Here is a 67172-nt window from a genome sequence, read left to right as displayed (position 1 = left end):
GACTATTGGAAGATGTTGAATATTTGTTTCAGTCTTCAATACTCGTGGGAGTTACACTGAACAAAAGTCAAGAATATAAACTGCTATTGAAATTTTGGTATTTTTGATTGGTATCTTTGTTTGTATATATATTGTCATGATTGTTTGTTTTAAGCCCCAATTTTGTTGTTTCATGTAGGAAGGAATTAAGGATGAATGTCAGCATTATGTTAAATCCTCTTTCAGATGGTATTTCACAAGGAGCTTCAGGTACAACCCACTTCAATCACTCTAAAACTATGTATATCAGGTGTTTAAGGAAATGTTTGAAAAAAAGGGCTTCACATAAGTGTTTGCTTTCATATCAAATTGGGTTGTTCTTCACTCTTTTAGTATGTTTCTGATTAGGTCGTCTATAGGGGTATAACAGGAATACTGAATTGTGTGATGGTATATTTTGATTTTTGGGATCGTATTTTTGTTTTATTATGATTGTTTTTAATTATTATATGTGTTTGCTGTTGTTTGTAGTTGAAGTTAGCTGATATTCAACGTTGTATTTGTAGCACCTGGTTCCTGGTATGTAAATCTTATTTGAGTATTTTCCATTTTTAGCCTTGGACTCGGCGAGTCATAGATCCGACTCGCCGAGTAGAAACGGGACCCGGGACACGTTTAAGTTGGCGACTCGGCGAGTCCATATCCTGGACTCGGCGAGTCACCGTTGTTGGATGAAACCCTAAGTTTTAGGGGTTTGCACCGTATTTAAACATCATATCCACCCCAGGCCAGCCCCCATTCACCCCCAGAGCTCCCAACCCTCGTTCTAAGCTTGCTCCTTGAAAGTTTGAGGCTATTTTGTGTGTTCTTGAAGGTTTTGAGGCAAGAAGGGGAAGTAGATCAAGAGGAAGGAAAGGAATCCAGACATCTTTGCACTCTTTCAGCAGTTTCTTTGAGGTATAATCCGTTTTTCCCCTGTTTCTATTCTTATTACTTCATGAAAGTCATTCTTGAGCCAATCCCCAAGTTTGTATGTGCAAATTATCTCGTAATAGGCTGATTGGCCCTTAGATCTAGGCATGGTTGAGCTCCAGGAACTCAGATCTATTGCCATTATGGACCCTCATTGCATGAAGACCCTAGATCTACCCTCTTGAGTACATTTTGAGCCCTAAAACCCTCATGGGTGAATATCTACACGTAAAGTTGGAAACTTTACATGTGATTAGTGTTCTAGGAGGCCAGATCTGTGAATGGCATGGACTGGAATCGAGCAAATCTATGTATTTAGTAGGTGCATGGCAACGACTCGACGAGTCGTTCATGTGACTCGACGAGTCTGGCCGCGAGTCTCCGAGTTTGTCCCCTTTTCGTAGTGTCGAGTGTGCAGTGAGTCACGGGGTGTGACTCAGTGAGTTGGAAGCTGAACTCCTTTATGGAGGAACTCGGCGAGTCGATCCCCTGACTCGGCGAGTTCAAGGCAATCTCCTTAGATCAAGAACAGACTCGGCGAGCTATTCAAACAACTCGGCAAGTCTCCGCATAAGTGTTCATCGGATGAAGATGAACTCGACGAGTTATTCATACAACTCGGCGAGTAGGATGGAGCACTTGAATGTCAGTTTAGAAGAAGAACTCGTGGAGTCATAGCCTAACTCGACGAGTAGAAACAGGGACTCAGGACAATCGTCTGGATAGGAACTCGATGAGTTGGAAAGCCAACTCGGCGAGTCGGGTCAACTGAAAGTTGACTCTGACTTTGACTTAGGGCTAGACCTGGGGTAAAATGGTCATTTTACCCAAAGGACAGTTAGCAGTGTTTGATTGAGTATGTTGTGGGAATTCCAGCCGGAGGATTTCCGGAGCAGCAGCAGCAGCAGTCAGTCAGTTCCCGATCAGTTCAGCAGCTACTTTGAGGTGAGTTACCTTCCAATAGCGGTGGGTCTACGGACACAATGCCGGCCCACTAGTAGGAGTCGTATGTTGGATGATTGTCTTGGTGATATCATCTTGGTTGCTACTACCTGATATGTTATATGCTAGCATGATATGTTATATGTGATAGTAGTAGAGTTCGGTTGTTAGGACCGAATGGGTAGTCAGACACCCCAGAAATGTCTGACAGTATGTGATGATATGTTTGTATGCTGGCCTGTTATGTTATGCGATAGACTTAGTAGGAGGGGACCAGTCCCCGAGGATCGGTTGTTAGGACCGATGGGTAGTCAGCACCCCAGAATGGCTTGACATGGCTAGTCAACACCCCAGAATGGCCGTATGGGTAGGTTGGCACCCCAGAATTGTCGTACCGGGTAGTCAGGCACCCCAGAATAGCCTGGCAGTATGTATGTTATGTGTTTGTATGGTATGTGGTACGATGGGGGAACTCACTAAGCTTTGTGCTTACGTTTTACAGTTTTGGTTTCAGGTACCTCTTCTTCGAAGGGGAAGGAGCTGGCGCGGTAGCGGCACATCATGCACACACTCTGGTTTCCGCATTTACGAGATTCATTGGGATTTGTACTCTGATATTTTGATGGGTTGTATGGTTTGGCTTTTAGACATGGTTTACATTGTGTTATGGTTTGATTAAATAATGTTTTTAATTATTAATGTTTTCTAAGGTAATGTTTTTAAAACGAAATTTTCGGATGTGAAAATTGGGTTGTTACAGTATTTTCCTTTCTGAAAGTACTTGATTTCCTTTAAGGTTTCTTATATGGCTATTGTTTAATTTCTACATCTTCTCAGTGGCAAATTTCATGGGTACCGTTTGATTTTGATACCATATCTGAATGATTTGTCTTTGTTCATGGAATTATATAAAGTTTATGTGTTTTATAGAATTTCTTCAAGGAATAATTGATCTCTTTAACAAGCCTCATTCTTTAGTATTAAAATTTTCCATAATTTTGCTACTTCAACTTGGTCTTATTCTTTAATCTTTAGGCTAATTATTATAGTTTTGTAGGACTGTGTGTACAGAAACTTACAAGACAACCATTTTACTGCATCAGAGTTATATACAAGGCAAAGTAAAAAAATATTTTCAACCATATGTGTATCAGTTTATTTTGTTTTCTTTTTTTTAATGTACTATATATTTATCACAACTACATGTATCATGTATGATAGGTTTCCAGCAGAAAAAGAACGACACCCCCAGTATACTATCGCTTCCCCGCTTTTTTATCTCACTAATTTGCACATTAAAATTTTCGACTCTGCTAACAGAAGCCGCACCGTTCGTCGCGACGAGTGATGCTTGCAAAGGGTTGCTTTCTTTTTTCCAAACATTGTAAGAATTCTTTGCTTCTTCTAATATTTTTTCAGTGCCATCATCAATATTTCTTCATGTTGTTACTTCGTCTTTTCCGGTTTTCCTTCTCAATCTAATACAGATGTCGATATGTTTTGTCTATTGAGTTGAATTTATCACGGCTTCTGCTGTCAATTGTTCTGATGATTAATGCTTCTTGAAAGAACAATATGAAGAACAAGTGAATCTACCACATAATTTGATGATTTGGTTTCAAATTAATGTTTTAGTAATGATGATAGTCGATTGTGAACTGAAATTGTTTGACTATTGGAAGATGTTGAATATCTATTTCAGTCTTTAATACTCTTGGGAGTTACACTGAACAAAAGTCAAGAAAATAAACTGCTATTGAAATTTTGGTATTTTTGATTGGTATTTTTGTTTGTATATATATTGTCATGATTGTTTGTTTTAAGCCCCAATTTTGTTGTTTCATGTAGGAAGGAATTAAGGATGAATGTCAGCATTATGTTAAATCCTCTTTCAGATGGTATTTCACAAGGAGCTTCAGGTACAACCCACTTCAATCACTCTAAAACTATGTATATCAGGTGTTTAAGGAAATGTTTGAAAAAAAGGGCTTCACATAAGTGTTTGCTTTCATATCAAATTGGGTTGTTCTTCACTCTTTTAGTATGTTTCTGATTAGGTCGTCTATAGGGGGTATAACAGGAATATTGAATTGTGTGATGGTATATTTTGATTTTTGGGATAGTATTTTTGTTTTTTTATGATTGTTTTTAATTATTATATGTGTTTGCTGTTGTTTATAATTGAAGTTAGCTGATATTCAACTTTGTATTGTCCTTTCTGAAAGTACTTGATTTCCTTTAAGGTTTCTTATATGGCTGTTGTTTAATTTCTACATCTTCTCAGTGGCAAATTTCATGTGTATCGTTTGATTTATATCTGAATGATTTGTCTTTGTTCATGGAATTATATAAAGTTTATGTGTTTTATAGAATTTCTTCAAGGAATAATTGATCTCTTTAACAAGCCTCATTCTTTAGTATTAACATTTTCCATAATTTTCTACTTCAACTTGGTCTTATTCTTTAATCTTTAGGCTAACTATTATAGTTTTGTAGGACTGCGTATACAGAAATTTACAAGACAACCATTTTACTGCATCAGAGTTATATACAAGGCAAAGTAAAAAAAAAATTTCAACCATATGTGTATCAGTTTTTTTTTTTTTAATGTACTATATATTTAGCACAACTACATGTATCATGAATGATAGGTTTCCAGCAGAAAAAGAACGATACCCCCAGTATACCATCGCTTCCCCGCTTTTTTATCTCATTAATTTGCACATTAAAATTTTCGACTCTGCTAACAGAAGCCGCACCGTTCGTGGCGACGAGTGATGCTTGCAGAGGGTTGCTTTCTTTTTTCCAAACATTGTAAGAATTCTTTGCTTCTTCTAATATTTTTTCTGTGCCATCATCAATATTTCTTCATGTTGTTACTTCATCTTTTCCGGTTTTCCTTCTCAATCTAATACAGATGTCCATCTGTTTTGTCTATTGAGTTGAATTTATCACGGCTTCTGTTGTCAATTATTCTGATGATTAATGCTTCTTGAAAGAACAATATGAAGAACAAGTGAATCTACAACATAATTTGATGATTTGGTTTCAAATTAATGTGTTAGTAATGATGATAGTCGATTGTGAACTGAAATTGTTTAACTATTGGAAGATGTTGAATATCTATTTCAGTCTTCAATACTCTTGGGAGTTACACTGAACAAAAGTCAAGAATATAAATTGCTATTGAAATTTGGTATTTTTGATTGGTATTTTTGTTTGTATATATATTGTCATGATTGTTTGTTTTAAGCCCTAATTTTGTTGTTTCATGTAGGAAGGAATTAAGGATGAATGTCAGCATTATGTTAAATCCTCTTTCAGGTGGTATTTCACAAGGAGCTTCAGGTACAACCCACTTCAATCACTCTAAAACTATGTATATCAGGTGTTTAAGGAAATGTTTGAAAAAAAAGGGCTTCATGTAAGTGTAAGCTTTCATATCAAATTGGGTTGTTCTTCACTCTTTTAGTATGTTTCTGATTAGGGCGTCTATAGGGGGTATAACAGGAATATTGAATTGTGTGATGGTATATTTTATTTTTGGGATAGTATTTTTGTTTTTTTATGATTGTTTTTAATTATTATATGTGTTTGCTGTTGTTTGTAGTTGAAGTTAGTTGATATTCAACTTTGTATTGTCCTTTCTGAAAGTACTTGATTTCCTTTAAGGTTTCTTATATGGCTGTTGTTTAATTTCTACATCTTCTCAGTGGCAAATTTCATGTGTACCGTTTGATTTTGATACCATATATGAATGATTTGTCTTTGTTCATGGAGTTATATAAAGTTTATGTGTTTTATAGAATTTCTTCAAGGAATAATTGATCACTTTAACAAGCCTCATTCTTTAGTATTAACATTTTCCATAATTTTCTACTTCAACTTGGTCTTATTCTTTAATCTTTAGGCTAATTATTATAGTTTTGTAGGACTGTGTGTACAGAAACTTACAAGACAACCATTTTACTGCATCAGAGTTATATACAAGGCAAAGTAAAAAAAAATTTCAACCATATGTGTATCAGTTTTTTTTTTTTTTTTTAATGTACTATATATTTATTACAGCTACATGTATCATGTATGATAGGTTTCCAGCAGAAAAAGAACAACACCCCCAGTATACGATCGCATGCCTGCTTTTTTATCTCATTAATTTGCACATTAAAATTTTCGACTCTGCTAACAGAAGCCGCACCGTTCGTGGCGAGGAGTGATGCTTGGAAAGGGTTGCTCTATTTGTTCCAAACATTGTATGAATTCTTTGCTTCTTCTAATATTTTTTCTGTGCCATCATCAATATTTCTTCATGTCGTTACTTCATCTTTTCCGGTTTTCCTTCTCAATCTAATACAGATGTCCATCTGTTTTGTCTATTGAGTTGAATTTATCATGGCTTCTGTTGTCAGTTTTTCTGATGATTAATGCTTCTTGAAAGAACAATATGAAGAACAAGTGAATCTACCACATAATTTGATGATTTGGTTTCAAATTAATGTGTTAGTAATGATGATAGTCGATTGTGAACTGAAACTGTTTGACTATTGGAAGATGTTGAATATCTGTTTTAGCCTTCAATACTCTTGGGAGTTACACTGAACAAAAGTCAAGAATATAAACTGCTATTGAAATTTTGGTATTTTTGATTGCTATTTTTTTTTGTATATATATTGTCATGATTGTTTGTTTTAAGCCCCAATTTTGTTGTTTCATGTAGAAAGGAATTAAGGATGAATGTTAGCATTATGTTAAATCCTCTTTCAGATGGTATTTCACAAGGAGCTTCAGGTACAACCCACTTCAATCACTCTAAAACTATGTATATCAGGTGTTTGAGGAAATGTTTGAAAAAAAGGGGCTTCACATAAGTGTTTGTTTTCATATCAAATTGGGTTGTTCATCTCTCTTTTAGTATGTTTCTGATTAGGTCATCTATAGGGGGTATAACAGGAATATTAAATTGTGTGATGGTATATTTTGATTTTTGGGATAGTATTTTTGTTTTTTTATGATTTTTTTTAATTGTTATATGTGTTGGTTGTTGTTTGTAGATTAAGTTAGCTGATATTCAACTTTGTAGTGTCCTTAATGAAAATACTTGATTTCCTTTAAGGTTTCTTATATGGCTGTTGTTTAATTTCTACATCTTCTCAGTGGCAAATTTCATGTGTACCGTTTGATTTTGATACCATATCTGATGATTTGTCTTTGTTCATGGAGTTATATAAAATTTATGTGTTTTATAGAATTTCTTCAAGGAATAATTGATCTCTTTAACAAGCCTCATTCTTTAGTATTAACATTTTCCATAATTTTCTACTTCAACTTGGTCTTATTCTTTAATCTTTAGGCTAATTATTATAGTTTTGTAGGACTGTGTGTACAGAAACTTACAAGACAACCATTTTACTGCATCAGAGTTATATACAAGGCAAAGTAAAAAAAATATTTTCAACCATATGTGTATCAGTTTATTTTGTTTTCTTTTTTTAATGTACTATATGTTTATCACAACTATATGTATCATGTATGATAGGTTTCCAGCAGAAAAAGAACGACACCCCCAGTATACCATCGCTTCCCCGCTTTTTTATCTCATTAATCTGCACATTAAAATTTTCGACTCTGCTAACAGAAGCCGCACCGTTCGTGGCGACGAGTGATGCTTGCAAAGGGTTGCTTTCTGTGTTCCGAACATTGTAGGAATTCTTTGCTTCTTCTAATATTTTTTCTGTGCCATCATCAATATTTCTTCATGTCGTTACTGCATCTTTGCCGGATTTCCTTCTCAATCTAATACATATGTCGATCTGTTTTGTGTATTGAGTTGAATTTATCATGGCTTCTGCTGTCAGTTGTTCTGATGATTAATGCTTCTTGAAAGAACAATATGAAGAACAAGTGAAATCTACCACATAATTTGATGATTTGGTTTCAAATTAATGTGTTAGTAATGATGATAGTCGATTGTGAACTGAAATTGTTTGACCATTGGAAGATGTTGAACAGTCTTCAATACTCTTGGGAGTTACAGTGAACAAAAGTCAAGAATATAAACTGCTATTGAAATTTTGGTATTTTTGATTGGTATTTTTGTTTGTATATATATATATATATATATATATATATATATATATATATATATATATATATATATATATATATATATATATATTGTCATGAAGACTGTTCAACATATATATATATATATATATATATATATATATATATATATATATATATTGTCATGATTGTTTGTTTTAAGCCCCAATTTTGGTTTTTCATGTAGGAAGGAATTAAGGATGAATGTTAGCATTATGTTAAATCCTCTTTCAGATGGTATTTCACAAGGAGCTTCAGGTACAACCCACTTCAATCACTCTAAAACTATGTATATCAGGTGTTTGAGGAAATGTTTGAAAAAAAAGGGCTTCACATAAGTGTTTGCTTTCATATCAAATTGGGTTGTTCTTCACTCTTTTAGTATGTTTCTGATTAGGTCATCTATAGGGGGTATAACAGGAATATTAAATTGTGTGATGGTATATTTTGATTTTTGGGATAGTATTTTTGTTTTTTTATGATTTTTTTTAATTGTTATATGTGTTTGTTGTTGTTTGTAGATTAAGTTAGCTGATATTCAACTTTGTAGTGTCCTTTATGAAAATACTTGATTTCCTTTAAGGTTTCTTATATGGCTGTTGTTTAATTTCTACATCTTCTCAGTGGCAAATTTCATGTGTACCGTTTGATTTTGATACCATATCTGAATGATTTATCTTTGTTCATGGAGTTATATAAAGTTTATGTGTTTTATAGAATTTCTTCAAGGAATAAGTGATCTCTTTAACAAGCCTCATTCTTTAGTATTAACATTTTCCATAATTTTCTACTTCAACTTGGTCTTATTCTTTAATCTTTAGGCTAATTATTATAGTTTTGTAGGACTGTGTGTACAGAAACTTACAAGGCAACCATTTTACTGCATCAGAGTTATATACAAGGCAAAGTAAAAAAAATATTTTCAACCATATGTGTATCAGTTTATTTTGTTTTCTTTTTTTAATGTACTATATATTTATCACAACTATATGTATCATGTATGATAGGTTTCCAGTAGAAAAAGAACGACACCCCCAGTATACCATCGCTTCCCCGCTTTTTTATCTCATTAATCTGCACATTAAAATTTTCGACTCTGCTAACAGAAGCCGCACCGTTCGTGGCGACGAGTGATGCTTGCAAAGGGTTGCTTTCTGTGTTCCGAACATTGTAGGAATTCTTTGCTTCTTCTAATATTTTTTCTGTGCCATCATCAATATTTCTTCATGTCGTTACTGCATCTTTGCCGGATTTCCTTCTCAATCTAATACAGATGTCGATCTGTTTTGTCTATTGAGTTGAATTTATCATGGCTTCTGCTGTCAGTTGTTCTGATGATTAATGCTTCTTGAAAGAACAATATGAAGAACAAGTGAAATCTACCACATAATTTGATGATTTGGTTTCAAATTAATGTGTTAGTAATGATGATAGTCGATTGTGAACTGAAATTGTTTGACCATTGGAAGATGTTGAATATTTGTTTCAGTCTTCAATACTCTTGGGAGTTACAGTGAACAAAAGTCAAGAATATAAACTGCTATTGAAATTTTGGTATTTTTGATTGGTATTTTTGTTTGTATATATATTGTCATGATTGTTTGTTTTAAGCCTCAATTTTGTTGTTTCATGTAGGAAGGAATTAAGGATGAATGTCAGCATTATGTTAAATCCGCTTTTAGATGGTATTTCACAAGGAGTTTCAGGTACAACCCACTCCAATCACTCTAAAACTATGTATACCACGTGTTTGAGGAAATGTTTGAAAAAAAGGGCTTCACATAAGTGTTTGCTTTCATATCAAATTGGGTTGTTCTTCATTCTTTTAGTATGTTTCTGATTAGGTCGTCTATAGGGGGTATAACATGAATATTGAATTGTGTGATGGTATATTTTGATTTTTGGGATAGTATTTTTGTTTTTTTATGATTGTTTTTAATTATTATATGTGTTTGCTGTTGTTTGTAGTTGAAGTTAGCTGATATTCAACTTTGTATTGACCTTTCTGAAAGTACTTGATTTCCTTTAAGGTTTCTTATATGGCTGTTGTTTAATTTATACATCTTCTCAGTGGCAAATTTCATGTGTATCGTTTGATTTTGATACCATATCTGAATGATTTGTCTTTGTTCATGGAATTATATAAAGTTTATGTGTTTTATAGAAATTGCACACTACCTGTTTGATGTTATGCTTGAATGGAACCTACGGATCTCATGTTTACCTGTGCAGTCAAATGGAATAAAGAAGATGAGCTTGGGATAAAGCAGAAACTGTTGCGCCTTGGAACAAAGTTGAAAGACGTATTTCAAGGGTATACATATGGATTATATTTTGTGATTATAGGTTGATGAGGATATGCAAAGACATAATGAATTTCTACAACTTAAAAATATTCGCCTTTTGAAATTAGTGATATTTTCAATCTTTAGACTTTAATCATGAGGACCATTTTTAAATAATTAGTATTGTAAAGCTACAATTTTTTCTTTGTTTTCTCATATTAATTAAAAAAATAAAAATGGAAGAATAAAGAGAATAATTGTGACATCCTCATTTTCACGGCCAGAAAATACCGATTTATTTATGCTTGTTTTTAAAATCAGAGTACTCTTTTAAAGAAAACAGTTGCGGAATTTGTTCCCAAAACAAGATATGATAATAACTTATCAAAACATTTCTCAAAGAGAATTTATTTTCATTTAATAATAAAACCTCGGGATGTCATGTTCCGATACAGACATATAAGCATAAACAGAACTTACATTTAATTACACAATTGATTTATATCTCCTTTAAATTTTCTGTGAAATATGTCTTCGTATTAATACATGTGATACAAAGAAAACTGAGTAGGTCAGGCTTGGGAGCCTGGTGAGCATATAGGGTTTTCATCCCACAATGTTATATCATATATTTATAAATATACAGCATTCAAACTTGTACAATTTCACCATATAAAGGCAACTCTTATCCCACCTCATCGATCCTCACAACGACACGATCTAAACTCTCGTATCTAAAATTTTCCTCTTTACCCGATCCCTACTCACGGATCTAAAACTATTATCTTCACCCGATCCATACTCATGGATCTAAAACTAACCTTTTCACCTGATCCATACTCACGGATCTAAAACTAACCTCCTGATTAGATCCATACTCTCGGATCAACAATTGTACCCAATCCATACTCCCGGAATAAGGACAATTAACTATACCCTAATCCTGATCTGATCCATACTCCCGGATCAATAACTGTGCCCAATCCCTACTCCCGGACTAGGGACAATTAACTTAGTCTTAATCCATACTCCCGGACTAATAACAAGTTTTATCTCTTTACCTGATCCATACTCCTGGATCTAAATCTAACCTCTTAGTCTAATCCATACTCACTGAATAACTAGATCAACAACAACAACATCGGGGTCTCTCATCTGTTTATCACACATCAACTATCTACCCATGTTCTACCCAACATATTAGTAGATAAAAATATATATTTTTATACATAGTTTACAACCTGTATAACATTCTCATTCAATATCTATTCCACATAACAGATGAGGCACACCAACATAACACGTATTTCATAGAGAATAAATCAGATCTATGAGATAGAAGAAAGTGAATATACATTCACACACATAGCAACAAAATTATACACATAACACGTATTTCGTATAAAATACTTCATAATTATGCGTTTGAAGAAAGTAACCACACACTCACTTGGTTAGAAGATGATCGGACAGCACTACGACTTGTAGAAGTAGTATTCTTCGGTAGATTTGGAAGATCTTCACAAAAACCGGGCTCCTCGCGGGCAGACCTTCGGCTCGGGAATCGCACTTCTCGGGATCTTCGGGGCCTCGGTACATGCTTCGGGGCTCGGGAATGATACCGGGGCTTCGGGATAATTCTTGCACAAAAAACGATGCAAAAACGCGAGAAAAATGGAAGAAATGAGCAAATAACTTGTTTGCCCTTGACCTCCTTTTATAGGGGGTTGGAAACCCGAATTACGCTGGGTCTAATTCTAAATTACGCTGGGCGTAATGGGGATAAGAACGTTGACTCCCCCCCTTTTGGATAATATATATATATATATATATATATATATATATATATATATATATATATATATATATATATATATATATATATATATATATATATATATATATATCGAAAATATTTAATAAACTTCAAAAATTCATATCTTCCTCATACGAACTCCGTTTTCGACGTTATTTATATCCCTGCATAGGTGAGAATACGCTCTACAACTTTCGTTTAGACTGCGTCAGCTAATTTTGACTTTATTTTTATTATTTATTTTTAGTAGGCCGGGACAGGAAAACTCCGTTATAAAATCATAACTTCTTTATCCGACGTCCGTTTTCGCCTATCTTTTTTTCGTTTTACTCCTATTAACGAGACCTTCGATTCTCATTTAGATTGTTTCGGCTAAAAACCGCTCGATCTCAAATCGAGTATTCGGGTTGCATACCGCTAAGTCGAAACTTAGAAAAATCATAACTTCCTCATACGAAGTCAGATTTGGACGTTCTTTTTATGCACGCTCATGGTTTAACGAACTCTACGACTTTCATTTAGATTTATAAGGCTAAATATCACTCTAACGTAAATTCAATTTTTACGTCATTCAACGTCGTGTCGGTTCTGTCGCGAAACTTCGACATGTCATAACTTCTTCGTTATAACTCGGATTTCGGCGTTCTTTATATGCACGGAAACCTTGTAACATATACTATAACTTAGTTAAGATTATTCATTCTAAATAATCTTTCATCAAAAATTCATTTTTTTTGACATCTATCGTTTCTAAATTGACTAGCCCGAATCTAGGGGCGTTATAATAACGACATTTTGTATTTCCATTAAGAGTACCTCCCTCCAAGATAAATGACTTATACATTCTGTTTCATACTATTTTGATTTGGGTTGGGTTGGGTTGTGGGAGTGCCGGTATGAGGGTACGTTGCGGGTTTGTGATGGATTGTGTAGCCGTTGGGGCAAAGGCATGCCGAATGAAGGCAGGTGTAGGTGGCAGGTCCCAGGGGAGGTGGTAGGCGGATCATGGTGGCTAATTGTAGGGTATCTTCCATTTCTTAGCCGTGATCTGCACAAACAGTTTGTCAACAAGGCTAACACTTATGGTCCCTTTTTCAACTTCCAGCTCGGAAGCAAACTTCATTTCCTGATAAACACCCCTGACTTAGCAAAGGTAGTGGTTCGTGAGAAGGATGAGATCTTTGCTAACCACAATCCAACAATTGCTACCTTAGGCAGCTCTTATGGGGGGCAAGATATTGTATGCTCAGACAGCAATTCAGATTGGCATGAAGGGACATATTTGTAATTCTAACTTCTTTTGTTGAGAAGGATGAGATATTTGGTAACTGCAATCCAACAATTGCCCACTGTTATGTAAGGGGTATATTTGTAATTCTAACTTATTTTGATGCAGGTTATTGTAATTTTTATTACCTTTTCTAGGCTAGCATTGAGAGGTTAGCTTGGGACATTGGATAATGGATACAGTTACATTCTTTATGTTTAACCTTTTATGGCAATAGCTAAAAGTGGATGTGGGTAACAATATGCAATTAAAGGTTTGGGTTCATGATTCAAGTTTGAAACCATACTCTTTGACTTCCATTAATTTTCTGATCTTATTTACTTAGTTCTCAATAATGACACTCTAAGCAGTTCCTATTACCATCTTATCCACTTTAGCATTACAAGTTAAATCATTATCTTCTGAAAGTTCAAGCATATTACACATTATTTTGGAATGGAATGGACAATTTCATCTGTAAAAGTATACCACTTAATGAGTGATAATGTTTAGCAGGGTTTTTAGATCGCAAATACTGTTGGCCTTTCGAACCCCGCAACGCGGGGTTACCTTCTAGTTGTTATTAATAGATTTCCTAATATTAAAAGTAACTGTTATTAATAGATTTTATAAAATTGGTGGAGGGAGTATAAAAGAAAATTTACAATGATAATATCGGTGACCATGTAGATGGAAAAGATAGAAATGATTTCGCATGGTTTCTTTTTTAATACTAGGGATAAGGACTTGAAAGGGTAACGAAATTTTGATTTTGTTCACATTTAGTCACTAAAGTTTTTTTCGTTATCTATTTGCCATTGAACTATTGAAACTGTTCATATTTTACCCTTATGATCGGCTGTTACCGGTCATAAGGGTAAAATGTGAACAGTTTCAATAGTTTAGTGGCAAATAGATAACGAAAAAAAGTTTAGTGACTAAATGTGAACAAAATCGAAAATTCGTTTCCATCTAAAAAGTTCAATGACTAAATGTGAACAAACTTCCTATTGTATTATGTTTTAGCAAATTATTTATTTTTGTTCAATTGTAGCAACATTTGTTGATGAAGAAATCTATGAAACAAAAAAACAAAATGTAACATCCGGATTTCAATGTATCATAATTTAAGTATTTTTCTTTTGAGTTAAGAAGAGAGACTCGACGAGTTGACGCCTCAACTCGTCGAGTAAGGTCACGACTGATGACTCAGATTAATGAATGGACTCGACGAGTCGGTGAGGCGACTCGACGAGTCCATGCTGTTGGCAGAAACCCTAAATCTTTGGGTCCGAGCCGTATTTAAAGGCACTTATTGCCTTCAGTTGCGACTACCTTTCCCATAAGTGAGAACCCTAGCGAGCTTGAGTGTGTAGAGTGAGAGGAAGAGCTATCTTGAGATTTTTAGTGTGATTTTGCAAGAAAGGAGAAGAGTTCCAGCAAGAGGGACCAAGGAAGGTTATTGTTCTGAGTTATTCAAGTAAGGAGCTTCATTCTGAGGTACAAAAATGAACCCCTTTCCTTCCCTATTATGTAGATTCCATTTTGGGGTTAGGACTTGAATCACTTCATCTTTGGGGTTTTGAATGCCTCAAACCCCTCTTGCAAGTTTGTGTTATAGATCTGAACCCTTCCAGGTCTAGAGAGCCGAGAATATGAAGCTTTAGTAGAGTAAACCTTGGGGTTTGAAGTTAGGAATGTAGACCCTTCTAGGTCCAGAGAGCCGAGAATATGAATCTTTAGTAGAGTAAACCTTGGGGTTTGAAGTTAGGAAGCATTTATGGGATTTTTATGGTATATATAGTTACTTTCATCTTACACATAGATATGAAGTATTTTATATAAATTACGTGCTATGTGTGCATATTATTTAAATACTTGTTGTCTATGCTAGATGAACGATTTTATACATGTTTTAAAGGATTTAAACAGTATATTTATTTTATATCTACAAATATGTTGCGGATGAAACATGGGTAGATGAAATAGTTGGTGTGTGATGAAATAAAATGATGAGATATATGTGATGATAGAAAGGCGATGATAATTAGGTAAATATATGATGATGAATAGGTGATGTAGGATGAAAGAAGATACCATAACCTTAACCGACAATGTGGCGATGTAGTCATCTACCAAAGTATAAATGACGACCACAGACTATTCTAGACAACCCAGTGGAAACACCAGCTGGCCCATAACCTGTAGGTGATGAATTACGAGTTCAGGCGATGTTGTAACTACGTATTCATGCGATGATACTCTAACTCCTTACTATGAATTCCGAGTTCAGACGATGTTGTAACTACGTATTCATGGGATGTCACAAATTCCGCATGTCTAACCAATGGTCTAATTCACATCAGTGAGAATGGTTCCTTTTTTTTATAAAACCAAATCAGATTGAAAATTTTGATTTTTTATTGTGGAAAATGTCAAACCATTGGTTTTTTTATTTCGGTTTCGGTTTTTTGTTTTGTTTTTTTTTTTTAATATATTTTTAGGGTTTTGTTTTCTTTTTTATTTCATAGATTTCTTCATCAACAAATGTTGCTACAATTTAACAAAAATAAATAATTTGCTAAAACATAATACAAGAGGAAGTTTGTTCACATTTAATTATTGAACTTTTTAGAGGGAAACGAACTTTCGATTTTGTTCATATTTAGTCACTAAACTTTTTTTCGTTATCTATTTACCACTAAACTATTGAAACTATTCACATTTTACCCTTATGACCGGTAACAGCCGGTCATAAGGGTAAAATGTGAACAGTTTCAATAGTTCAATGGCAAATAGATAACAAAAAAAAGTTTAGTGACTAAATGTGAAAAAAATCGAAAGTTCGTTACCCTTTCAAGTCATTATCCCTTAATACTATTTAGAGATAATTATGATATTAGAACTATTCAACTCAGCATTCTAGCATTCTGTTTGCAAAACAGCAACAAAAGTAAACAAAAAAAACAGTAAAAAAGTAAAAACTAATATACTGTAAATATGTAAAAGTATATTTTCTAGAATTGAGTACCTTTATCTAATTGGCGTTTCTTCAAATACGCATTGCTAATGTAACGACGGCGGAAGTATCGGCGAATGAATACCGTTATCGGAAGGTTTACCATGAGTTACCTCCGGCTGTCGTATGCACCGGCGGAGACATCTCTCTTCTCTCCTTCCGCCCTCTCCTTCCTCGTCCACCGTCGCCAGTGCTGCCGGATACGACTGTTTAGTACCTTCCAGTGCTCTGCCTCCGCAAAGCCGAAGAAGGAGAAAGTCATTGTTATATCTGGTCCTACCGGCGCCGGAAAAAGCCGGCTCGCATTAGAGCTCGCTAAAAAGCTTAATGGCGAGATAATTAGCGCAGACTCTGTCCAGGTATGTACAGAATTAGCTCTATCTAATTCCGACTTTCGAAGTTTATTAGTGTATCAATCCTTCTCAATCGTCAATCCTTTCTGTTCACTGGATTTGCTTAAGGAAAATGAGTATTTGATGAGAAAAATGGTAGAAAAATCTTAGTTTCAGCTGCGAAGTGATTTCAGAATTACAAATAGGGTTGTACTTATGTTCTCCGAATCAATGATGACATATACGAACTTGATACTGTGTACTGTATAACATGATCCAAGCTTAAATTGGTGTTCATTCATCGTCGAATTGAGTATAAGGACGTTGAAATCTACACTCAATTGGTCAATTTCGTAATCACTTGTGATGTTCTTCCTCATGCCAGGTCTATCAAGGTCTCGATGTTGGATCTGCAAAACCATCTACAAGTGAAAGACAGGTAACATTGAGTTGAAACACATTCACAAATCACAATCCTTATCTTCAAATGCATACATCTGGCATCATAGTTTTCATTTGTAGCTTTGCATCAACACTTTCATAGTTCACAAACATTCAACTGTTATGATTTTTTGCAGGAAGTGCCACATCACTTAATTGACATATTACACCCTGCTGAAGGTATTTATCCCTTAAATGCTGTAAACCATTGTTTCAGTCTACAAACTAACCATCTTTATCTCTTTCAACCAGATTATTCTGCTGGAAACTTCTATGATGATGGAAGACAAGCTACAAAAGATATTCTTAATAGAAGTCATGTCCCAATAGTTACTGGAGGAACTGGATTATACTTAAGATGGTATATTCTAATACATATAAACCTTTTCATATCTGTTAATACTGTTTTTTTTTTTTTTTTTCTAAAGACTTGTTTAATCATGTGAAAGGTTTATATATGGGAAACCAGATGTCCCAAAGGCAACTCCAGAAATTACTTTAGAAGTGCAATCTTTGCTTTCTGATTTTGTCAGAAACTATGATTGGGATTCTGCTGTAAAATTTGTTGCTAAATCAGGTGATCCAACTGCTGAATCTTTACCTTCGAATGATTGGTATCGATTACATCGTAAGCTTGAAATCATTAAGGTCAGTTTAACTTTTAATGTTCATCAATAGGCAAATTGCAGATGATGAATCTTATGAGTAATAAGTTGTTATTATGGGTGAAAATTAAAGTAAATTGTTTTGTATTGTAGTCTACAGGGTTACCTCCATCAGCATTTCCAGTACCTTATGATTCTTTCAAGGGACAAAAGGGGTCAAAGTCAACGGATCTTGACCTTGACCTTGACATTTCTACTAATTTGGATGAAAAGGAAAAGGAAAAGGATTTGGATTATGAGTTCATTTGTTTTTTTCTTTCAACATCAAGAACAGATCTTTATAGGTCAATTGACTTTCGGTGTGAAGATATGATTTCAGGTGAGTTATATTTTTATAGCTTTTGGGTTTGTTAAAAGAATAAAGATTTTTTTTTTTTTTTTTTTTTTTTTTTATGTTATGTAATTAGGAGGTAATGGAATTTTATCTGAGGCAAAATGGCTTCTGGATTTGGGTCTTGAACCAAATTCAAATTCAGCTACACGAGCAATAGGTTATAGACAGGTATTTAATTTAATATTATATGTGGTTATTATTTTCTTTTTTAATTATTTTTGGCTTTCATTTATTTTTTTATATAATATAATGGAAAATTGTAGGCTATGGAATACCTCTTAAAGTGTGAAGAACAAGGGGGTAGAAGTTCAACACGTGAATTTTATGCGTTTTTATCTGAATTTCAAAAAGCATCAAGGTGATTCCTTCAAAAAAAAAATTATATTTTTTAATTAACATTCCTTATTTTTTTTATTCCTTTTTTTTTTGTAAGGAATTTTGCAAAACGACAATTAACATGGTTTCGCAATGAGCCGATATATCATTGGATTGATGCATCAAGACCCCTCGTATGACTCATCTTCTAAAATTTTATTAATTTTTTTTCCAATATTTTAATCTCTAAATTCAATTTAATTTCAGGAAGAAGTACTTAATTTTATATATAATTCATACCATGATGAAAACAAGAAATTGATAGTCCCTAAATCACTTGCAATGAAAAAAGACATGTCGGATCGACGAGAAATCTCACAACTAAAAACCTATCGAACTGAAAGAGGGTTTGCATTTTTCTATCTTTTAGTAAAAGAAAAAATCATTTTACTATTTTTTTTTTTAAATAAATAAATTGACATTAAACATATAATACAGGGTTTTCATCAACCAAGAGGATTGTTCAGATGTTTTAAACTGGATAAGTCAAAATCAAAGTCGAAAGACCGAATTGATTGCTAATTAGCTTGTGAGCGATTGATTATCTTTTTGGAAGAGATAGAAAATTGTAATATTTGAATGAGTATTATTAAATTAGGAATGATTGATATGTTTATTAAGAATTAGAGTAAATTAATAATTTGGTGCTTATGCTTTACTAAAAAACATAAGTTCAGTCCAAAATCCTAAGTTTTGAACAGTGAAATACAAATTTAACGACTATATTGGGACCATTTTAAAATATTGTGACTTTTTTTTTTATTTGTTTGAATTATTGTATTAATAGTCTACTTTAATATAATAGTTTTAAACCATTTGTAAAATATATTACTTAAAAATCAACAAAAATACAACAATACTAAGCCATTGGCAATGTATATCAGTTAAAATTCAATGAAATACATTCATAAAAATATGTGATAATGATCATTATATTTTCTGATTTTAACTAATATGCTTTGTAAATGGTTTTGAATGGTGGTATTAAATCAATACGTTGATGAGGTGATTAAAAAAAAAAAAAATCAGGAAGTTTGACTTTTTTCGGTACCAAACTTATCATGTTTCTCAATACGATCATGAACATAAGATAAACATCCAAACACGTGAAAGTCCTCAATCAAGTGATCATAGCTAGTTGTGTAGATCAATCTTATTTTCTTTTAAGTCTTAGTATAGTGGATGCATGTGTAACAGTCCAAAAAGCTTCACATATTTAGTATTTGTATGTTTTTTTCTTAAAGTTGGTGTAGATGTGCATAGCATATTGTCTATGCTCATAGTATGATATTCTTTCCTGAATAGTATGATATTCTTTCCTGATTTTTCTTCCTAAACTTCGAAAATATTTGGTAAATTAAAGTTGTTAGTAAAATATTTGGTAAATAAATATATAAATTGTGCTAACTTGATAAAGGTGTGATCTTATAAGATCATATATTATTAGCAATATCACTCTATAATGATTCTTAGACATATAGATCCAACAGTGGGGAGGAAGGAAATCCAAGGGTTGGCTTATTTTTTTTATTAACTCTTATAAGGGTGGTAGACCATGGTGATGTCACACTCTCAAAAAGTCCCAAAAACACACCTAGGTTTGTGTGTAGGGCCGGCCCATGGGTCTGGGCAAGCTGGGTGACCATCCCGGACCTTCAAATGCCAAAGTGCTCCAATTTTTAACTTGTTATTTTGGCTATATGTTAACAACCCATTACTTTTTAGCACATTGGACTACTTCAAACCTCAATACTTTGATCAGGAACTAATCCAAAATATGGAGTGTGGGAGAGAATGATACTTACCCGGCGTGCATACGAATTCCAAGGCATTGTAACTCTTTAACAGTTAGATTTCTATGGAAAATCCAAACATTGCCATGGAAAATCCAAATGACGTCTTCTCCAAAAGCAAGAGTTAATGATCATTCTTCTATTTCATATTCAAAATTTCAAGTTAATTGATTTCTTTCATTCTTTTCTAATTTTCTAAATTCGTCCACAACAACCATTAGTGAATTGAATGTTATTTTAGAACTGAGAGACTGATTGTGTCTAGTTCTTTTCACGATTTCAGAAAACGGAAAACTCTATTGTTTCCCTTCTTTTTGTCGATTTTCTTTTTCTGATATAGCACCAATGGGAAGTTAATTAAGTTATTTGATTTATTTTAGGAATCTGGCCTAGAGACTTGAATCGAGAGTTCCAGTCACTGCCTTAATTGAATTTCTTTCTTAATTGCTATAAATTTGAAGGTTCAGTATTTTAGAAGAGACTGTTAGAGGTGAAATTGATTTCTGATAATCTGACTATGAATCTTTGTATGTTCTATTGTTCTTGAATTTTCTTATTATTTTTGAAATTTGATTTTTATGAGCTTATTCAAGTTAGAGGCATAATCGAATGTTAATATTTTTGAGTTAGAGATAGTTCTTGAACTCCATTGCTTATTTCGATTTGTAATGTTAATATTCTTAATTTTGATTTATGAAATGTTACTCTTTTTATTTCTATGTCTTTGATGTGTATAGAAATTTCTGTTGTTGTATAGTTTTTTCAACTACTTCCAAGTTATTAACAACAATAGGTACTCTCAATTTAAGCAATTCGCCTAACAACTTTTTGTCGATGATAAATCTACTTCAGTTGGAGGGCAACAACTTGTGTACAGAAACAGAACTAGACTCTAAAAGTTAATGAAGAAACAAAGGGGATGAGACTTTAATATTTTTGTACTTCTAATAGCATTGTACTTTTAGTTTTCCCCATCCTATGGTGTACAAATTTAAACATATTTTTATTATATGTATAAAACAGTGTAATATACGAATACATAAAATTTTTGAAGGGCCCCATTTTTTATTTTTCCCCGGGCCTCCAGTCGTCTTGGCCCGACCCTGTTTGTGTGCCAAGTTCCCGAGGTCTAATATTTTTTTTTCGAAAGTGACGTATGATAGAGTAGAGTTCAAGTATTCCAAAAACTCGAACGGATTAATTTTTCGAGTTGTAGAACTCTAGGAAATCGGGTTTAAAGTTTCGTGTCTAATTGACCTGAAACATCCGATTTTTCGACTTTTGCAGATATTTTTGCTAAAAATATTTCAAGTATGGAATTAAATACTAGACCATAGTTTGAGTCCAGAAACGCTCTCGGAATTTCTATCTGAGGTGTGCAACTGCCTCGACGGATCGATTCGGTTTTAGCAGTTTAAAGAAAATTAGTGTTTGTTGGTTTGTATTCTTATAATTGTCGTATCTTTTGCATACGACCTTCGTCTTGGATGTATTTTTTTTTATATTTTTGAAAACATGGGAAAATTTACTATGAAATTAAAATGTGTGTTTTTGCTCACAACTGCTTAATACAAATTTTTAGTTTTTCAGACGTATTAACTAGGGTTGCAGTTTGTGCTTTATGATTCATTTGAGATTTTCCACCAATGGAAGTAAGATACCAGCTGGTATCTTATAATAGTTGTAATGAGACTATATATTTTTCAAAATATGCATTTAAGCTTCATAGGTCAATTTACAAAGAGTTTCGCGGTGAACTGTCTGTCTACAGTTTTAGACCTAACTTTTGGGATGTCACACTAACTGTGTAAGAAACCATTATGTTTGATTGTATATCTGACTGAATGTGCTGACTGATGAAAAATTACTATTTTACCTTGCTGAATAAACACAATTGTGTAAAAAGATAATCAAACAACCCAAATTCAACGTACTGAATAAACACGATTGTGTAAAAAAATCACAAAACAATTGCAACTCTTATGAATCTTGATCTAATCATTGGTGAGTTTCAACAATCTATTAAAAAAATCACATGTTTTAACCTACCAAGTACCAACTGTTTTGGCATTCAAAATTGCAAGAACTTTAAAGAAAACTAACAAATATTTGAGCATGAACTACCAAACTGATCAACACCAACTGTTTTGGCATCCAAAATCACAAAAACCTGATTGTGGATTCTTTTGGACATAATCAGAAAGCATGTTTGTATCTATAAAATGCATAACATTTGAAAACATGCTAAATGACTACTAGATAGTCCCAAAGATAACAGAAAACAGAAACAAGATGCCAAACATCCTCAATTCAGACCTACAAAAGTGTTAATATAACTTAATTTTAACCATTATAATCAACTAAAAGTGTCAAAAGAAGGTATATATACAATTGATTCAACCCTAATTTATATAGCAAAACGATTTGGATAATTTGATTACTAATTCTTTTTCCGATTTGGAGAAAATATTTGGAGAAATCGATTTGATTACCAACGATTTTGATGATGTCGATGGAAGAAGGAAGCGATGGCAACAACGATGATGGAGGATTGTTGATGGCGTTGGCAACGATGGCCGATGGGAGACAGAAGCAATGACGATGGCGACACGGATGAGGATTTTCGTCACTAATAAGAGGAGCGTTTTGGCTCACCATAACTCAACAACTTTTCATAATATGTCATCAGATTGCCCCTATCTCATTTAATTCATACTTTAATTCTATACCGGTCAATACTACCATTAAAGATGATTTTTTTTTTTGTAACTTCAGGCCTTATTTTTCTATAGCTTATCTTGGGATTTTTGATTATTTCATTTATAAAGTGTTGTTTTATCCAAGAATAAGTTACAATCAGACTAATTGTGAATGTCCTAGCATGTCAGCTCATTAATTAAGAACTTGATATGGAAAGATATTTCCTTACTCATTTGAGTAGCCCGTAAGGCCATAATCTAAAAAGGACATGTTGAGTTATTGTCATTTTAATAACATCTGGTGAATAACCTAATTGAATCATTTTTTTCATACCATAAGTTAAACCCATTATAAACAACAAAAATGCTAAACAATTACTTAAGTTCTTTAAAGCTACATATGTATCCCATTTATGATTTTGGATCATGAATGGGGAACACATGGACTTATGTACCCTCATCTACTGCATCACCGATATCATATACATCATATCTAAGAATAACAATTATGTGGCTCAAAACGGATCAAGAGACTTCTTCAAATGGTATACTCATCATATGTTTCGTGATCAACATATAAGTAATTAGGCATAAATGAATACATATCATCGTCAAAGTTATCACTTTTTGCATGTCTTCTGCTTTATCTTCCTAAGTCCACTCAAGTATAGGTTCATTGCGGTGATTAATGTGTATACACTTACCCTTCCTTCAGTATCATGCCCAACATTCAGAAACCTAACATATCATCATTATCTCTCAGTCCTCTCGACCCATCTTCCAATGACCTTTGTCCAAGACAATAGTAAGTGTCATCATGCTTCTTGTTAGTCAACTTTTCAAGAAAATATATGAACTTCTTCAAAAATGTGGTGCTAAAATCAACATCCCTAACAAAAGCTTTAAGAAGGTCGAAGTATACTATCGGTTTCGGAACAAATAGTCCTTTGTAGTGAATTTCCACAATTAAGAACCTACCATTGTCAATTTCTTCTACACTAGACAAACATGTCATAAACAATTTCTTTGTAAGAAGCTTTGATTGTTGTGTGATTGTTTGTGTTTGAGAAAAACTACTCGAACTCTGATTTGTAACGGTGTGTAATCTCATTCATAGAAGAGATAATCTTTGTCATAAGCATGTAATATCCACATAAGCATTTCTTTTTTCTAATTTGTAAAATTATCCGATAAATTTGTTGTTGTCAGTGACCTAAGATTATTAGGAGGACACCAATCTAAGATTATTGGTAATACATAGACAAAATAACCTAAATTTCTTGGTAATACGTGAACATTGACCTAAGTTTATTTATAAATTATAATACATACACAACAAGAAAGATTAAATACTCTTTTTTTACTAAGTCAAAAAAGTTGATTATCCTCCTAATCATCATCCCTTTTCAAATTTTCAATTACAAATTACAATCGTTGAAGTAATTAATCACTTTCAGCTTTTGCCTGGTAACCAATAACTTCTCTGTCGCTTGATCACTCTGGAAACAGCAGGTAGGAGAAAACAATGAAGTCTGTAATGTCCAGAATCCAGATCCATCCTCAAGAATTCTTCCTCTTCTTCTTCTTCTTTACTCCGCTGGGGTTACACATCGGAGTGTGCTCCGGAGCGTAAATTCGCCGTCTTGGGAGCAGCCGGCGGTATTCGACAGCCGCTTGTCTTTCTCATGAATCTAAACCCTCTCGTACCTACCCTTTCCGACATAGCTGTCACTCCCGGTGTCGTCGCAGATGTCAGATTGTCAACCACGTCAACACCAGATCTGAGGTTCATCACAACTTAATCATTCCTCTTCTGCTTTCAATCTTACAGGTGTTCATTTCTGCGAATGATCATTTCTAGGGTTCCGATCTGTCGAATTGTGATTCTTCTCTTCGTCGTTGTAGTTTATTTAATCAAGCTTGATCTGTTCATGTGATGTTTTTGTTATATAGAGGTGGTTGGTTACACTGCAATTGCCAAATACTGCCCTCATGTGAGTATCCATCACCATTTTCAAACATATGTTTAACACATTCAACTTTTCATGATTCTGTTTCTGGTTATATGAATGTGCTTTTCTTCAGGCACTTGTGCATTAGATCAGCAACCCAGTGAACTCCACTGTGCCAATTGCTTATGAGGTCATGCTGTTGTTACAATTCTGCCATTGTTTTCTCAGGTATTAGTATTACTTGCTTTCTATTCTATGTTACTTATTTGCGTACTTTCCACACTTATGGGTGTTTTGAAATGAAGGCTACACCTCTAGCAAATAGTTTATCACATGAAGAGATAACTGCTCTTACAAAACGAACACAAGATGGTGGAACCGAAGCTGTGAAAGGGTTCTGCTACATTGTCAATGGCGTAAGTTTTTACTCATATTTCCACTTGCTTTTGTTTAGTTTGCTCATTCAGTTCTGGTGAATTCCCAACCCTAATGATCTATATATACTCTGAGGTTTCCTAAACTAACCCTAATCCTTAATCCTTATCAATAAACTAAATAAAACTACTACATAACAAGTGATATGAATAAAAGATGACTATCAAGTATCAACTAATAATAAAGTATAAAACTAAGCCTCCAACATTAATTCATAGATACAAAAATCTATCCTTTATGACATGCTATATTACGTGTCTCCATTACTATCGATCCTCTAGTTATATATTCATTAAGAAAAAGTGTTATCCCTTTAGTTTATTGAGAATAAAGTTGAACATATAGTATATAATGCAAATAGTTCATTGTATTATTAATTAGTTTCCTAACATTCTAGTGGGTTGGTATTTGGTAATTATACTATTGAATTAGGGTTAATTTAGGAAACATCGAGTATATATAAGATCGTTAGGGTTAAGGATTAGGGATTTTTCGGGATCTTGTGTAACACTTTAACCAAAAAAAAATTCCATACAACCATAACCATAAAGAGTAATAGCACAATCTTAATTCTAGTAACATCGGATAGTGTTACTAAATTCATCAAAACATGAAAATAGATATATCGCGCTATATGTATCTTAACTTCATCCATAGATACAAATATCTTTCGACTCTTCATTTGTATCTCTAAATCGGATACTCCAAAATGTCTCTCACTTGAGCGTATCCTCTAGTTATCTGAAATACATATTCATTTAGAAAAAAGTGTTAGGCCTTTAGCCTATTGGGAATAAAGTGTATTATATAACAATATAATGCAAATAAACCCACTGCTTCATGAGACATAAGTTTGGTGTGAAAAAAAAAAAATATAAGGCAAATGATACCATTGAACTAAGTGATGAATGAAAGGGTCAATCCACCTTCACCATTATTTTAGCAAGTATTTCATAACAAGGACATTGTGTGTGAGCAGGCGTCATTAGTTGATTAATTATTTTTTATTAAGAAGATACATACCTTTATATGATACCTTACCAATTCCGCTTTATCAATATATTTGACTTCCATATAAAAACATGTAAATATGCTAAAAATGATCATTTTAATATGTATTACATTCTCATAAATCATATTCTCACTTTGGGTTTTTAACAACAATCCAAACCTAGATCCTTATTCATGTATCATAATGTCAAATGTTACCTAACAAATTTGTAGCTAGAATAACACCAATCTAGCAAATCATATAACACAGGTCTAAACCGATCTTCATAATCGCACAAAGTAATTTAATATGTGGTGATTTAATGCAGTTACGCATTTTCTGATACACAACATTTTATGTTTTATGTAAAAATTAATTAATAATCAATAAATAATGTTTGCATGCAGGTGAGACCAAGGAAAAATGGTGTGGAGAAGTGCTAGTCGGCTCACTTTCAAACTACGAGTAACAAAGCCTTGGCTTGGAAAAGTATATATATATATATATATATATATATATATATATATATATATATATATATATATATATATATATATATGGTGAAAAGGGTAAAGGTGCAAAGTTGAGAAATACAACAAACAAAACAAAGTGTATGTACATGCATACATGGCTACTACACCTATGTTTTTAATTTGGCAGATGTCGCATAACTATTATTATTACAAAGAATCAAACACCCACTCACCCACAACTTATGATGAAAACAATCCAGCGGATTTGGATTTGGATTTGGATTTGGATTTGGTCAATAGTATCAAAAACCTAAACTAACACTGGTAGCAATTTTTAGCAACCTATTTTTGCTACACCATATTCCTAACAAAAATCTAATTCATACATCCTAAATTTTGTTCTTTTCTAACACACCTTTCATACGAAAAGTATTTTTCCAAATTTCACAAAGTTCAACCATAATCTGCAAAATAAGGAAAGAGAAATAAATAATCAGCCTTGCAATCCGTATAACAAACAACAATAATGTGTATTTGAATGACATTGCTATTTATTCAAAGAGAAACTCAAAAGGGCTAAAAAATGATCGACATTAGTCATTAGATTTATTCACCAAGTACATCCAATAAAAAAGATAAGAATATATAATAATACTCTTTAAGAGTAACAAGAGAATGAGCAGCAATCTTAGTTTATCTTCAGATCCTTTATTTTAGATGCTGCAATTCACAATCTACTTTCAACACAAGTTAAAACAAACAAGGTTGATCAAATTTCAAACTGGTAAACATAAAACCTTACCATATAGAGTATCAATCAAGACAACACATGTTTACCATTTTAGCTTTCAAGAACAAATAATATCATGCAAATTTTGTATTGATTTCAATTAATGAGCTAGTAAAAATTAGCATATATGTTAATTAAAAAGCTTAGGCTACCTTAATCTGCTCCAGTCAACTCCTAGGTCAACGCCCCGCATCCGATCCATCTGCAGATGAGCTGTCACTGTCTGAATCTACATACAAAAAAAAATTAAAACATTTCAATTAAACACAAGTCCATATAAAGAGCATCCTAACAAAGGCTAAAATAGTAAATTACCACTTGAAGATGATCCAGAATCACTGCTTGAACTGCTTGAACTACTAGACCTACTCACATTATCACCATTAACATCTCCTTGATTTGTAGGAGGACTATTACCAACATTTTTCTCATCTGCTTATCAAACCAAATTACAATCTATCACCACATGCATACAAATAATTAAAAGAAAAATAAAAACTCAAAAATCTTTAAAGTTACCTGCTTTCTTATCCTTTAGTCCTTCCGGGATAGATTTTGTTGGATTCTGCAATATAACATAATAAAATCAAAAACATGAATTTAAAAAAAAAAAAAAAAAAAGTTTAAAGAAAAAATAAATTGGAAATGATTCATACTTGCACCATGGTCGGATTAACATTTCCACCTAAAGATCTTGCCTGTTGAGCAAGTTGAGCTTTCCTTCTGTGTTTACTCAAACTCTTCTTATAATTTGTAACAAATCTATCAAGCTCCCACAAAGTTTCAATATCAACACTATCGATATCAACTTCAATCTCATCATCATGTTGTGAAAGTGAAGTATTACTCTTCTTGATAATCTGAACAATATTGTCAAGCTTTTCAGAAGGTAAACTCTGAAGATTTGCACTCAGCTTTTGCTTCTCTTCATATGTCATGTTCCTCTTGTTTAAATCTTTGGCTTTAGGTTTCTTGGGTGCTGGTGTCCTACTCACAGGGGCAAGATTGGATGGTTTTTGTCTATTCAAGAAAGGTAGACTCATAGGAGCATGTGGAAAATTATTCACCTGAGCCTGAGACTTTCTTGAATTTGTATCATAACTTGTTCCATTTCTCCAATCTGATTCAATCACTTCCCATCTTTCTTCAAAGATATTTGATAGCTGTTCAGCCATAACATGGACATCTTGCCCTTGAGGATTATAAGTCATGGCATTATGAAATGTGAGTCTGACATCTTCTGCAAATTCACCAGGTGTTTTGTAGAAGTTTTGAGCTAATCGGCTCTTAATTGTGCCAAAATCCATGGGGTGTTTAATGATGTCATGGTAATCATGGAGTCCAAGAAGCTTCGCGTTAACAGGCTCATTAAACACCCAACCATGTTTATGCTTCATTAACCTCTGAAGCAAATTGCTACAATTTCTAAACACTTGATTCTTGTGTCTTTCTAAACCAATGGTGTAATCCGATTCCCTGTTGTATTTTCTTCCATTGTTTGATTTCGATCTCTTGTTAGTTTCAGGAGGTAATCTATCTTTTCCAAGAAGGAATTCTGAATTCCTGTAATATTGATTAGCTTTTGGTGTTCTTTTCTCTTTTTCAACAAATTCACCAGTTCCAAGGCTGTTGTCGAGAACTGATACATTTAGAGGTGGTCTGAATCGTGTTGTTTGTGTTGTTTCTTGATTTGATAAAGGACCAATTTCGGAATTGACCCTCATTAAGGCTCTTCTGGCTATAACATCAGGACCTATTTCAGCATGAACCCTTGATAAAGCTCTTCTGTCCATGTAATCTGTACCCATTTCTGAATTCACTCTAAGAAGTGTTCGTCTATCTATTGGGACATTACCTGGATACTGAGGATGAGTGTAGGTTTCATCATTGCCGGAAGTAGCAAGATTGGTTGAGTAATCGGTGATTTCAGCTTCTTTCTCTTCAAGCTTTTGAAATAAACTTCTAACTCGATCCAATTCCGCCTTGAACTTCGCCCTAACCTCCTTAATTTCGTTTTTGGGCGTTGAAGCTTCTAGATAAACCTTCACACGATCATCCACCAACGTGACAATAGGTCTTCTTGCGATTCCATTTCCGTTAGGAACAACGGTTTCCACAGCAACATCTTCATGCCGTGGATTTTGACTGGAAGAATCGTTCGAGGCTTCTGATATCCGTCTCAACGTTTGCTCCCTTTGAAAATTCGCGTCTTCGGTGGCTAGGGTTTGGTCGTTGTTTGCGGTGGTGATTGGAGAAGCGGGGGTCGCGGTGGTGACCGGAGAACGTGGGGTGGCGGTGGTAGATGTAACGGCGGAGACGGCGACGGTGGTGGCGGCGTTTTTATTACCCTTTTTAGGTCTTCTAGTATAGACTTTATTGCCCTCGACCCACTTACTCTTCTCTTTGTTTATCTTATCCGCATCTAATGTCCCTGAAGCCATACATATACGAACACTCACTCTCTGAGAAAACTAATTAACAAAATCGAAAATTTATAAACCCTAGCTTTTATTCTTTCAAAAAAATAAAAAGGAAAAAAAGTAAAAGAAAACCCTAACTTTATCAGAACAACCAGAAGAACTCCGATTTCTTCGAAGGAAAACGAAGAAATCGAATTGGTTCGATGAAGCTAGGGTTTGAAAAACAACCAGAAAGATTCAACAAATCAAACCCCGGAACGAAAACATAATCGAACCCTACGAACAAAATCGAACCGTAAAATCACAGAAATCGAACCCTAAAACCAGATCTGATGGTAAGAACGCTTCGAATCGGAGAAAAACGGAGATCAAAATTCACACGGAATCAGGGTTTTTCGGTGGTATGACGATCCTGATCCTTGACGAAAGAGGGGAAAAAATAAAATTAAAAAATAATAAAAATAATAAAATCAAGAAAAATTGAAAAAAGATAAAATTAAAAAATGAAAAAGATAAAAATTAGGGTTTGCAAATTGGGGGCGATTCAGAAGTGTTGTAGATCGGAGCTCTCTCTCTCTCTCTCTCTCTCTCTCTCTCTCTCTCTGACTGATGAAGCGCGAGTAGTGGTGGCTGCTTATTTTATATCACACGCGCTTCGATTCCTATTTGACTATGTCGGTTAGTTGCCGCTTTTTATATAAAAGTTGATTACTTTCTATTATATTTTGGACAAAATAGCAAAACTCGTCCGTGTTGTTTGTTATATTTTTAAATACAGCCTAAATTTGTTTATAAGTGTAGATGTAGCCCTTTAAGAGGTTTTTGTTGTGAATATGGTTAACTTTAAAATTGAAATGAGTGTTGTACATTTAATATAGTTATTTTTATTTTTTATTTTTAGGGTAAATTGCAAAAAAAAATCATTATATTATTAGACATTGAGTTTTTTCTTTCGCAACTATGTTATTATATTTATAATTTTGTTTCAATATCAATAAAATGACCAATTATGTATGTAACAACTTTTTTTGAATTACAATAAAATCACTATGTTTATCAAATTATGATTTTGACATTGTTTTTTTTTCTTAATTATGTCACTATATTTATAATTGGAGCAGTTACTAATCTAGCCAAATTAAAGAAGTGATTAATAATTTTTAACCAAAAATTAGAATTTGTCCAAAACTAACCCACGAAACAGTAGGTATTTATATCTGTTTACTGTTTCGCTAATTCATCTACTGCTTCGTGTTTCGTAAAAAAAAAATATTTTGAAGAAATAAAACCGTAGGTTATTTTAAAACTTACGGGTTGGGTAAAATCTACGTTTTTTTTAACTACGGTTTTGGGCTAAAAAACTACGGTTTTTTATTTTTTTAATTTTTGTTTTATTTTTTAATAGAGAGTATTTTTTTTGAAAATTATTTTGATTAAAAATATTTTTTATAAAGTATAGAGTTGTTTTTTGACAACTATTTTATTATAAAATATAAAATAGTTTTTTTAACAATTAATAGAATAATTTTTTGCGAAAATGTAGATTATTTTTTTGAATTAATTGACTGGTTTTTTTGGTAAATTTGACTATTTTTTTGCTATATTTGATTACTTTTTTATTAAACTTAACTACTTTTTTTGTAAGAATGGACTACTGTTTTGAACCTAATATATATATATATATATATATATATATATATATATATATATATATATATATATATATATATATATATATATATATATATATATATATATATATATATATATATACTCACACACTAAGTATTTCATATTTTTGGAAAAAAGTAATCAAATTTACCAAAAAAGTAGTAAAATGTACCAAAAAAACTAGTCAACAAATTCAAAAAAATAATCTATATTTTAACAAAAAATTATTCTATTAGTTTTTAAAAAACTATTTTATAGTTTACAAAAAAATATTTTTTTAACAAAAAAAATGTCAAAAAAACAACTCTACATTTTATAAACAATATTTTTTATCAAAATAATTCCCAATATGTTAAGCCCAGATAACTGCAAATCGTTTGAACAATTGTCCAGGTGAGTTATCGCACCATACTATATGTTATAATATATATTCATATATGTTAGATAGAGAACTAGTAGAGTAAAGTTGATAGTATAATCACTATGTGCTTAAGTGTAAATGTACTTGAAACTACTATAGTAGGAAATATAAATATGTATGTTCTAGTCGAGTCTACAATGCAGTCTTTATGTGCATAACTGTTGTGATATTAGATTTAGTTAGAGGATAACGGGGAAACGACAAAGAGGTCGGGAGCATATATGTCCGTGTGTTAACGGAATGACATGTAGGTCGTAAGTACACATAGACTCATGTTGATAAAATGACATATAGGTCGTAAGTACACATAGACCCATGTTGAGTAAATCACATGTAGGTCGTAAGTACATATAGGCCCGCATGTTGATAAAATAACATGTAGGTCGTAAGTATACATAGATTCGTGGTGATGAAAGGGCATGTGGGCTAGAAGTACGCATAGATCCGCGTTAAGGAAATGTCATGTAGGTCGTAAGTACACATAAAACCGTGTTGACAAAATCACATGTAAGCCATAAGTACACATAGACCTGTGTTGAAGACGAAATGGTTGGGCCGTAAGTTTAAGATACATATATTATTGGAAGATCGTGAGTCATTATTTGTATGCATGTATATGTATTACGGTACATGGTATTTTAGGGGACTCACTAAGCCTCATACTTATCCAAATGATTATAAATGTTTTTCAGGTGCTTCATTGATTCGTGAGAACGACAAGGTTCGAATGTACACACGTGCATTTGCAACATGTTTCCGCATAATGTAATTATACTCTAATAACTTGAATAAATAAAAATGAAAATTTTTGGGTTGAAAATCGGGACGTAACAAGTTTGTATTAGAGACCTGGTTTGAGAAAACTAGATGAACATTCATGTAATTCTAGACTCAAGCCGACGATCTTAATATCTTAACAAATCTTTGTAAGAAAAATAACTTTATTCAAAAGAAAAAAAAATATATGATGCGTACAATCACCTGGAGCTCAAAAAGAAAAGTAATTCCTAAAATATCCATATTGCTATGATTGAAGTATGTGAAATGTTAGAAATGCATGCTATAATGTAAGCTAAGAGATCCTTTCAAGAATTGTAGGATATAATTGTCTTATACTTAAGACGCCTTATAGCCTAGGAATTTGCTTGTTAGATGTTGTTTATAACCAATACTGACATTAGTTAGGTGTTGTTTGTTTTTTCTGAAGCAAAAATTCATGAAGTCTGTGAACCATCTCTACAACCCTCTACAGTAGAATAGGTGGACCAAATGGTTGAAGATTGTAATAAGAAGTGTGTTTGTTTTCTTTAACATCGGCATGCTACTGCAGATATTAAAAAAATAAAATAAACTGATTTTATAAGCTGAAAATAGTTTTTTAATACAAAAAATTTAATAATGGATGACATTTTGGCAATAATTTATGATATTTCAGCAAAAAAAATAATGATAATTCAACAAAAAAAATAAAGATATTTTAGCAAAAAAATAATGATATTTCATCAAGAAATTATCATTATTCAATATAAAAATCAACAATAATAAAAAAAATGAAAAAAAAGGTGAAATAAGATTTTAGCAACATGAAAAATGTTACACCCCCAAACCACAAATGGCAGAAACATCTGAGGTGGATGACATCATGTATAGTATAATAACAATTGGGTAATAGTAATCAAAGCAAACATGATCATCATAAATATGATTGAAAATGTTACATCATTGTAAGTATTACATGTTTCAAAAGTCAATTACAATATGATGATAAAAATCTATTTGACGTCTTAGCGTCTCATCCTCAAAAGGTGGTAGTTACCTGTTTTAATGATTCCCTGAGAATACAAGTTTTTTGTAAAAGTGTCAACAATTAAGTTGGTGAGTTCATAAGAGTTTGCATGAATGATTATAAGTCATTCCTTGTAAAGTAATCGTGTTTGTTTCTATAAAATCCGATATTTTCCATATAAATGAGTTATGGTCTTAAATGTTCCAAGGCCGAAATGTACAAATATTTTCCATACTTATAATAATAATACGTAGTTTGATATACTTATAAAACCTTTTGAAGAAACTGTGTTTTCGTGTAAAATAAATGTATCATCGTTTCCCCATGTGAGTTTTCATAACCGTGCTAGAAATGAAGTTGTCTGCCGCGACGTTCTTCGGGCGTCGAAGTGTTTATGACATTTGTCACCCATAACCTACCGGTCTAATTGTAGCTAACAGTTAGGGTGTGAGATCATCAGCCTCATATAAATCTATACACAAGTACCACGCTCTCATCTGGGAGATTCTGGTTATAAAACAGGACTTTCGTCTATACCTCGGTAGGTACGATGAAGACAATGTCTAACAAATTTATTCGATGAGATTACTTGTTTTTGTAATGAAAACGTTTGTATATGTAATTATCCCTTTTTCCCATGATAATAGAGAAAGCGACGTAAAATAATTATATATGTAATTTATATAATTATGCCCTTTGCTTAACAGGTTACAAAGGTGTTAACTATTCATAATCTATATTTAAATAGTTAATTATAATGTAGGTTTTGGTACCCATAAGTATGTATTTTCAACATGAAAATGGTTTAATTTACTTTAAATAACAATATTTCATATTTAAACCAAATAAATGGGCTCTTAGTATTAAAACACCCATTTTACTAGTTTTTGACTTTTCTGTTCACGTTTTTAGAAAAATTATGGAAAAATCATCGTAAGTCTAAATCTGGATCCGTAAAGTGTAAGAGCTTAGGAAACGAGTCTACTTTATCCATAATTTTTATTCTGGCCTAAAGTGGTCCCTAACCATAGTGAAAACGTTCATTTTCACATGTGGGTCCGAAACTGTTTTGTAATGATAGACAGTTTTATAAAAATCACCATAAATTGTAGAAAAGTCATATGAATGCGTACGAGTAGTTCTTAGAAATGTATAATCTAAACTATTTACATATTAACCAGTTTCGAAAAATACTAAGTTTAAGATGGGTAAAACAGTCCGTGAACAGACCCCAACTTTTCTGTGAAAAGTCGACCTTTAAGTTTAGATTATGTTTTAGTGATATAACTTGTATCCCCCACCCCCCCCCCCCCCCCCCGCTAAAACTTGGAAAACCTCGCAAATGTAGGGGGTATGAACTCACCTTATTGGATTTCTTGATGAGTGGAAGGTTGAGGATGAAGAGTTTCAAGTCGAGAGCATTTGAAAAATGCTTAGAGATTTTGATGATCCTATGAATGTTAATATGTGAATATGTGTGTAAATGATTTAAGATTATTATGGAGGTATGTAGAAATATTAGAAGTTTGAGGAAATACTTAACAAAAAGAGAAGAGAATGCCTAAGAACATTTCAAAAACGTGGCTGGAATGAGAGAAAAGGGTGAGAGTTCTTTTTGTAGAAAAGTGGGTTTTGGAAGTAATTGAGAAGTGATTTTAATTCTCATGGAGTTTCCTTTTATGGAAGGAAAGGAAGAAAGTGGATTGGGTGTTGGAGAGTGTAATGGATAATGATTTGACCAATGAGGTTTTGAGAAGTGACATAAAGGTGATATGAGGGGATCTATTTGACCCACTTGTGTAATATAATATCTTTTTATCTTTAGATATTATTTTAAGGAAAAATATGATTTATATATACTAAATCTTCAAGATGTGGATAAAATATGAGTTTAGGGGGTCTAGGATGTGAAAAATATGATTTTGATGTAAATCTCACGTCAAAAACTCATAAAAATGATGTAAAGTGTGAAACTGCTCAAAATCCGAAATGGGGAGCGAATACGCAAAGGCTGCTGAAAGTCTGAAGGATGCGAGTTTCAGTCGAAAGTGTAGAAGGTGGGAGGTCCGCATGCGAAAGTGTCTGGTTCGTAGTGAGAGGTCTCGATTGCGAAGGTGTTCGGTCCGAAAGTAAGGGTTTGTATGCGAGAGTTAGGTTGCGAGATCTACCTGGTGCGAATGTCTGAATGTCACACCCCAAAACCGGAACCATGGAAACGTTCTGGGGTGGAGGACATCATGTATAGTATCATAACAATGCAATATAGTAAATCAAGCAACAACGTCCATTGCATTAAATATTATGGTTAATACATGTGTGTTCTTTGTAAAGTTAAACGACACCAAAAATGAACGTGTATCAAAAGAATAAGGCGAGTCTTGAATAAGCTCCGCCTTCACAAAACCTGGCCATCTGTACATGTCTACTGGAGACCCGATGATACAAGTTATTTTGAAAGAGAAGATCAACATTTAAATTGGTGAGTTCATAAGCATTTTAGTGTCATTATTTTTGTATTTACTTCATAAAATGGTTTATGGATGTATCATAAAAAGGTTTGTTTGTTTTCCCATAAAATCCTATGTTTTCTGCTTGTAATGAAAATGTAGTCTTCTACTAAGACTATACCATTTTTTGCTTGTTCTCTTATAGTAATGTAAATGAAATGTTTGTACTAATGAATGATACTCAAATATTATTTTACCATCTTATAACCGGAATGGTTAATTCAGATGAAAATGTGAAAAGGTATGGTATTTCTCAATATAGTCCAGTCGATCATCATCCTGAATGTCCTTTGAAGGGACCACTGTCGCTCATCGGCTACACACTTCCTCAATTGGGACACATGGAAGGTGTTATGAATTTGGCTCAACTCTGCAGGTAGCACTAACCGATAAGTTAACTTTCCCACTCGAGCGATCACTCTGAAAGTAATGATGTATCTAAGGATCAGTTTGCCCCACTTCCTGAATCGGATCACCCCTTTCCATGGGGATACCTTCAGGAGGACAAAATCTCCGACCTGAAACTCTAGCTCTGAACGGCACCAGTCATCGTAACTCTTTTGACGACTTTGGGCCATCAGTAACCTCTGTCTGACCTATTGGATATGCTTTGTAGTCTTGAGCACTATCTCAGTGCCCCCCCCCCCCCATCACTCTATGCCCTATCTCTCCCCAACAAATGGGAGTCTGACACCTCCTCCTATATAAAAGCTCAAATGGAGGCATACCGATACTGGAGTGATGGCTGTTGTTGTAAGAAAACTCAACCAAGGGCAAGTAAGTATCCCAACTTCCACCGAAGTCCATAACACATACACGTAGCATGTCCTTGAGCGTCTGAATCGTCTGTTCGCTCTACCCATCTGTCTGTGAGTGATATGTGGTACTAAAATGTAGTTGGATACCCAACTCCACATGAAATTTCTTCTAGAACCTGGAAGTAAAATGCACATCCCAATCTAACACTATCGATGTGGGCACCCCATGTCGTGCCACCACCTCTCGAACGTAGATCTTGACTAATTTCTCCGCTGAAGAGCTCTCACTTATATCCAAAAAGTGAGCACTCTTTGTCAACCGATCTACAATCACCCATATCGCATCGACACCTCGTGCGGTCTTCCGTAATTGGTAATAAAATCCATGGAAATCTATTCCCACTTCCACATGGAAATATCTAAAGGCTGCAACTGGCCATGAGGACGTTGGTGCTCCACCTTGACCTGATGATAGGTCAAGCATCTCTCTACTACCCATGCCATATCACTCTTCATACAGGGCCACCAATAATCCCTCTTCAAGTCCAAATACATCTTAGTAGCCCCTGGATGGATCAAGAATCTCAACCTATGGGCCTCCTCCATCAAAATACGTCGAGCTCCACCCGTATATGGCACCCATATCCGCCCACAGAAGGTCATAATCCCCGACTATCCATCTCAAACTTAGAAATCTGCCCGATCACCCACTCTCTCTTACGGTTTTATGGTCTCACTACCACCACCTGAGCCTCTCAGATGGTATCCAAGACTGGAATCATCACCGTCATCATCCTGCACACGTCTCGGATCGGAGCACTCATGGCTTTATGACTCAGGTCATCGGCTACCACATTAGCCTTCCCAGGGTGATACAAAATCTCACAGTCATTGTCTTTCACTACATCCAACCACCTCCTCTATCTCATATTCAGGTTAGGCTGATCCATAAGCTACTTCGGGATCTTATGGTCCATGTATATAGTACATCGAACACCATAAAGATAGTGGCACCAAATCTTGAGGGCGAACACCACCGCCCCCAACTCCAAATCGTGGGTAGGATTCCTCGTCTCGTGAGGCTTCAACTGCCTCAACGCATATGCTATCACGTGTCCCTTCTGCATCAACACGACACCCATCCCAGATGCGTCACAGTAGACTACCAAGTCCTCCACCCCCTCAGGAAGGGCTAACACTGGAGCTTCACACAATCTCTGGCGAATAGTCTCGAATGAAGCCTACTGCTCTGGCCCCCAAACAAAAGTAACACCCTTCCTGGTAAATCTGGTGAGAGGAACGACAATCTTGATGAAATCTTGATAAACCTCCGGTAGTAGCCTGCTAGGCCTAGAAAACTTCTGATCTCGGATAGGGATCTCGGCACCTCCCATCGCATAACTGCCTCAATCCTGGCTGGGTCGGCCAAAATACCACTCTAGTTAACGAGGTGTCGTAAGAACTGGATCTCTCGTAACCATAAATCACACCTGGAGAATTTGGCATAAAGCCTCTCCATCCTCAATACTCCAAGAAGCTACCGAAGATGCTCCTCATACTGTTCTTTAGACCTCGAGTATATCAAAATGGCGTCGATGAACACGATCACCGACCTATCCAACATGGGCCTGCACACCCAGTTCATGAGTTCCATGAACGCTGTCGGTGCATTGGTGAGTCCGAAAGGCATCACCACAAAATCATAGTGCCCATAGCCATCTTCTAGATAGCCTCATCGCAAACTCTCATATGATGATATCCAGATCTCAAATCAATCTTGGAAAACCAAGACGCCCTCTGCAGCTGATCGAATAAATCGTTGTTCCTCAGTAGTGGATAACGGTTATTGATCATCAGCTTGTTACTCCCCATAGTCGATGCACATCCGGTGTGAACCATCCTTTTTCTTGACAAAGAGGATCGACGCTCCCCACGGTGAGCTCCTCGGTCTAATAAAACCATTCCCCAACAGCTCCTGAAGCTGCGAGGATAAATCCGGCATCTCGGGCGGCGCAAGGCAATAAGGTGCCTTGGCAATAAGCGCTGCCCTAGAATTAGATTGATATGGAACTCCACCTGCCTCTTAGGAGGCACACCCAACAAATCCTCGGGGAAAACTTCCGGGAACTCACATATCACCGGAACATCGGAAACAGAACTCGGCCTCTCGGTGGCAACCAATGTATCCATCACATACGCTAAAAACCCCATGCATCCCTGCTGTAGACTCTGCCTCACCCTAGTGGCAGAGCAGAAGGTTGATCCTGATCTAGTTCCCTCGCCGTAAATGGTAAGTACCCCCTACTAGGGTCTCGTATGGTCACCATCTGATGCTCACAGTCAATCACAACCCCAAACCGACTCAACCAATCCATGTCCACTATGACACAGACGTCACCCATCGCTATCGACACTAGATCTATCGGAAAGTCAACACTGAAGATCTTTAAGATACATCCCCGTAATACATCAGTGGAAAAAACTACATGCTCGTCAGCTATATAAACCCTCAGCGGTTGACTCAGCACCTCGCATCTAACTGTAACAATTAAAGGATAAGGACATGAAGGATCGACTCGCACCCGAGTCAAATAACACCAAAGCAAGCACATAACTCACAAGAAAAGTACATATATGAAACACAATATAAGCATAACTGTAACACCCAATTTTTCAAAACAATTTTTACATTTTCCAAAAACATACTTTCATTCATAAATATTATAAAATGTCATTGTATCATATAACAACCATAGAAACACAACCCAAGATCATAATACATAAAAACTCCTCGTGTGTGTACGGATCATGTCAGCACCTTCCAACGATCCTCACTGGTACCTGAAACACATAACACAACACTGTAAGCATAAATGCTTAGTGAGTCCCCCAAAATACCACATATAACACATATTAGCCACTCGAGGCTATAACTCTGTGGACCATCTGGTCCTAACTCTGTGAACCTTCCAGTTCTAACTCTGTAAGATTTGGAACATACACAACATAAATCACATAGAAATAATGTAGTGCATCACAAACACATAAATAGCATACAAGATACTCTGTCATATAACTCTAATTACCACTCTAGGTAAAGTATAGTGAGAAGAATCACCTCGGGTATCTCAGATAATCTTGCACTCGAACACACTGATCTAGCCCCTGCCTAAACACATAACAACACTCTCAAATAAATAATGGATCTCAAAGGCTAGATTAAATCCACTCTACAATTCCATAGAAGGGTAAAAGACCATTTTACCCCTCCCTGACCCTAAAAGTCCAAAGGTTGACCAAAACCCTAAAAGTCAATGGAAGTCAACAGAAGGTAGTACGTGGCACGTAACTTCTCTGTACGTGGGGCGTACGCCGACGAGTCACAAACGGGGCCTTAACCCCCTACGCTGCGCGTACTGAGAGTTACGCCCAACATAAGTCTCAGTTTCAGCCTTTCCTTGGTTTTTGGTCTTAAACGGTTAAGACACTCATTCAACTACCAGATCTCACTCTTTCTAGACCTCTTATCCCATAAATTCGGAACCTTTAAGCCTTTGCATGGCTGTAAAGGTCCCTACACCCTCTAACACTTTTCCTTCTTCCCCAAAAGGTCTAGATCTCATGCGTGGCTCAATATCCACGTCCAAGATTGCATTTTTATGAACATACAACTCTTATACTCCTGAAATATGATAGATCTAGGCTAATGGAGACCATTTGCTCATAAAGTCTCCATCTTGGGACTAAAAACCTTAGAAATTGGTCCAAGAAGCACACCACACAAATGGCAAGTCAAGATTTGAGCTTTTTACTTCAGGAAGAAGCTCCAACCTCTGAAAAGCTCGGATCTACTCTTGCCCACAACTCCTAGCCTCCAAAATGGCCTCTTCTTCTCTTCCACCACCTTGAAATGACACTTTGAAGCTTAGAACACCAACACACTAGCTAGAAACGAATGAGGACTCTCTATTAGGGTTTCACTCTCTGGAATGGGGGCTGAGGTCAAGGCCATAACATTCCTTTTATAATGCACAAGCCCCAAATTAGGGTTTACACCTGGGCTCGCTATGCCCAATGTAACCTTGGGTATGCCCAGGGTACCCATGCGAGTTTGCGTCCAAATTAAGCGCGCGAGTACGTGCAACGTACTCTCAATACGCCCAGCGTACTCACAAGTCTAACAATTCATTAAGGGGGTTAACTTGACAACTTGGGAAAAGGAGAAGGGTTTAAGAGACACACCTGAATTCAGGATGTTACAATAACAAATCTCAAATAATCATTAATAAGGGAATACGTACCAACAACAACGTCAGGTGCTGCGCGGATCTCCTACGCAGTCAACTGGAAAGCTCTCCCATGAGCCCTTGGAGCTTTGGCCTTCACTGAATGACCATCAATAATGCACAAAGCATCAGGAACAGAAGTCTGGGTTGATCCCTGAGTGAGTTGAGGACACTCGGCCTTTCGGTGGCCGACCTTGTTGCAATGAAAGCAAACCACAAACTGCAAATCCCTTGGGGCAGTCCTTCGCCATATGCCCCTCCTTACCATAATTGTAGGAAATCCATGATCGAAAAGATCCTTCATGAATCTTTCCGCACTTGCCACAAGTGAGACCCTTCTGGCCCCCAGCTCTCGTATCGGTGGGCTTAGCCCGCTTGGTCGCGGACTGCGACTGTACTGGTCTCCTGTCTCTACCCCGAGACTCCTCTTAGCTCAATCTCCCTCCTCATGGCATTGGTCTGTAGCTCAACCAATGTCTGATACGAAGAGTTTTCCATGAACTCCCAAATATCTTGCCTCAGTATACTAAAGTATCGGCTCACATGTTCTTGCTCCGTAGACATGTTCTTGGGGAAAAACAACTCCCTCTCATGAAACATCCTCGTAATCTCTGTCATAGTTTCTGTCTTTTTTTTGAGTAACAAAAACTGCTGGGGTAACTGCTCCCTTTCCACTTGGGGAGCATACTCATCTCGGAATAGTTGTGTTAACCTCGTCCATGTCACTGTTGCATGATCTGCAGGAGAGTAATCGGTCGTCACAAATCTCCACCAGTCCTTCGCTTCCAAGCGAACCTGGTTCAACGGTAATCAGACCTTCAAATCCTTAGGGCATGAAAAGGTATAGGAACATCCCTTAATATCAGATATCCATCTCATAGTAGTAATCGGGTCCTGAGTCCCATTGAACTCCGATGGATTCGTGTTGCTGAACTCCCAAAGCAACAACGAATCACCCCCTTGAGGCCTCGCAGCAGCTAGGGCTGCGGTGGCTACGGCAGCAACAACCTCTTTGACGCTAATATATCGCTCATCAAAAGTCTCGATCAGTATGGTCTTAATAGACCCGATCATCTCTGGTATGGCCTCTCTGATAGCGGCATCCACCTCCACTGCAATGATCCAACAGATCTCCTCGTTACCGGTATCACTGCCCCCTGGGTTGTTGCGGGTAATCACCATAGTGCCTCTGAAACGTAAACACAAAATCATCAGAGACTAGCTCAAACACCAACACACTAGATTACCCACTCCTACATGGTCATTAGTATCATAAGGTTCTTACTTGGGTCGCATACAGATCCGCTTCTTTCAGTAGTATGGGTCCAATACTACCTTCCACACCAACCTGTAGTCGCCCTAAGTCCTCCTCCTAGGATCCTAATTAACAAGTACTTTATCCCTCACGGATATCAAACTACTCTCTCAGTAGACTCCTCAAATGCTCATCCAAGTATCTCTCCTAGATTACTCCTCGACTCAAGACTCTTTCAAAAAGATTCCTTCTAGGTACTCCTACTCAGCACATACACATAGCAAATAGCAAATAATATCAATCAATAGCATCCCCTAGGCTAATACATCCTGGATCAGGCAACTCTAGCTCTAATTTCTGAAATATCTAGACTATCCTCTAGCATGTAGCTCTAATATCTCATAAGTATCTCATAATATCAATAAGTAACGGTATTTTGGAAAATCACCGTTGAGTTCTGGCTGATTGTACACACTGCTTCACCCCGTTTTCTCTTAAAAGCTTTTAATTGTTTTAGAAAACTCATTTCTTTTATTTTTTTTTAAATCCTCAGTTGGAGTCCAAGCATACCCAAGGGTACATTCGAATCCCTCAAACCAAGGCTCTGATACCAATTTGTAACACTCTAAATTCTCAAAGAAAAAATTTCATTTTTAAAATCACATAAAACCCAATATCACATTTCTTAAAAACCACAAAATGTATAAGTTGTCAAAAACACAAGTCAACAAATGTTTGATAATATCCCAGAATCCTCAAAAACATAATGTCTGACTGGTGTGTACAATCAAGTTGGAGCCTTCCCGTGATCCTAATAGGTACCTAAAACACATATCACACAACAATATAAGCACAAAGCTTAGCGAGTTCCCCAAAATACCACACACAAATAATTAACCTATATGGCTATATCTCGATAAGGACCCTCCGGTCATGTGTCTAAGTGAAGACCCTCCGCTCCTAACCCAATAAAGCACATGATAAAATACAACATAAATCACAAAGACAAATGCATGATATCACGTAACTCAATATAAGCATATAAGACCCTCCGGTCGCACAATATTACCACTCAGATAAGTATAATGAGAAGACTCTCCTCGTAAGTAAACAAGTAGGTCTCATACTCCACAAACGGTCTAGACTCTTCCTACACATCATAATCATCTCTAATTAACACTTTATAACCACAACCCTAAAAAGTTAGTCTAACCCTTTCTCTAACTCATGGAAAGGGTGAAATACCATTTTACCCCTCCATGGTCTTCACAATTCATGGCTTGACCAAACCCTAAAAGTTAACGAAAGTCAACAATCTATGTTGACCCAACTCATTGAGTGCATCTATACGACTCATCGAGTTCCTTCGTTTTCTCTGAAGTATCGGGGAAATCCATCTCAACTAGTCGAGTTGTCTCACCAACCCGTCGAGTTGCAGTGCGTCCAAACTATCAAGGAAAACCCTATCCAACTCGTCGAGTTGGCTCATCAACTCGTCGAGTCCCTTCAGTCCATTCTCTCATTCAAACATTTTTAAGAAGAACTAAGGCCTCATACTCCAGATCTAGCATTCTAAGGCTGAAGTATCATGTAAAACTGCAAGCTTTTACGTCTATGCATGGCATCTAGGGCTCAAAATGCCAAAACATGCTCTGTAGAGGGTTTAAAGCTTGAAAGCATGTAGCACCCGGTTCCTAGTATGTAATTTATTTTTGTATTTTGCATTTTTGGCCTGGGACTCGGCGAGTTGAAGGCCCAACTCGTCGAGTAGGAGATGGTTTGGACAGGACTTAAGTGACAGACTCGTCGAGTCGACGGCTAGACTTGACGAGTAGGCTCTGTCTGGACAAAAACCCTAATTTGAGGGTTTGCACCCTATTTAATCATCTCTTTCAGCCGCTACTCGTCCCTATTGCTCCCAAAGACCCTCCATAGCAAACCCTAAGTGTTTTGGTGCAAGATCTAAGGCTTTTGAGTGATTTTTGTGGGTTTTGACCTCAAGCAAGAAGGACGAGCATAGAAAGATCAAGAGGAGACTAAAGGATTCCAGTTTGGTTCATCATTTGCAGTTTTTGAAAGGTATAAAGTTTGTACCTTGCTTGCTTGTTTGTTAGATCTCTTTTTGGGGAAGATTTAGGGCTTTTAAGCCATATGAGGTGACCAACCATGATTTTTAAACATGGTTGGGGGTAAAGACTTCGGATCTAGCACTTGGGAAGAGTCACAAGGCAGATTCGGGTTGCTTTTGCACCCAAGGAAGGTCCCATGCAACAAAAGATCCATTTTAGAGCCTTTATGGCTCAAAAGTCCCATGCATGCACGTAAAAGTTCGTAACTTTACATGCTAGATCAAGCTTAGGGGATTGGATCTATCATTTGGAAAAGTGTTGTACATTAGAAATCGAGGATTTAGGGTGTGGACGTTATTGACTCGGTGAGTCCGTTCTTGGGGCTTGACGAGTCCAAGGCATTTAGTCCCATATCTGTTGAGGGTCAAAAGAACTCAGTTGGGTGTTAGAAGGGTTGTAGCAGGTCAGAAGGAGTGACCCAACACATTGGACTTAGTTTTAGACCTGGAGTTCATAGGACTCGGCGAGTGCTAGAACAGACTCGGCGAGTCCAAGGCAACCTCCTTATGTTTGAAGATAAACTCGACGAGTTGTTCATATAACTCGTCGAGTCGGATGAAGGTTCATTGATGTTTGTAAAGAATGGGAACTCGTCGAGTCATTGCCAAACTCGACGAGTCAAGTCATGGATAAGGACGAATAAAGGGTAGGGACTCGATGAGTTGACGGCCCAACTCGGCGAGTCGGGTCAATTGGAAGTTGACTTTGACTTGGACTTGGTTGGGGGTAAAATAGTCATTTTACCCTAAGAGTAGATATCAGATTCTGACTGAGTATTTTGTGGGGATTATAGCCGGAGGATTTCCGGAGCAGCAGCAGACAGAGGTTTCCCGTGCAGATTATCAGTAGCTACTCGTACGAGGTGAGTTAACTTCCAGTAGGGGTGGGTATAAGGCCACAATACCGACCCACCAAAGAGGGGTATTTAAAAAATGATTGTCTTTGTGATAAGTATCTTGTTCTGGTTATGTGCTTTGGTCATGAGATTTATTTGTATGATATGTTATGTGTATAGTACGAGTCAGTTTCCCTAACAACGGTCCTTAGGACCGAAGGGTAGGTCAGTACCCGGATATGCCTGACTGTATGTTTATATCTTGATGTTGTATGCTAGTGGTAGGGGGTGGAATAGTCCCCAGTTACCGGTTGAAAGATACCGATGAGAGTTATCGGTTGAAAGATACCGACGATGATTACCGGTTGAAAGATACCGATGATGATTACCGGTTGAAAGATATCGACGATGATTACCGGTTGAAAGATATCGATGATGATTACCGGTTGAAAGATACCGACGATGATTACCGGTTGAAAGATACCGATGATGATTACCGGTTGAAAGATATCGACGATATTGTACGGTATGCGGTATGATGGGGGGACTCACTAAGCCTTGTGCTTACGGTTTCTGTTTTGGTTTCAGGTACCTCTTTGTCTAAGGGGAAGGAGCCGGTAGCATAGCATCGCATCACACACACACATGATTCCGCATCGGACTTTCTGGGATTGCACTCTGATTTTCATTATTTTTGATGTCATGGTTTGGGACACAATATTATGATTTTGTAATGTGTTTCTTTATTGACAATGTTATGGTAAAATGTTTTAAAAATTATTAATTCAAAAATGAAATTTTTGGGCTTGAATTTTAGGATGTTACAAAGCAGGCCATTAACTTGATAAAGCTCGAATCTTTAGGCCTAAGGGATCTCACACTATCTAGATCTAAATTCACAATTCCATGGCAAGCTCAAACAATTTAAGGACCCAAAGAAAATATGGAAATGGCCATAAACTCCTAGCGCATAGATCTAACCAAAGAATGATCAAGCTGATAGCTTTTTACCTCCAAATAGCAGCTAGCACTAATAGAACACCGGATTCAATAGCTTTTTCTTGTTCCAGACCTTTTGCTCTTCAATCTCCTTCCAAAAATGCACTAAAAGATATCTTAGCCTTTCTCTCTCTTACAATGAATACAACTCGATTAGGGTTTCTCGCAGAGGGTCAAGATGGAGACAGAAATGAAAGATTAGGTTCCTTTAAATAGGGTACAATCCCTAAAAATTAGGGTTTTCACACTCAGATCCTACTTGTCGAGTTGGGGTCCTCGAACTCGTTGAGTAGACTCTAAAAATCATGCGACCATTTAACTCTCAACTCGGCGAGTTGGGGCATCCAACTCGTCGAGTTGCTCTGACAACATGAAAATAAATTAATGAAATATAATACATGGGAGTCGGGATGTTACACACCCAAAGGGGAGAAATATCAAAGTTCAAATGAAATGATAAACCTTAATCATTAACAGATGGCATTCTCACGATCGGTCGAAATAAGATCCCATACTTGTTTGAGACCGAATAGATTTCGCCAATTTGTAACTAGCTTAAGAAGACTTCGAAGGTGATCCTGAATGATACCAAACTTGAGCCTACTCTGAGCCAAAATTCCACACCACCCTTGAGACTAAACATACCCAGAGACCAAAGGGACATAAAACATACTGAACTTGATGATAGGTTGATACATCCGTTGAACTTCAACTTTCACAATTTGAAACTTTGGAGAATCTCCACTGAATGATGCAAGAAACTTCGGAGCCAGACGTACTCAACTCTAAGACTGATTTCCTGATCGACATTTTCCCAAGCTAGAGAATATATAGAAATCCATACCTCGAGCTGACAAATCCCTTACTAAATGATACTTAACCTAAGTGATCCTAGCGGCTCCTCATGTATTCATTGGCACCCCTAAAAGGAAGCAATAACTGCAACGAGCTCTCAACCAACTACATTTTGTTGAGAGACAACTCATGTACCTCCTAGACACATATATCTGATTGCCACTTACTATATACCCCTACCTTGACCAAATCTTGAGCCGATATTCCATCTTCCCACATTGTAGATCCCTATAATCCATTCTTCTAACATTATGAACTCAAACCCATCGATGATCCCTCCAAGCTGAATACCTCGTTCTCCCTCACTTAGGGTTCGAACTACCACCCATAGGTGTTGAAATCTGGTACAACCATCCCTGACCCTGGGATGTATAACAGACACATGATAATCTTCTAGATAAGGATCAGATAAATCCTAAGAGAATTCTGAATTTTAGCTGAAGACCTATGAAATTTCCCTATCATAACCACTTTAACGTTAAGGATTTCATACAAATGCATACTCAAACACTGACTTTCGATCCAAAACATACACTCCTTGCCTGCAATCCCAACCTACAATCAGGCACCTGACTTTCCTATATCCAAGGAAAACATACCCTTGATCGCATCACTAAGCATTCATACCATAACAATCCTACTGCGCATTCCCACGCTGGCATACTGTCACCAAACACCACAACCAACTGGCCCCATGCCGGGTTTACATCCCAACTCTAATTGTTACAAGACTGCTCACTCCTTCTCTAAACTCGAAAAAACTAAAATAGCATAATCCTTGCCACAGATAACGAAAATCCAATCCATCAATCAACCACTCAACTTCCAGTTGCAATCCCCAAGCTGATCATAACAATCGCCTTACGTGTTGTAACATCCCAAAATTTTCAATGAATTTTAAACTTTTCGTAACACCCATTTAATAATAAAAGCGTTTACGAAAACCATTGTCTCCAAAACATTATTTTAAAAAAATCAGAGTCTCTCAAGATCCAATCATTCATAAAACCAAGGATGTGTACGGTCACACCTTCGCCTCATCACGGTCCTCTGAAGAATCTGAAACCAAAAACTAAAACTATAAGCATGAAGCTTAGTGAGTTCCCCCAAAATACCAACACACAAACGTATAACATATACAAATAACAACATGTCAGGTCCATTCAACCATCGAGTTGGAATACCACAAGCTCAATCAACCATCAAGTTGGAATATCCCAGGCCCAATCAACCATCGGGTTGGAATGTCAATATACTATGGGTGTAGTCAACCATCGGGTTGGGATATCCCAAACCCAATCAACCATCGGGTTAGAATGCTAATATACTATGTGTGCAATTGTAACACCTGGTTCCGGGTACATATTTTTAAATTAAGTATTTTGCATTTTGGCTTGAGACTCGGCGAGTTGGTGGCCCAACTCATCGAGTAGGAGCGGATTGGACATGGGAGTTAAGTGGCTGACTCGACGAGTTAGAGATCGGACTCAACGAGTCCGTGCTGTCTGGACAAAAACCCTAATATGAGGGTTTTCACCCTATATAAACACCTTAACTTAGCCTCCCTTGTCCTTAATACTCTCTTAGAGTTGCATATCGAAACCCTAGCCGATTGTGTGTGTGTGTGTTAAGGCCATTTTGGTGCTTTTGTTGACTTGTGAAGCTTAGAAGGAAGAAGAGTAGCTTGAGTATTCGACTTGGGGCTTGTGGATCCAGAAATCTCATCCCATATTCAGCTTAATCAAAGTAAAATGCTCCTGCTTTGGTCTTCCATTTGGTTGTTCATCTTTAGATCTTAGATCTTGGGTACATTTAGGGCTTTCAAGCCATTTTCAGATTTAAAGGGTGTTATGTGGACTCTATCCTTCAGATCTGGGCCTTAAGAGGGGTCTCATGGCATAAAGGTTCCAACTTTAGGGCCATGAGAGCCCCATGCACATTGTAGGACACTTTATATGGATTTTTGAGCTAAAAACCCCATGCATGTGCATCAAGTTTGGAACTTTACGTATAAAATGGACATTAGGAGGCCAGATCTATGGTCTTGGTGTGTTAGACCTCACTTAAATCGAGTATATGGAATTGGTCAAGGTTGGACTCGACGAGTTGCTCTTGGCACTCTACGAATCGGTGACCATTGTGTACCCAAACCCTTTCGATGAATGGGTAAGTGTTAGGAAGGAAGTCCCTTGTGGGTTTGGATGCGAAAAGGGACTTGGAAGTCAAGGGACTCGGCGATTGGTATGAGCAGACTCGGTGAGTCCATAACAATCTCCCAATATTTGAAGATGGACTCGCCGAGTTGTTAATACAACTCGGCGAGTCATAGACTGGACAAGTTCTTAAGTTGGAGTTGAACTCAACGAGTTCAAGAAGGAACTCAGTGAGTCGGATGAAGATGGTCCCGATGTTATGATTGAAGGAAAACCTGTCAAGTTTTGGCTAGACTCGACGAGTGGAGCCGGGGTTTTGTGTGGGATTAGAGAAGCATGGACTCGACAAGTTGGTAGGCCAACTCGGCGAGTTAGGTCAGCTGAATGTTGACTTTGACTGAACTTGGGCTAACCCTGTTTAGGGTTGTATGTGATATGTGTTGACTTGAAGGTTTTCGTGTAGGGATCAAGGAGTCATTGGGAGTTGACTTGTGCGCCGAGGATAGTTCAGACACTACACGATATTAAGGTGAGTTACCTTCCAGTAGGGGTGGGTCTAAGGCCACAATGGCAACCCACCAAAAAGGGGTATTTAAAAGATAATGGTCTTTGTGATAATTATCTTGGTCTGGTTATGTGTTGGTTATGAGGTTTATCTGGTTAGTATGTTATGTGTATGGTAGGGATTAGTTTCCCTGACAATGGACCTTAGGACCCAAGGGTGGGTCAGTACTCGGATATGCCTGACTGTATGCTTATATTTGTTGATTGTATGCTAGTGTTCGGGGGTGAAATAGTCCCCAGTTACCGGTTGAAAGATACCGATGTTGATTACCGGTTGAAAGATACCGAAGATGGTTACCGGTTGAAAGATACCGATGAAGGTTACCGGTTGAAAGATACCGACGATATTGTATGGTATGTGGTATGATAGGGGAACTCACTAAGCTTTGTGTTTACAATTTTGGTTTTGGTTTCAGGTACCTCTTCGTCGAAAGGGAAAGAGCCGGCGGTGTAGCAGCGCATCACACACACATGTTTCCGCAATAAGTTTTTGGGATCGTACTCTGATTTTTAATACATGATGTTATGGTTTGAAATACAACATTATGATTTTGTAATGGAATGTTTTATTGACAAAGTTTTGGTAAAATGTTTATTAAATGCGTTAATTCAAAAATGAAATTTTTGGCCTTGAATTTTGGGTCGTTACAGCAATCATCCACCGGGTTGGGATGCCCTAGGCCCAATCAACCATCGGGTTGGAATACCAATATACTATGGGTGTAGTCAACAACCGGGTTCGGATGCTCTAGGCCCAATCAACCATCAGGTTAGAATGCCAATATACTATGAGTCCAGTCATCATCGGGATGAAATACCTTTCATGTTATATATATATATATATATATGCTTTTAAAATTCAAATTTTAAACATCCCTTTCAACCAATATAAATAATCATTCATCTTTTATAATCTATGTAAATTTTAATTTATTGTAACTTTTTAAATTTAACATAAAATGTTGATGTTTTTAAAAAATATAACTTATTTAATGTTAATTGTTTGTGTCTTAAAAGAGAATTTATTAAAATGAAATGTTGTGTATTAAAAATATAATTTATTTAAGTTTGTAAAAGAAAAAAAATCAAAAAGTTTTAGAGGTGATATCACTCTCTGTATGAAATAAAAAAAAATGATATCAGAGGGGTGTTGTTAGGATTGTTGCCACTCCTTTTAGATTAAATATATTACCACATTACTTTTTTACCTTGCACCTAAGGTTTATATATATATATATATATATATATATATATATTGAAAACAAAAAAGAAAAAAGAGCCAATTACAACCTAACACACATTCTCTCTCCAACTTCACCCCTCTCTCCTCAGGTTTTAGAAACCAGGGGTGTTCGCGGTGCGATTTTGAGTCAAACCTGCAAATCGCAACGCATATGCAGTTTGAGTTTTTTTTGAAACCGTAAACCGCACCACGAACGTTTGAAACCGCGTTAAGCGATGCGATTTAATGCGACGAGTTTATACGGTTTGTGTGGTTCGATAAGTTGTTTAATTAATAACTTTCACATATAAAAACATTTTGGTGATTTTAGTATTAGATTTTTAAAAACCAAAAATTTAGGTTGATTTGGTCCTTTTGTGATATGAAACGGAAAAAAAAGAAACCACAAAAAGTAATTTGAGTGCATCGACTTTTTGTGTAAGTTTAATACTTTAGTTAATTAATTTCATACATAAATATAACTATATTTCTTGATTCCATGTTCGGCATAACCATAGCTCATATAATTATGTCATTTTCACTAAGAATTCTTAATAATTTTAATTGTAATGGCTACCAAGAATCACCCAATGCTAATTCTATTTATAAAACTAAATTAACAAACTTCTTTCGCATATTATTTATGTAGAACGATTATATATATAGACACACATGGTTCGGTGCGGTTTGAACCGCGACTTTATAGTTAAAAACCGCACCACGTAGTGCAGTTTAGAAAATTAGAAACCATAAACTGTACCACGAAAGTTCTAAACCACACTACGTGGTGCGGTTTGGTGTGGTGCAGACGGTTTATACGGTTTGATGCAAACCCGTAACATATTCTAGGGGGTGGTGTAGAACGTGCCAAACAAGCTTCGCGTTCTCCTTGGCGAGGTCGACTCCTCGTAGTCTCGACATCATCAACTACATTCTGAATTAAATGTTGGCTTTTAAAATTAAAAATAAAAATCAAAAGAGTAAATCATCATAATTTGTTGTCAACTTTTATCAAGAATTAGTTAAAGGGAAAAAAAACAAAGCATATTATAGACACAACTTGCTCATCAAAAAGGACTTAGAAGCTTTAGTGCTAGAGTACTCCCCCTCCCCCAACACAGAAGGATCACAGGAATCTTTATGGTCTTATTCTGAATTTCCTGCCACCCCTCTCTCTCTCTCATCTCCAACTCAATCTTCTCCACTTTCATTATTCCGCCACTACCACCACCGTTACCATCATCACCACCACCATCACCACCACTTGGTGTATGTGACAATTGCATTCTCCCAAAATAAACCCATTCCCTCACTCTACAAAGCCTAAGCTTTCTCTCTCTCTTCCTCCCCACCACCATCTACCACCCACCAATCACCTGTTCATATTTAAGTGTGTACAGTTTGTAGTGTCAGAATTGGGCATCCCCAAAATAGTTTATTAAACTCACCAAAAAGCCTGCTGTTAAAAGCTGTTTGAGAAGGTGAAGATGGGTTAGGCTACAATTTAGGGAGGTCTACTTTTTTTTTTAATCTTTCTCTGTGTGTATGTGTGTGCTGTTATGGAGCTTGATTGTGGGCTGGATTGCAGACCCTTTACGGCGATGCAGTTGCAGGATCAGTTTTTATCTGAATTGTGGCAGAGATTAATCGAAATTTATAGCGAATTTGATCAAAGTAAAGAAAGTAGTTCGTGTTTTCTTTGAGTTTTGTGTTTTTGTTTCCAAAGGGTCTGAGTCTGGATTCTCAGAGGAATTATCTGGATTTTTACAAGAACAGCTTGAATCAGAATCAAGAACTGTTGGATTCACGATATGTAGCGGAAGAAGAGGAAGATAGTCAAGGGTTTCGAATTGGGTTGCATGGGTTTCCGTTTCACGGTGGATTAGCTGGAGAGGCGGCGGCGGCGGTGCAACCTCTGCTTCCGCCGCAGAAGAAACGGTCGTATTTGTTTTCTTTGGTGGAAGACGAAAATGCAACGGATGAGAAAATGGGAGGAAGTTACCAGTACGAACATCAAGAACTCTGCCGGCGGCAGTCACCGGTGGGTGGGTCGTCGAGATTGGGGTTGAGAAACTCCGGTGGCGAAATTGTGGAAGTTCACGGTGGTCACATTGTACGATCAACTGGCCGGAAAGATAGACACAGTAAAGTATGCACCGCGAAAGGACCGAGAGACCGCCGTGTCCGCCTCGCCGCCCACACCGCCATCCAATTCTACGACGTACAAGACCGACTGGGGTACGACCGTCCGAGCAAAGCCGTCGACTGGCTGATTAAAAAAGCCAAAGCCGCCATTGATGAGCTCGACGAGCTTCCCGCCTGGAAACCGACTTCCACCGCCGCCGCCACAAATTCAACTTCAATTTTGAATTTTGAGCGATACCCAAATGATTGTATTATTGATAATCAAATGAGTAACACTCAAAATTCAAGCTTTTTACCTCCATCTCTTGATTCAGACTCCATAGCTGATACGATTAAGTCGTTTTTTCCGATGGGTGGTTCCTCGTCACCGCACAACAGTAACTCGTCGGCAATGCAATTTCATCAGAGCTTCTCACCGACGGATGTTCTTTCAAGAAGTAGTAATCAAACTCAAGATCTAAAACTCTCTCTTCAATCATTCGAAGATCCGATGCTTCACCACCACCACCAACAAACCGAAGAAGGTAACAGTATGTTTCTAGGTGGCTCCGGCTGGCCGGAGAGAATGGTGGGTTGGGGCGGCGGTGTTTCCGGTGGCTTTCCCTTCAGTTCGCCGCCAACACAAACAACGCCGTTCCTACAGAATCATTTGTTCAATAACAATTCGCAGAGGGGACCCCTTCAGTCCAGTAACACACCTTCAGTTCGTGCTTGGATCGACCAGCCACCGTTCATCGGCGCTGCGGCATTTGACCACCCGTCTTCTATGTCCGGTTTCACTTCCGGCGTAGGTGGGTTCTCTGGGCTTCTTATTCCGGCACGTATTGAAGGTGAACAAGAGGAAGACGACGGCATCTCTGATAAACCGTCCTCTGCTTCCTCTGATTCTCGCCATTGATTCACCTTCATTCTTTTTAATCTTCTCTCGAACAGGTATAAATCTCAAACACCCATTGAAATTTTACTCGCTATTTATCGTAAAATCAAGCTAATTTCCATGGAATTTGCAATAACTACAGGATCAATTACTATTTTACGAAAACAGAGGATGAAAAAGATGATTCAGCTTCACAGAGTCAAATCAATGGCCGCTACTACTACTTTTTCAAGATTTTTGTATTTTGTTTTAATCGAGCATATGTTTAGCTCTAATCTCCATGCTAAATTATTTTTGAATTACATCTGTTCTTAGTTTATGTACGCTAATTGGGATCGAAATTAGTATTCTGCTAAAACAGAGCAATATATATGTTTTGATTATGCATTCTATTCTTCACCAAACATTGGATAACATATTCTTGATAGTGTTCCAACACAAAATTGACCACTTTTGTGATTGATTGAAGCCATAAGATAATGTTGGGATGTTGCTCTTTTTTAGTGATTGGTCAATTGGATGTGTGTACACTAGTTGATAAACTGAAAGAGAAAGCTTTGTTTTTGTTTGCGGATTTCGGATCTTTATTGTGTATATTCTATTTATAAGTGTTCTTCAATAGGTAATTGATAGAGTCTAATAACGATTATCAAAATCCATAAAAAGAATGTGATGAAAAAGGAGTCATGATCATTAATCTCATCGTTCACGTCGACAGTATGAGAGCATGTTATAATCTTGAAATGGGTATTTGGATTGGAATTTGCCAAATTGGATTGCTAGGCAACTTAATTATTGTATTTTGTTATTTGTTAATTTAGGTTAAGAAAAAAACAAACTGTTCTTTTTCTTAATTTAAGGTAATAAACTTTTTTTTATTACTAATTAGATCATTAAACAAACATTTTCATATTTATTATATCTAAATGTAGTTGTTTAAAATTGTAGATTTGGGTAATTGCTTACCTAATAGATGATGATTTTGACAATGTCTATTAGTTAATGTATCTAGAGGACATACATATGACATATTTATAGATTTTAAGTTGAATATAACTAGTCATAAAAATTAGGGTAAATTACACGAATGGTCCTTATGGTTTAGGTAACTTACGTGTTTGGTCCCTAACTTATTTTTCAAACTCGGAAGGTCTTTACTGTTTGTTTTTGTTACACGTTTGGTCCATATCTTACATAAAAAGTCTATTTTTCCCTTGATTTTTTTAATTTATTTAAATAAACACACCCCCAACCCCATCCCCTCACCTAACCTTACCTACCATACTATTTTTCCATATTTAAATAATTGTATTATTACATACGATAGGGACCAAACGCGTAACAAAAACAAACAATATGGACCAAGCGTGTAACAATAACAAACAGTAGGAACCTTCCGAGTTAAAAAAATAAGTTAAGGACCTAGCGTGCAAATTTACCAAAACCATAAGGACCATTTGTGTAATTTACTCTAAAAATTAAAGGGTTAAATTAATACACTTAGGAATCCAACAAATATACTAAACTACTCAAAAATTATTCTACCTACGTTCATAGCCGGACTTGATATTTACATCAAATTTTGATACGCCTAGTTCAATAAGGTTGTTAAACTACATTTTATCTCAACTAGGTCATTGGATTAACATTTTTACACACTTAGTGACCAAATAGATTGTTTTCCTAAGTTTAGCAACTTAATTACAAAAAAATTAGCTTGTTATCCAAATTAACATAAATAAGATGGCACACCACATGATATCATGAAGTCAAATTAATCCTTGTTGTTAAGCCTAACTTGTATTACATAAAAATTGTTCAATTCTTGTTTTTCCATATCAATTCTAAAATACCTTTTCAAAATTATTATAGAACATGTCATTTTCAAAGCTTCATTTATTGATGATAAACAAAACCGGACCGGTCCCATTTCATGGCGGTTGAAACCTCGGCACGCGGTGGCTAGTGGTCCATGGAAATGGATGGTGTCAAATGCCACGAAGCCAAATAATTTAAATATAAAGAACTTTGATTCATGATTAAAGTTGGATGATGAGGAGTCTTGGAGGCAAAGGGAAATTGAATGTGCATGAAGAAGAAGTACTTAAAGGTACAAACATGAAAATGTGTGTCATTATTGCAATATGGTTGATTCATGTGAAGGACTCTTTTGTTTTCTTTAAGGGTTTTCTTTTTTCTTTCGTTTGTGTTGGTTTCTATGGAGATGGAGACAATTGCTTTATGGGTGTATAGCTAGTTTCTTTATGATGGACGAAGACAACTCATTTCAACTAGATTAAGTATTTCATATAACTTGTCGTGAAGGCCAAGTTGACAAATCAGTCGAGATTTAATATACTTTCGTATAGAAGACTCAAGATTGATCCGTATTTGAGGTATTTATGTGAATAAGCAATGCCCATCCGTCGAAAGAAGAGTATCTATTTTTATTAAAGAGCACATTTCACATAAATTGTTGAGATATATAGACCATGCAAATGGTATATGATAATCAATAGTGTCTAATCCCATGACTAAATACTAATCGTATCCACTTTTAGTAGTAAATAGTAGCGTATAGTAGAACCATTAAAACGACTGGATTTTATAAAAGCTAGCAAAAAGCTAGAAATAAAGAAACAATTACAAAGTATTTATAGTCAAACATCACACAAACTTTATGTGTTAAATTTACAAGCGGGAATTAAAATTGCTTACTATAAAAGAACTATATATAATACCATGATAGGCCTCAAAGTAATATAGAATCATAAAATAACGGGTAAATGGCACAAAGTTATACCTACGTTAAGCACCTTGTTATGCTGGTGTGTTTCCTGAGTTTTTCAATAAACATATTGGTCTGAGTACGTTTAAGGATTGTTTCTAAATGCAGTTAAAACAAAAGGAATAAGGATGTACGCCTTTGAGATGCTAATGAACATAATCACATTTTTTAGAACAGTTGCATGTATAAAAACAGGTCTCTAGCAAGGCACTGGAAAGCAAAGATTAAAAAAGCTTACAAAATAAAAGCATTGATTGGATTTTTTTAACCAATTACAAACACCTTTTCGCTTTCTAGAGACAATCTAATTTTATAAATATTCTATAATGACATAAAAAAATCATTGATTTTTATACTTCATATTACCGAACACCAAATCATCACGAAAACACCACAAACCCACCACATAGTATCAACGATTATTTCCATCACTAGTTGTTTTTGTTTTTATTTTTTTAATTGTTAAAATTTAACTAATCCATCCACATAATGAACTCCACAATTGATTATGAGTTCCTAAATTAATATTCATCCATTTGGACAACTCATTATATGTTCTAGCTGCGACCTCACATTTAAATGATAAATAATCTAAAGCTTTATTATACTACATGCAAATCAGACACAAGACAATAGGAACATTGTACCTTTGTCACAAAGATTATGTCTCAAAGGTAAACGATCTAACAAAAGCCTCCAAACTAAGATGTTAAACTTCCTAGGCACCGATGAATTCCATCTAACAGGTTGGATACCATCTGGTAAGAAAAAGTCATTAAAATATTTACAAACACAATTAACCATAAAGACTACCGAATCATCCAAAGACCACATCCAAGAATCCGGTTCCATGTAAAACTCTAAATTCACAACAATTGGTCCAAATTTTCATGTTCAACTTCACTTTATTAAGACCGTCTGAGCCTCTGAAAGACATACAACAAATAAAAGGTAAGCTACAAGAGTTAAGTAAGTAACACCAACAAAATTACATGTAATAGCCACATAACTGGATTATATCAATTTGTTCAACAATAATTTAATTAAATCTCACAATGCCTTTCAAGTCTCTCTCTCTCTCTCTCTCTCTCTATATATATATATATATATATATATATATATATATATATATATATATATATATATATATATATATATATATATATATATATATATATATATATATATATATTCATAGTAAACAACTTAGGTTCGCCAGAGAATGAGTTTATAGCTACCAAGGTTCTAAAAAACGCAAGACGTGACTTGGCGGCGAGGTCAAAGTTAAGTTATGCCAAGCCTTGGCGAACCATAACGTTTTTCAAGGCGTGACTATTTTATATACATTAAAAGAGATAAATCATATAATTATTGAATTGTATCAAATATATGAAGTTTTTAGAAGTGTTATATTCATATTTAATATAAAAAAGTTAACAAAAACTCAATTATTTTAGGCCCGACAAAAAAAAAATCGAAAAAACCTGCGCCTTGAAAAAAACTCGCACCATAACGCGATAAGACACGCCTTGACACGTTATTTGGGCACCACGCTTAACTAACCCACCTTGGATGTTTTCATAACGGCTATATCACGCCTTGCGCCATGGCACGCCTTGAGGCGCGCCATGGCGCGCTTTTTAGAACCATGATAGCTACTTAACAACTATCGATAAATTAATAATGCTTAGCTATAGTATTACGTCTACACATCCACTAAATATGGAGTTAAAGGTACTCAAGCCGCCATTTCAGCTAACTGAGACGACAATGTTTTTATGGATACTCAAACCACCATTTCAGCTAACTGAGACGACAATGTTTTTATGGATACTCAAACCACCATTTCAGCTAACAACAACAATGTTTTATGGCTATCAAGCCACAATTTCAACTAACAATGTTTTTATGGATACTCAAACCACCATTTCAGCTAACAACAACAATGTTTTATGGCTATCAAACCACAATTTCAACTAACAACGACAATAATGATTTTATGGCTACCCAAACCATCATTTTAACTAACAATGACGATAATGAATTTATAACTACTCGCAATACTATTTTAACTAACAAAAAAGAAAATGGTTTTACGGCTGCTCAAGCCACCATTTTAACTAACGGTTCTCAATAATGGATTTACAACTACTCAATCTACCATTTCAATTATCAGCGAAGGATATCGGAACAATGTACTCATTATGTTGTTCACCATATTTGTTGAAAATGGTTATAAGGTACTCGTTATGTGACTCATCATACTCGTTCGATGATACCACAAGGTTCTTGTTATATAGATAATTATACTCATTTAATATTATCACAAAATACTCGTTATGTGACTCTCCATACTCATTAGGTATTGTGACTAGGTAGTCGTTATGTAACTCACCAAACGATTTATAAACTATTTATAATTAACACTATTTAGCTAATCTCAACAACCATAATGCTTCATGTATTGTGTTATCAAAACCAAATATAGTATCAACTATAGCAAAACTCTATATCTCATCAACTACCAGTAATTAGTCAGTTATATAATTTTTTTTTCAATCTTTCAATAATGATTACTAATAGTTCCAACTATATAAGCTTGTTACACCAGACTGCATTAATCGACTATAAATCTTAGCTATAATTTTTTTTTACTCCATAATCTATAATCTCAGTTATATTAGTTAATTACTCCGTATAATAATATTATGTTGTAAATCTCAAAAATTACCAAATTATTGATTTGTCAACACATTCATCATATGAATAAGAAAATAATAACCACATATCTATATCAATTATCTAAAAGGAAATAATGGTTACTCAACTTGAAATGTTGTATATGTATGAACATCCATCCCCTAAAGTCCTATTCTTATATTGTCAAAATAACATATAATTCTTAAGTATTACAATATAACTCATTTTTCTATCGACCCGACTCAATACCTTCCTTAAGTTCATACTTAGTTATGTACACACTAACTATACTCTATGAATTAGTTGTATATATATATATCTTAATTCATTAAAACATGAACTTAATTTTACCTTATTCGTCGTTCCATCGATTTGAGTGTTATAACTCAAGTATAAGTCATTTATACATGACTTAATCTTGTGACTTCAATTTTCATATCAAAACTGATTATACTCCACGAATAAGTCATATATATGACTTATTTCGTTAAGATATAAGTTCACTTTCACTTATATAACATGTTAGTTAAGCTAGGGTTCATAATTCTCAATTTCAAGAATTTAACCATGGAATTGATATGTAATACTTGAAATTGCAAAATTGCAACCACCAAGTTTACTACAACACCAATATTAAGACTCCTTCAACAATAAACAAACATAAGCTAGGTTTCCACCATAATTATGTCATTACCATGTACACATTAATTAAGTTAGTAAGAGGATGTAAATTGGGGGGCTTAAAGGGGGGGGGGGGGGGGGGAAGTGGGCAGCTGCACAGGGCCCAATTTTTTTCATTATATATTTTTATTTAGAAATACAAAATTATAATAAAGATAAGGGCCCTTTTTTTCTTGTTCGTCCTGAGCCTTTAAGAATATTTCATTTTTCAGGACCGGCCTGGAATAACTTCACTTATAAGTAGTAGAGTTGGGTGATTGTTTCCTTGGATTCTCCTTTGAATTAGCTCCTACTTCCAACATAATGCTTTCAAAAATCGCCCTTACTAATTTCCTCAGAGTGTAAGTATGAAATTTGAAATAAAGGACTGACATATCATGTTTATACCTCGTTTTATGATGTCAGTCTCGACATATTGCATAATCTAATATTCACACGTTGCATACTTACCATCTTCATATTTCAACAATTTACTTTCTCCCCAAGTTCGATGTTCATAACTTCCTCATCCTATTTTCGTTTTAACCGATTCTTTCACCCATACACTCTATATTGTGATGTGTAATTCCCCAAATTTCAACCCAAAATTTTCGATTAAAACTCTAAGTATTTATTTAAATCACAACTGCAAGATCTTAAAACATTTATCAGAGTATCATTAAAAATTATCAAGTACACAAGTCCCCTATTGATGCAGTACAATAGAGTCACGCCCCTTCTTTAATATAAAAACACTTGAAACATGTAAACCACAAATCGTAAGCACAAAGTTTAGTGAGTTCCCTAAAATACCACATATAACACATCACAATAAATAGCTATGGGTTATCAACAACCCTGGAGACTACCCAAAGTCTCAATGGGTAAACAGCATGTCCGATGGGTTATCAGCAAACTTGGAGACTACCCAAGGTCTCAGTGGGAAAACAACATGCTCGATGGGTTATCAACAACCTTGGAGACTATCATCCGTCTCAGAATACACAGTATCACATATAATAATAACAACAAATAAGTCTCAGCTGCTCAACACGTATATACACAGACAATCATACAAGAGTCACAAAGACAACAATCATCCTACATACACAAGTTAATGGAGCGGAATTAGTGCCCTCGACCAACAAGCACAGTGAGAAAACTCACCTCAATCCGTTGGTAATTAAATAACTGCTCAGGTCATTGAACTGGATAAAGTTGCACCAACTAATAATAAATACAACCCTAATCAATAATTAAGATATTACCTACGAATGATCCAATTATCCCAAGAATGATAAAAAGACCATTTTACCCCAAACAAGTCCCAAGTCAATCTACATTTAACCTAAAGTTAACAGGTCAACAAAAGTCAACGTCATACCAACAACTAAGTACGACCTGCATACTAAATCTACGCCCAACGTATGCTTCCTTTGGGCAGTACTTGTTGTGTACGAGCTGGGTACCCCCAACGTACTCCACAACAACCCAAACTCATTATTAAGGGCTTAAATTGTTAAGCCACTAAGCCCACTTCTCAGATCTGATCCCAAATAATGTCTTAACCCATAAATCTCTGATTTTATGTCTTTTCATGACTAAAGAGGGCTCAAACCTCAAAAATCTAACTTACACAACACTCAAGGTAACTTAACTCATACATGGGCCAAAGGAAACAGTCAAGCAACCATTTTTCTCATCCCTATTTAAGCACATTATCTCACCCTTGGGCCAAAGGAAACGATCAAGCATTAACTTGTTTACGCCCAACGTACTAGGTTATACTCAACGATCACCTTTTGCCTAATACGCCCAACATACAACCTTTATGCCCAAAATACTAGGCTTAACCTAAAAACCCTCTTAACATTAAACGGTCATAACTTCTTCGTTCTAACTCCGATATTGATGCTCTTTATATCCATAGAAAGGTGATGAAAAGCCCCAAAATATCATCTAGATATCTTGGACTAAAACTTCTCGAACAAAAATCCATATTTCATCTAAGGCCCCCAACTTATGACATGCCCTTTTCTACCCTTCGGCCTAAAACAAAATTCAACGGTTTGATCTCCCAACCATCATTACCTCTTTCTCAAGAACTAAATTTGCCTTCTAAAGGCCTCAAAGCTTTTAGGAAATCGATTTCCAGCCCATGAACCTGAATCATAAAATGGCTCAGAACATGGTGTTACAACTGTCCCCCACTTAAATTAGATTTTATCCTCGAAATCATTCATTACTATCTCTGTTGCCGAACCCAACGATCCTGATTGAACTCCCTGAATCCCATAGATGATTAGGCAAGTTACCTCACCCCGATAACTACCCACCTTTACTACATTTGAAGCCAAAATAGCGGAAAATCATAAGCCCTATCGAAGAATGAACTTCAACTTTTCCCTAAGCCAATGAGTGTCTAACTGCTATGCCTAAAATTGAAAACCATGATCGATGTCTAACTCCTAGGAAGACAGAACCATTCCAAACCATTCCCATAATGACTCAAATTCATAACCCGAAACACACAAACCTATCCATCCTAAACAAGTTTATGGATACCCGAAGCATATACGCCCCGATCACTTACCAGTACTGAAAAGTCCTCATCGAAAACAAAATTAGTTCCAGAATCAAAACTGAAGGTACATGTGGTCCTTATCCACCCACAAACAAAAATCCATCAGTCAATCACTCCTAATGAAGAAAACTTCAACTAATGCTCGAATCACCAAGTCCACTTAACCCTAGTGATGGCTACAAACCGAACCGAGTACTCACATCATATCTGGCCCCAACCCAACCTATGATCTTCCAAGTATTACAAATGTTAAGGCCCACTAACAACCCTTCACCCAACCCTGTGATGATCTAAATCGTCCTAGATAAATCTGTTGGATAAGGTGTCTAAGTCCATAACTTATTTGGTATATACTTGACCCGACCGTCATGGTCCATTTGGGTTGCATCTCATCCAAACTATTATGGATAATTTTATGAGAGTTATACACATATGTTTATTAATATATTATGAGTTATAATATATTAATATGAAGTTACGTTATTTAATTAGTTTTAGTCTTAAATTAATTATGGATTAATTTAGAGATTAAAAGGAATACTAATTAAATTATGGGCTATTTGTTTTATATAGTGTGGGCTAATACTCAGTTGTTAATGGGCTAGGCTTATGTGGAAGTCCATGGATGATCCATGGAGCTTCTAACCCATGGATCATTGGAAAAGGAAAAGACATGGGTTATTAGGGTTTCACCCTAACCATGCACACTATATAAGCATGCTTATGGAGCATGAAATGAAGCCTAAGAGAAAACTAGTGATCTAGTGTGTGTGTGCATGTGTGTGGCCGAAAATACAAGAGTGTGTATACTCTCTCAAAGTTTTCCAAGAGTTTGTGGTGTTTGTGATTCCATTTGAGGCATTCACACTATTGGTGCTTGGCCCTCAAACTCCTTAGAACCAAACTCACCAAAAGGTATGTAATCTCTTCTAACTCTTTTATGTTGAAATGTTCCCCATGCCATGTTAGATAGGTTATAAACCTTGGAAAATTATTATTTTGCATGTATTTAGACAAACATAGATCCAAGGTTTATTAGGGTTGCATGCACACTTAGGAAGTGTTAGATTGCTCAAAACCCAACAGTGGTATCAGAGCCTAGGCTTGCTTGTTTGATACTTGATGCAAAATAGTGAAAAAAGTCGAAATCGTTGCTGTCTGCATGGTGGACTCGCCGAGTCCATTGGGGGGACTCGCCGAGTCCAAGGCAAACTTCAACCTACTCGACGAGTCAGTTCGTGCACTCGACGAGTAGGATCGAAAGAATGCAGAATCTCGACTTTTGCTGCTGGAAATGGACTAGAAACATTACCCTAAATTGTTTTGGTGTTATAAAACTTATTTTAGTTGGTGTAATGGTTGTTCTAATCCATTTACAATAGCATATATCAAAATTCCATGATTTTATGTGTTCATATAATTCTTGAATTTTTGATGATCATGTTCATGTTCTTATGAATTTAGAAAATGATAGGAATTATTTGCTGAATTGTTTAGGATTAATTCTTTATCATTTGTGTGTTTTAATGGAGTCCATAATTTGTCCTCAAGTTATGGATTACCAAAGGTCACTTTCATTTAACACACACTTAAAACACATAAGTTACATGAAAATGAAGAGTCTTCATTTTTATGAACCTTTAATTCATAAGTTATGAAATGAAGAGTTTTGCAAAGTTACAAAACTTGCCCTCAAGTTTTGGAATTTGTAAAGTTTCACACACTTTAATAAACTTTAATTCCAAACCTTAGAGTTTTAATAGTTAAAATTCAACCCTTATACTATTTATAACATTAATGGTTAATTATTATATATATGTATAAGAATAAGTCGTTTTACCGTTAGTAGGCCTCATTCACGAAACCGGTCTATAAGGTGGGTATAAGGTTGTTGCCTATAAAATGGCGACTTAATGGGTGTATACTCTCACCCACCGCTTGCTTGATCGGTGGAGGGTCGTTAGCCGAACGGGTAGAACAATGACTTTAAATCCTCATTAAAAGTATAATGAATATTATAAAATAACTAAACTCTTTTAATTCCCAATCTTAGTTATTTTAGGAAAATGTGAACATGGTGCTAATCCATGGAATTCACACTTTGTACCTTACCAAGTCGTTGGTGGAGCGTGTGTGGTTAACCGGCACACTAACTAGAACTAGTAAGGATCACGAAGGGTAACTTAATGTTTTCATAGATCAATGGAGCGTGTGTGGTTAACCGGCACATTGATTAGGTGATAATATTAAGAGTACCAAGTGAGTTAGCATGGTTATTCACACCTTGTTTTGTGATCCTCGGCATCCCAGTCACAAAACTTGAAGGGCACAATCGAGATTGAAACATGCCATTGAAAAGTTCAATGAATCTCAAAAGAATCTAGGAATTTCGAATCCAATTAAACCTAATAAATCATTTCGTTTTCATGGTGGAAATTGGTGAATCGTCATTCACCTACCTTTCAAAGATATTATTACTTAGATTACGGCATCCCTCTTCTAAGTGTAATATATTGTGATTGGATCCTAGCCTTAATATTACATTTGGGTGTCTTATTAAGGATCCTAAATATCTAATCTAAACTTACTTTCTTCTTTCAGATGTCTTCCAACACTAATGCTTCAGGCTCTAACCCAACTAGTTCTTTCTCTCTCATGAATCTTTGTGGGAGGGTCATCTTTGATGGTTCCAACTTCATGGATTGGATTAGGAACATCAGGATGGTTACTCGTTACGAGGACAAGGAATATGTACTCGATAAGGAGTTAAAAGAACTTGATGAGTCTACTGCTACTCCTGAGGAGATCGCTGAATTCAGGACTCATGAGAGAGATGCTACTAAGGTGGCATGTATCATGATGGCCACGATGACAGCCGAACTCCAAAAGTCGTATGAAGATTTCTACCCTTTTGAGATGCACCAACACTTGATGGAAAGGTACCATCAGAGTGCTCGTCAGGAGCGGTATGAAATAATCTCCTCCATAATAACTACCCGCATGAAGGACGGTGAATCCGTCACGAGCCACATGCAAAAGATGCAAAGGTATGTGGACCGTTTGCTGAAGCTGAATGTTAACATCCCCGAGGAGTTAGCAATTGACATCATTTTGCACTCCTTTCCTTCTTGTTATGATCATTTTCGAATGACATATCATATGAACAAGGAGGAAGTTACCCTCAGCAAGCTTCAAGGACTCTTGAAGACCGCTGAAACCGGTCTTAAGGGTAAAGCGGTTGTTACCTCTACTACTCCTACTCCAACTTCTACCCCTGTTTTAGCTATTGGGCAAGGCAAAGGGAAAAAGAGGAAGCACCCTTCGAAGGGTACCAAGGGAAAGTCTCTTGAAGGCTCCTCATCAAAGACTAAGAACGGTTCTGTCACTCCTTCTGCCATTCCAAAGGATGCTGAATGCTTTTATTGCCATGAAAAGGCACACTGGAAGCGAAACTGCCCTAAGTACTTGCAGGATCTAAAGGATGGGAAAGTGAAACCCACCTATGCAGGTATTTACACTATATTGTCTAATTACTCAACATATTCTAACTCTTGGGTGCTTGATACAGGATGTGGTATTCACATATGTTCTGATTTGCAGGGCCTAAGAAGAAGTGAGGATGTGGAGCACGGGAAGATAAACTTAATCATGGGGAATAGGAAGGCTTCACCTATTTCCAAGATTGGGGTTTATACTTTGTTGCTTAATAATGGGTTAAAATTAGATTTGAATAAATGTGTGTACTCGTCTGAAATGGCGAGGAATATTATTTCTTTTCATGCTTTGTACAAACAAGGTTTTACCTTTTCGTTTGATAATGAATGTGGTGGTATTAATGCTTTCTTTAATAATGTGTTTTATTTTAAAGCATTACCTTGTGATGGCGTGTATGAAA

At 35.8% G+C, this 67172-nt stretch overlaps 3 protein-coding genes and 1 long non-coding RNA gene across 8 annotated transcripts; 3 read left to right on the top strand and 1 right to left on the bottom strand.

Annotated features, from left to right (window-relative positions):
* Positions 1 to 16414: 16414 nt before the first annotated feature.
* IPT9 (isopentenyltransferase 9) lies at positions 16415 to 19263 on the top strand. Its single transcript, XM_078976575.1, has 11 exons — positions 16415 to 16741; positions 17100 to 17153; positions 17293 to 17335; positions 17408 to 17516; positions 17605 to 17803; positions 17914 to 18139; positions 18228 to 18322; positions 18418 to 18512; positions 18588 to 18663; positions 18737 to 18876; positions 18968 to 19263. Exons 1-11 carry the CDS (start codon positions 16460 to 16462, stop codon positions 19053 to 19055), a joined length of 1407 nt encoding a protein of 468 aa, XP_078832701.1. The 5' UTR covers positions 16415 to 16459; the 3' UTR covers positions 19056 to 19263.
* Positions 19264 to 24448: 5185 nt separating this feature from the next.
* LOC145017170 (uncharacterized) lies at positions 24449 to 29346 on the top strand. 2 transcript variants are annotated; one of them, XR_013666406.1, is made up of 5 exons: positions 24449 to 24807; positions 24883 to 25015; positions 25107 to 25201; positions 25279 to 25389; positions 26807 to 29346. It is a non-coding gene; the product is annotated as an uncharacterized LOC145017170 (long non-coding RNA). The 2 variants fall into 2 exon arrangements; XR_013666405.1 differs by having other exon boundaries at positions 24452 to 25015.
* LOC145017169 (transcription factor GTE4-like) lies at positions 25920 to 30714 on the bottom strand. Of its 4 annotated transcripts, XR_013666403.1 has the most exons (6): positions 28319 to 30714; positions 28182 to 28227; positions 27978 to 28094; positions 27815 to 27891; positions 27288 to 27336; positions 25920 to 26149 (listed from the first exon to the last, which is right to left on the bottom strand). XR_013666403.1 is itself a non-coding variant. In XM_078975242.1 (5 exons), exons 1-4 carry the CDS (start codon positions 30101 to 30103, stop codon positions 27842 to 27844), a joined length of 1998 nt encoding a protein of 665 aa, XP_078831368.1. In that variant the 5' UTR covers positions 30104 to 30714; the 3' UTR covers positions 25920 to 26149; positions 27815 to 27841. The 4 variants fall into 4 exon arrangements, 3 of the variants coding, with proteins under 3 accessions (XP_078831368.1, XP_078831367.1, XP_078831369.1); XM_078975242.1 differs by lacking the exon at positions 27288 to 27336; XM_078975241.1 differs by lacking the exon at positions 25920 to 26149 and having other exon boundaries at positions 26991 to 27336.
* A 22497-nt stretch (positions 30715 to 53211) lies between these two features.
* Positions 53212 to 55063, top strand: LOC145014833 (transcription factor TCP4-like). Its single transcript, XM_078973264.1, has 2 exons — positions 53212 to 54601; positions 54688 to 55063. The coding sequence occupies exon 1, from the start codon at positions 53511 to 53513 to the stop codon at positions 54564 to 54566; it is 1056 nt and encodes a 351-aa protein (XP_078829390.1). The 5' UTR covers positions 53212 to 53510; the 3' UTR covers positions 54567 to 54601; positions 54688 to 55063.
* Positions 55064 to 67172: the final 12109 nt, after the last annotated feature.

The sequence above is a fragment of the Lactuca saligna genome, chromosome 9 (assembly GCF_052625555.1).
Source record: "Lactuca saligna cultivar CGN05327 chromosome 9, ASM5262555v1, whole genome shotgun sequence".
NCBI classification, from domain to species: Eukaryota; Viridiplantae; Streptophyta; class Magnoliopsida; order Asterales; family Asteraceae; genus Lactuca; species Lactuca saligna.
The sequence above is the reverse complement of the archived record's forward strand: the minus strand, read 5'-3'. Positions and strand labels throughout refer to the sequence as shown.

What these genes read in the sequence shown, in the direction of transcription:
- IPT9 (XM_078976575.1), top strand. Translation starts at nt 16,460, where the DNA reads ATGAATACCGTTATCGGAAGGTTTACCATGAGTTACCTCCGGCTGTCG. An exon ending in TTAGCGCAGACTCTGTCCAG is followed by an intron (nt 16,742 to 17,099) that starts GTATGTACAGAA and finishes TCCTCATGCCAG; the next exon opens with GTCTATCAAGGTCTCGATGT. An exon ending in CATCTACAAGTGAAAGACAG is followed by an intron (nt 17,154 to 17,292) that starts GTAACATTGAGT and finishes GATTTTTTGCAG; the next exon opens with GAAGTGCCACATCACTTAAT.
- LOC145014833 (XM_078973264.1), top strand. Translation starts at nt 53,511, where the DNA reads ATGGGAGGAAGTTACCAGTACGAACATCAAGAACTCTGCCGGCGGCAG.
- LOC145017169 (XM_078975242.1), bottom strand. Translation starts at nt 30,103, where the DNA reads ATGGCTTCAGGGACATTAGATGCGGATAAGATAAACAAAGAGAAGAGT. An exon ending in TTAATCCGACCATGGTGCAA is followed by an intron (nt 28,228 to 28,318) that starts GTATGAATCATT and finishes GTTATATTGCAG; the next exon opens with AATCCAACAAAATCTATCCC. An exon ending in ACTAAAGGATAAGAAAGCAG is followed by an intron (nt 28,095 to 28,181) that starts GTAACTTTAAAG and finishes TTTGATAAGCAG; the next exon opens with ATGAGAAAAATGTTGGTAAT.